We start from the raw sequence: 72089 nt of genomic DNA, 5'->3' as shown, positions 1-72089 counted from the left end.
GTGTGTTACTCAGTATCACTTTGCGGAAATGTTTTAATGGAGGAGGCTATGTTTACAGAGGGAGAGAATATGGTAATTATCAATATCCCCTTAATATTGCTGCGCAGTTAAATTGTACTAAAAATGAGATCTCTGGGAGGATTTCCACTATGGGGCAGAAGTGTCTCTCCATCTGCACCCCCTCATCCTGAGTGTGCCCCAGGGCATCACCCACAACCCTGGGAGTCCTGTCTACTAGTGAAGTGTGAGCCACTCAGAAGTCCTCTCATCTTTTGCTATTGGTGAACTAGTTTGAATACTACAGTGTCTGGGAAGATAGTTTTACATCTCCCTGTGTGAGAATGAGATTCACCACACTTTCCACCAATGTTCTAAAACCACGTCACTGAAAAGATGCCTCTACCTACTTCTCCACTCCCCTCCTTCTCACCCCCTTCCATCTGACTACCAAAAAAGTTTTCATTTAGCTTAAGAATTCATTTTATTGGCAGGCTGGTGTATGGGTCCACCTGCCAATATCCATGTTCAGCAGAGATACAATGACAGAAGTCAGAACTCCATTCTTCTGCACCCTAAAAGGAATTTTGGTGCATACTCCCACAGGGCTTCGAACCTCCACCAGTATCTGAAATATCAGTCATCAGGAATCTTTGTTTTTATACCCTCACTGAAAGAGAAGCAGATCTGGAAAGCATCAGAGGATTTCAGGCTCTGTTTCGCTTATGTGACAGGAAAGAGGAATAGGTAATACACTCAGAAATAGTCGTAGGTGTAGGGAAGAGGGTGACTGAGGAAAATGAGGGCAGGACCATAGCAGTGAATCAAAGTGGGCCAAAAATATGAAAATCATTATTATTTGCATTTTCATCTTTTTCTTTTTGGTTGTAGCAGTCACGATAACAGCAGTATCCTGGCACCTGTCACATGCCTAGCAATCTGCCTAGGGAAAGACTCCTCTGCAGGAAGACATTAGCATCCCCCCTAAACCTGTGCCCTGCTGGGAGCCAGGAAGGAGGGCCAGATGCACCAAGATGTCTGCCTCCTGCACCTGCCTCTCTCTCCACCCGACTGGCAAGGCCACACAGTGCAGATGAGCACAGAGGTACAGCTGGAGTCCGTGACTGAAGTGAGCCCCCTCAGGGTCCTGCTGGATCTCCTGATGCTAGATTCACACAGCCTTAGGGATGGCGGAATAAGGATGCATCTGATGGAGTAAAAGGCACTGGGACCATCTAAACTCTCAAATGGCAAAGAGTTTTAAACTTGAGCCTTAAACTATCTTAGCTTTCTGAATAAAAAGACCCTACTGCACACAATTTCTGTGTGCTGTGAAATGACAAAAGGAATGACTAGCTTAATTGGAACCACCAGATAATTTCTGCTCAGAAGCATATTTCATTTCAGATCTGTGTGACTGCTGGTTTAAACAGAAAATTCACATTGTGGTTTGAAATCACTCTACAAATTTGTGGATGTGCTCAGGAAAAATTATGGCAAGTGGGCCCAGAGGATCTGAATTTACAAAACTGCTTCATCAGGTATCAGCTCAATGCCACAGAAACAGATAGTAATCCGTTGTCATGTAAGACACCAACTAATGACATGAAGCCTTGTGCAAAGCATAGAAATACAGCTGAGTGTGAAGAAAACAAGCATTTCCTATAGGTCATTTTATTTTATGGTGGAGCTGAAGGTTCAAGTAAGTCAAGCTGTAACTTCTCATGCAGTGCATGTGTCAGCCACGAACACCTGTGTGAAATGTTCTATTCATGTACTATGGATATGTGTGCATTTAGGAAAATAAACAAAACGATAGATTCCCAAAACTCCACTATCACAGATAAACACAAATTCACAGAGATATAAGAATCCATAAAATGGGGTCAGGAGGTGGTGCTCCTGGTTGAGTGCACATGTGCGTTCTAATGCACAAGGACCTGGGCTCCAGCCCACAGTCCCCACCTGCAAGGGGAAAGCTTTATGAATGGTGAGGCAGGACTGCAGGTGTCTCTCTTTTTCTCCCTCTCTATCTTCCCTTCCCTCTCAGATTCTGGCTGTTTCTATCCAATTAACAAAGACAAAAATAAGTAAGTAAAATATTCATCAAAGATCCATAAGATGTTCAGCAAAGCCTTCAGAAAAACATAACAAAATCTCAGGATCTGAACTATCTCCACAGCATGATCTAGATGAATCATCAGATTAAAAACTCAGTTCTTACTGGCTGACCATGGTGGGCTACAGTCTCAGTCACTCACTCACTTTTGTCTCAGGGTGCATCTGTAAACAGGAAAGAAACTGGCAGAAAAAATAAGCATTGTGACATTACCTATATGAGTGAGTTGAACTATAAAGGGTGAGGCACACAAGGAAATATTCTAATGAAAAAGGATCAGAAAATATTGCATCACCTAAATAACATGTTTAAGATATTTAATGAAGACTGTGGAAAAGTAGGAGATCAAAATTATGGTAGGAAGAAACAATACACTTGCAAAGAATTTGAAAATAAGCCCAATATCATTAACATAATTAAACCTGGCCTAGCAAAAATGAACAGATGAAAAACAAATCGATTTATGAACAATGCTTTGGTAAATAGTACAAGAGATTGAGCATTTCATCATCAAACACAACAGAAAAACTTTATAAAGCTATCTTTGACTCCATTGATTTCCTCATTTCCCCTCCCTTTCCTCACAGCTCCTTTTCAAAAATAAAATCTGCTGAACAGTTCAATAAGGACTTTATGACAGGAATGATGGGCATAACCAATCAGAAGTGTCCATCCCACCCCATCCAAGGGCTCATCCAATAAAGGAAGTTTGTCACCCAGGAGTGGGGCAAAATAACCGTTGTTGATCCCAACTGATTTAACTGAACCAACGGTTTTGCCTTTCAGAATCTGAGGCTGGGAATAAGAGTTGTGGACTAGATAGTGGTGCAGCCAGAGCATGCACTGGGTCTCAATAAACAAGAACCTGGGTTCAAGTCACCCCCTGTCTTCACCTGCCAGGAGGATGCTGCACCCGTGGTGAAGCTGTGCTGCACTTAATCTGTTTTACTCATTCTCTTCCTCCCCCCCCTCTCAATATCTCTGTCTCTATCTGTCTCTGTGTGTATATGTACATTTATTTATCTTAAAAAGATAATAAGACATCAAGGACAACAAAAGGGAATAAATAAATATTTTTTAAATTATAAAAAAATAAGAATTTTTTGGGCTACTTGGATTATGGTGATTTAAGAGTAAGACTTTCAAGCTTCCACTATATGAGACCACCCTTATTTTTTTTATTCAGATATAGCAGATAACAGGGTGTGTAAAAATGAGAAAGTTGATCCAACTCTCATCACGTGGGAGGGGAATAAAGAGAAATCATGAAGGCCTGTACGCCTCAACATCAAGCTCTAGCACTTCTCATCTGTCTCTGCTGTTTTGTTTCCCTTTCCCACTTGAATTAGGCACCTGGTGAACCTCTAAGCAGACAGACAGTAGGTGCCAGGTGCCAGACTGCACTGTGACTGTGGATTGATTGTGACACTATGAGCAGCTTCTGGTGGGAAAGGGGGAAATGGGACTCCTGAAAGGAGCTATGAAAGGAATTTATAACCATTCACAGTTATAACACAGATACTATCGTAATTACTAGCTATGGAAAATGTGGGGTGCCTCTCTCTTTCTCTGTCTCTCTCTGGGTCCTGATGGAAAATTAGTTCAAAGCCCTCTGGTCATCTTCCCCTGACAATTCTCACACTCTAGGTTTATGGACCAAAATTCCTTTTGGTGTGCAGAAGGGGGAAGCTCTAGCTTCTGTTATTGTTTCTCTGCTAGACCTGGATGCATCTTTTCCTATGGGTGGGGACTCGAGAGGTTATGCCCCAAACAAACTGTTGAGGTCTTTCCCCATGAAAGTCTGGATGGAATCATACTAGCATCTTCAGCTTGGTGCCAACTGATTCTTTTTTCTTTTTTTTTTATTGTACTATTTTTTATTGGGGAATTAATGTCTTCAATTCAACAGTAAGTACAATAGTTTGTACATGCATAACATTCCCCAGATTTGCATATAACAATACAACCCCCACTAGGTCCTCTGTTTCTGAGATGATCTGAGCCTGTCGTTAAGTCATCAAACACATATCTTCTACTTTCAGGCTGTAGCCAGAATGGAAGCAGAGGCACCAGCAAGTTACAACACCTCAAATCTCCATTTCCTTGTATTAGAATGCAGCTCTGAAGAATTCACTGACTTACAAAAGGAGAGGGGACTCCCATACACCACCAATTAGAAACATGCTTGTCTTGAAGTTTTCAGAATCTGACATCCATGAGTCCTTTCTTGGGGAGGGTGGAGGGTGAGAAGTGAGAATACTGGTTTTTCAAAATTGTCAGAACATTCCTCTAAATCTGTTGAAATGATGCTCTCCTTGTGCCTGCCATTGCTGCAGGGTAAATAGTGAGCCAGTGAGGTCCAGTGGAAGATTTCTGTCAGTTTTAGCAAAACTTCCTGTCCTCAGATTGTAGACCTCAACTGGTTGAGAGCTCCCTTTTGTTCCTGGCCCATTTGCCATGTTCCCAGCATGTTTGGGATGTTCCATCCCTGGGGGGCAGTGAGTCTTCCTGGTGCCTTGTGCTGTTTGTATGGCCAGTGCTCCTGGGGGCTTCCTCTCAGCTTCCATCTATTCTGCTCCCAGTGAACTCTTTCTGGAAGCATTGCCTGTAGAGTGTCTGCTCTCTGCCAGGCAGTGCTCCAGGAAGAGCACAGTGCTCATTGACACTCAGTCTTTGACTGGTCTCCATTGCTCTCCATTCAGTGCCCAGCCACACTCAGAGAGCTTATTGGAGCTGCTCAGAGGACTTGAGTCTCTGCTCCCAGTGAGGAAAGGGTCCTGATATGGGGGTGAGAAGCTGTCTGTCTGCTCTAGATTGTTTGCAGCCCAGGTCTTCCTTGGATGGAGATTCCACACCAGAGAGGCTCTCAGCTTCCCACAGGGCTCTCCACTGGAGCATCCTGGGGAGCCTCCCTGCCTTCTGCTTCATGCATTTTGTGCAGAAGGGACTGGAAATGCTTTTTGTGGAATTGAGCAGCCAGTCCCAATAGTGGAGAGTGAATAGTTTGTGTGGACGGAATGTTAACTGTGATGAGGCACTTTTTAAAGATTTTTTTGTCTATCCTTATAGATTTCCACGTGTCCCTCTGGGTCAGTCTCAACTTTTCTGGTCACTACTCAATACCGGTAAAGAGATCTCAGCAAAAGAAACACTTTTGACTATCATTAAGGAAATTTTTAGAGAACTTGAGTAGATAGTCCTAAGCTATGTTCCATTGCTGGGGAGCCAGAGATGACCCGAACTGCCCCTGTGGCTACAGACAGACTATGACCCATATAGTCAACGACTGCCATCTCTCCAGATTCAAAGGAGGTCTTGAAACTTTACATCAGGCTCAACCTGACGCTGTTGACTGGCTACGGGAGAAGGGCAAGCGCTAGTAGTAGTAGTAGTAGTCCTTCACAAAATGCAGCTCCATTGCACTGGGTAGTCCCAGCAACTGTTTTGTCCATTAGCCTGTGGGGTTGTCATATATGTCTCCTTTGTACTTCATGGGGGGGGGTCTCCAGGGAGCAAATCTGATAGATCCATGTTTAGTCAGAGAGTGCAAAAATGAACTGAACAGTCATTCACCAAAGTAAATACAGAGTATCAACTCTCCTGAGGGAGTTGGGGACCCAAAATAGGTGCTGAAAGAAATTCAGCAGAGACCAAGGATAGACCCAAGGTAAAGTTTATGAAGGGCACAATCTCTTTTCTAATGAATCCAAGGAACACTATTTTAGTTTAAAATGACTTGCAGCCCACTCATTCTCTAACTAATCAGGACCACCAAGTTATCTGCTGGCTCTAGCAGTGCACACCCATCATCTATTACTACTTATCTGTAGAGACACTAAGGCTCTGTCCAGCTCTCTGTGTGTTCCTGGCGAACAGTTTCACCTGACTGGAGTTACTTTTAACTGTTGGACTGCTGGAGTTTTCCCACAGCAATTTGGTCTTCATTTGATAGTAAGCCAAGATCTCTCACCGTAGAGTCACCACAACGGCTTAGCTCTCAGGGCTAGAAAAGTTTCCTTCTCTCTTTTGCAGTTTTGTGTATTGTTTAGTCAACCTGAGAATTTTTACTCTACCTGAAAATACCCTTTCAGTTGCTCACAAAACACTGATTTTGCAAGGTATTTTTCTTTTTAAAAAATTTTCATTTATAAAATGGAAATATTGGCAAAATATTAGGATAAGAGAGGTACAAATTCCCACCCCCAGAACTCCATATCCCATCCTATCTCTTGAAAGCTCTCCTCTGAGAGTATGGACACAGGTGAGGTCCTCTGTCTGGGGAAGACAGGTTGGCATCATTGTAGCATCTGCAACTTGGAGATGGCCCGTGATAATGGAGAGAGGGATCTATTCGAGGTCTAGGCTCAAGGTGTCTGTGTGGGAATCCCAGGACTCCCTGACTAGAGCCTCAGCTGATGGGGTGGCCTGATAGTGACTAAAGAGTCATCATTAAAGGATGCCAGTCTCTTGCCCTTATTCAACTTTTGTAGTGCTTACCTTGATATGGCTATCTTTGGCATGACTAAAGGAAGTTTAATAGGAAGTAGGTGAGGAGGGTATCTAGGTCTAAGTAGAAGCTATTTCATTAGGTACTTTAAGGTGTCTTTTTAGGTATTTCTACTTGCTTGCTTCATTTATTGACTCACTGAAAACTATTGTGCACTTTTGCTTTAATGTATATACTTTGTTCTAATTTATGGATACATGTGTACATCTGCCCTATCTCCTGGGACCTGGTCTATATCTAGGTATTGAGGCTTTGTTAGGGTGTAGATTACATGAAATGGAATCAAGGAGTTCTATGAGAAAGGAAAGATCTCACCTGAGTAATGATGCTGAAGGGTTGACATTCCATGCCTGACGTCTCTGGACACATTCTGAAATGAAGCATGCCAAGGTGGTACTCATTGCACTGAGTAGGTTAGGATCAGCAGATGCAGTATCAGATGGTATGAATAGAGAGAAGCATGCTGGAAAGTAAGCCCCACCCTAGAGGTTCCAGTACTGGGGGAAATTTGGGTTTTATATGGAAGCAGGAGGTTCCTGCTATCTCAGAGTTTAAGCAGGCAATAGATAGTTATTGCTATAATCAAATTATTTGGCATTGGGTTGACTTTGAAAATCCCATTGTTAGGATTTGCTGTGTTATACATGACATCACCATAATTTTTCCTTTGATGTTATATATATATATATATATATATATATATATATATATATATATATATATTATAATATATATATATATTTCATAAAGTAACACCACCGGTTACTTCTGCTCTCCTGGTCTAAGATTTTAGAAGAGTCAGCATTTCAAAGACTTAGCCTATGGTATTCACATTGAAAAATTTGAGATATTCAATTTCCCCCCTCTCATATTAATACAGATTTATGTGACTACAAGGAGTGTACATAACCACCATTCCCACCACCAAAAGACTATGTCCCATCCCACCCCCACCACTCCCACCCCCCACCCCCACCCCCAGTGAAGCTGAGAATCCATCCTTATCCTCCATTCAGAGACTTTTACTTTGGTGCCCTACTCCAAACTCAGTCAGATCCTGCTTTTAAGTTTCCCATTCAGTTCTTCTTTCTCAACTTCTGTAAAGATATTTATTTAAGATTTATTTTTATTTTTAAATTTATTTATAAAAAGGAAACAATGACAAAACCATAGAATAAGGGTACAACTCCACACAATTCTCACCACCAGAACTCTGTATCCCATCCCCTCCCCCAATAGCTTTCTTATTCTTTAACCCTCTGGGAGTATAGACCCAAGGTCACTGCAGGATGCAGAAGGTGGATGGTCTGGCTTCTGTAATTGCTTCCCCACTGAACATGGGCATTGACAGGTCGATCCATACTACCAGCCCATCTCTCTCTCTTTCCCTAGTGGGGTGGGGTTCTGGGGAATTGGAGCTCCAGGACACATTAGTGGGACTGTCTGTCCAGGGAAGTCTGGTTGGCATCATGTTAGCATCTGGAACCTGGTGGTTGAAAAGAGAGTTAACATACAAAGCCAAACAAGCTGTTGACTAATCATGAATCTAAAGGCTGGAATAGTGCAGATGAAGAGTTGGGGGGGGCCCTCCATCTTGTAGCTAGCTAGTAGGCTGTTGGTATGCATGAGACTCCTTCTGTTTCATTTGGTTTAAATCCCCCCTGCTTAACACTATTCTATTTACATAACCACTTCATTCTATTTACATAACCACTGTTAACAAGTTCCACCCTCCCTCCAGGGCATTTGTGGTTCAGTGATAGGATTCTCACCTAATCTGACCCCTCTTTGTCACACTCTTGATTTTCACCAGTCACTTTTCTCTCCACCCTCTCTATGTCACATCCTGTTTCCACCTTGCTTGGCAAGTATATATAAAGACAGCATTGTGAGTTTTACGGTACTGTACCTTGAGTTTAGCTTAGCTCATCTTAGATTGTGCTGCATCCTGCATGAATAAAGAGATACTGCCTACAGCTTAACCATGAGTCCCTGGTCGTCTGTTACCCGCCCGTGAAGCCAGCCCGGCGAAAACAACATAACCCGTCGAAAACAACAGTAGGCATATTTTAGCTATATTCTAAATGGCCTGTGCCTATACTAGTTTTTTTTTCCCCCGAGCCTGAAATCTGATATGCAGGTGGATCCAAGATATTGTCTGGGGAGATGATGTCATGGAAAAAGTACCAGAAAGCTGCATCAGGGAAGACAGTAGCTCCCAAATATGGGAAAGGTGTATAAATATTGACTGAATGCTCTGTTTTTTTTTCTTGCTCTGTATCTTTCTTTCTGTATCTCTCTCATAAAAATAAAGTGAAGAAATTCTCTAAAAATAAATTTAAAAAATAATAAAACCATACATAGATTTTATGTATGTACATGGAACACTGCTCAGAACACTGTTCAGCCCTGGCTCTTGGTGGTTTGGGGGATTGAACCTGGGTCTTTTGAGCCTCAGGCATAACAGTCTCTTTGCATAACCATTATGCTATCTATCCCACCCTTTATTTATTATTTACATTATTTTTTTTATCAGAGCATTGCTTTATAGTGGTGTAAAGGGATTGGATCTGGAACCTCAGAGCCTCAGGCATGAAAGCCTTTTGCAGAATCATTATAATATTATATTTTCCCTACCTGAAAACTAACATATGTAAATGACATCACTTGGTGCTTTTTGAATGCCCAGCATCACTATATCGCTGCATGGACCAATGCACAGAGGGGCTTACCTTCTTCCTCTCATGGTCCATCCATTCAGTGTTCAGAGCCACAAGACTTATATGAAGGTCATATACCAAATATCAAATCAGCAACTGCAGTGAGACTTCCTGCATACTTCCCAGAATCTGTACACTTCTGGTGAATTCAGATTGTAACCAATCCGCTTGTGTGTCTCCATTTTGTATCCGCACTTGCAACTCTGAATCAGTACACTTCTGGTGGGCTGTAATCAGCCTGCACCTTTTTCAAGCCTGCCCTGTAACCAACCAGCCAGCTCCCGCTTTGCCGTGTTTCAAAGCATAAAAGCTACATGCCAGAGCAAAACAGGCAGCCCTGTTTGACACCAATCCTAACACTTCAGAGTTGTAACATTCTACAGCTGTAACGCTTCAGAGATGCACTGTGTCCATAGCACAATTACTACAGCATCTGTGCTACAACTCTGGTTATGAGTTCCTTCTTCCCACCAGAAGCCGCTCTTAGTATCACAATGCAATCCACAATCAGGATATAGTCTGGCCCCTGGCACCTGCTGTCCTTCTGCTTAGAGGTTGACCAGGTGCCTAATTCAAGTGGGAAAGGGAAACAAGGGGGCCAGGCAGTAGTGCACACATGGCTGGAAGCACAAGGACCAGCTTAAGGATCCTGGTTTGAGCCCTCCCCCACCCCGCTCTCCACCTGCAGGGGCAGGGGTTGCTTCCAAGTGGTGAAGCAGGTCTGCAGGTGTCTGTCTTCCCTCTCTCTGTCTTCCCCTCCTCTGTCAATTTCTCTCTGTCCTATCCAACAACAATGACAGCATTAACAACAATAATAATAATCAATGACAGCATAAACAATAATAATAATAATGAATGGTAATAATAATAATAAAGCAACAAAAGGGGAAAATTGGCCTCCAGGAGCAGTGGATTCATAGTGCAGGCACCGCACTGAGCCCCAGCAATAACCCTGGAGGCAAAAACAAAAAAGAAAAGGGAAACAACACAGCAGAGACAGATGAAAACTGTTAGAGCTTGACTTTGAGGCACACAGACTTCATGATTTCTCTTTATCCCCCTCCCATGTGATGAGAGATGGATGGAATTTTTCATTTTCTACACACCCCGTTATCCTCCTTAATCTGAATCAAAAAAGTAGGGGTGGTCTCACCTATTTGAAGATTGAAAACCTTACTCTTAAATCACCATAATCAAACTAGCTCAAATAATTCTTATCATCTTTTTAAGATAAATGTACATAAACACACAGAAACCAATAGAGACAGAAATATTGAGAGAAAGGTGGAGGAAGAGAATGATCAAGACAGATAAGTACAGCACAGTTTCACCACTGGTACAGCATCCTCCTGGCAGGTGAGGACAGGAGGACTTGAACCCAGGTTCTTGTTCATTGTAACCCAGTGCATGCTCTGGCTGCACCACTACCTAGCCCACAACTCTTATTCCCAGCCTCAAATTCTGAAAGGCAAAAGCACTGGTTCAGTTAAATCAGTTGGGATCAACAATGGTTATTTTGCCCCATCCCTGGGTGATGAATTTCCTTTATTGGATGAGCCCTTGGATGGGGTGGGCTGGACACTTCTGATTGGTTATGCCCACCATTCCTGTCATAAAGTCCTTCTTGAATAATTTTTTTAAAAGAAGCTGTATGGAATGGGAGGTAAAATGAAGAAATCCAATGGAGTCAAAGCTAGCTTTATAAAGTTAACACTGCTATTTCGTTGTGTTTGATCATGAAATGCAGCTTAATATTCAAGCATATTAATCATATCTTCAGCTCAATATCATGTACTATTTACCAAAGCATTGTTCATAAATCAATTTGTTTTTCATCTGTTCATTTTTGCTAGGCCAGGTTTAATTATGTTAATGATATTGGGCTTATTTTCAAATTCTTTGCAAGTGTATTGTTTCTTCCTACCATAATTTTGATCTCCTACTTTTCCACAGTCTTCATTAAATATCTTAAACATGTTATTTAGGTGATGCAATATTTTCTGATCCTTTTTCATTAGAATATTTCCTTGTGTGCCTCACCCTTTATAGTTCAACTCACTCATGTAGGTAATGTCACAATGCTTATTTTTTCTGCCAGTTTCTTTCCTGTTTACAGATGCACCCTGAGACAAAAGTGAGTGAGTGACTGAGACTGTAGCCCACCATGGTCAGCCAGTAAGAACTGAGTTTTTAATCTGATGATTCATCTAGATCATACTGTGGAGATAGTTCAGATCCTGAGATTTTGTTATGTTTTCCTGAAGGCTGCTGAACATCTTATGGATCTTTGATAAATATTTTACTTACTTATTTTTGTCTTTGTTAATTGGATAGAAACAGCCAGAATCTGAGAGGGAAGGGAAGATAGAGAGGGAGAAAAAGAGAGACACCTGCAGTCCTGCCTCACCATTCATAAAGCTTTCCCCTTGCAGGTGGGGACCGTGGGCTGGATCCCAGGTCCTTGTGCATTAGAACGAACATGTGCACTCAACCAGGAGCACCACCTCCTGGCCCCATTTTATGGATTCTGATATCTTTGTGAATTTGTATTTATCTGTGCTAGTGGAGTTTTGGGAATCTATCGTTTTGTTTATTTTCCTAAATGCACACATATCCATAGTACATGAATAGAACATTTCACACAGGTGTTCGTGGCTGACACATGCACTGCATGAGAAGTTACAGCTTGACTTACTTGAACCTTCAGCTCCACCATAAAATAAAATGACCTATAGGAAATGCTTGTTTTCTTCACACTCAGCTGTATTTCTATGCTTTGCACAAGGCTTCATGTCATTAGTTGGTGTCTTACATGACAACGGATTACTATCTGTTTCTGTGGCATTGAGCTGATACCTGATGAAGCAGTTTTGTAAATTCAGATCCTCTGGGCCCACTTGCCATAATTTTTCCTGAGCACATCCACAAATTTGTAGAGTGATTTCAAACCACAATGTGAATTTTCTGTTTAAACCAGCAGTCACACAGATCTGAAATGAAATATGCTTCTGAGCAGAAATTATCTGGTGGTTCCAATTAAGCTAGTCATTCCTTTTGTCATTTCACAGCACACAGAAATTGTGTGCAGTAGGGTCTTTTTATTCAGAAAGCTAAGATAGTTTAAGGCTCAAGTTTAAAACTCTTTGCCATTTGAGAGTTTAGATGGTCCCAGTGCCTTTTACTCCATCAGATGCATCCTTATTCCGCCATCCCTAAGGCTGTGTGAATCTAGCATCAGGAGATCCAGCAGGACCCTGAGGGGGCTCACTTCAGTCACGGACTCCAGCTGTACCTCTGTGCTCATCTGCACTGTGTGGCCTTGCCAGTCGGGTGGAGAGAGAGGCAGGTGCAGGAGGCAGACATCTTGGTGCATCTGGCCCTCCTTCCTGGCTCCCAGCAGGGCACAGGTTTAGGGGGGATGCTAATGTCTTCCTGCAGAGGAGTCTTTCCCTAGGCAGATTGCTAGGCATGTGACAGGTGCCAGGATACTGCTGTTATCGTGACTGCTACAACCAAAAAGAAAAAGATGAAAAGGGAAGAAATCCAAACACATTTATTTAATATTGTTAAAATAAATTTTTATTATTGATTTAGTAAGGATTTTCATATTTTTGGCCCACTTTGATTCACTGCTATGGTCCTGCCCTCATTTTCCTCAGTCACCCTCTTCCCTACACCTATGACTATTTCTGAGTGTATTGACTTTTCCTCTTTACTGTCACATAAGTGAAACAGAGCCTGAAATCCTCTGATGCTTTCCAGATCTGCTTCTCTTTCAGTGAGGGTATTAAAACAAAGATTCCTGATGACTGATGTTTCAGATACTGGTGGAATTAAGGTTCAGAGCCCTCTGGTCATCTCCCTTATTATTCTTCCCCCCTGAGGGAGTATGCACCAAAATTCCTTTTGGGGTGCAGAAGGAAGCAGTTATGGCTTCTGTCATTGCCTCTCTGCTGGACATGGGCATTGGCAGGTGGACCCATACACCAGCCTGCTAATAAAATGAATTCTTAAGCTAAGTGAAAACTGTTTTTGTTGTCAGCTGGAAGGGGAGAAGGAGGTAGGTGGAGAACTAGGTAGAGGTATCTTTTCAGTGATGTGGTTTTAGAACATTGATGCAAAGTGTGGTGAGTCTCATTCTCACACAGGGAGATGTAAAACTATCTTCCCAGACACTGTAGTATTCAAACTAGTTCACCAATAGCCAAAGATGAGGGGCTCCCAAGTGGCTCACACCTCACTAGTAGACAGGACTCCCGGGGCTGTGGGTGATGCTCTGGGGCACACTCAGGATGAGGGGGTGCAAATGGAGAGACAATTCTGCCCCGTAGGGGAAAACCTCCCAGAGATCTCATTTTTAGAATAATTTAACTGCACAGCAATATTGAGGGGATATTGGTATTCCCATGTTCTCTCCCTCTGTAAACATAGCCTCCTCCATTAAAACATTTCCACAAAGTGATACTGAGTAAAACACACACACACACACACACACACACACACACCACACACACACACACACACACACACACACACACACACACACACACACACACACACACACTGCTCAGTTCTAACTGAAGTTTGTGCTGGGGATTGAACCCAGGACCCCCCAGAGTCTCAGGCACGCAAGCCTTCTATATAACTATTAAGCTATCTTCCTAGATCCCTTTGTTAGAATTTATAAACTCTCAGTGACACATCATAATCATCCAAATTATATAATTTGCCCTATGGTTAACTTTTTTTTTTCTTTTTGCCACTAACTCTGAATTTCTTCCCTGCACTATATCTTGGTTCTTGTTTCTTTCGCTTTATTCCAAGGTGAGAGATAGGGGGTTTGGGATTGGGTGATAACAGAGCAAATGGGAAACAAAACAGGACTCTTCCACTTCCTGTCAAGCTCACATTTGGTGGCTGGATGCTCCAAGTGAGACCTTGCTGAACAGGAAAGGGTGCACCTACCTGCTGAACTATCTTCCTCCCCCAGCTTGTTTACTCTTGATGTTGCTTGTTCTGTGGGACCATGAAATACATGATGAGTGGCAGGTTTTGTTATATAATCATACGAAGTTTTCTCATAGTCCTCAATGGTTTTTGGACTCTAGTTATTTCTCACTCACTCACCACCCAACCTACCACCCACCCTGTGGTGGTCACCGATTTGTTTTTAAATCCACTTTAACACCAGAAGGGCCTTGATAAAGCAAGGGGACCACCAACATGGCAGTTATGGTAACGGTTATGGTTTAGGTTAGTAAGAACAACACTGTATTTGATGGCTCTCACCAAAGCACACTACTTGACAGTGTCAAAGCAGTGGGCTTCCCACTGCTGAGTGTGTGACATGAACAGCTCCATTAGAACACAAATATGAGGAGACTGAATGTTGGAGTTAATAGAACACAGGAGTCTGCATGCTCGTGCTGGGAAGGATGTAGCACGTCCCCATGCTCGGTGCTGCCGGAATGGAGGTGCCCAGTCTGTCCTCTGCCAGTGCTCCTGGATGAACCTGCCCTCTTCTCCTCAGACAGGTGTTCTAGGCCAGCGCTACTGCCCTGTAGGAATGATGACTTCACATCAGCACGTCTGCTGGAGGGGACATTGTCTCATTCCTACAAAGTTACAGTACAAAGGAGCTGTGAGTTTGGAGTACTGCACCAAAGGACAAAAGTCTGGGGCAGGGTAAGAGTACATTTTCAGCTTCATTATAGGGCACTGGGGGTGGGGACACAGACCTGTGGTGCTGGGAATGATGTTAATATACACTCCTACTGGCTTCTAGTCTTACAAATCACTAATCATTGTGAGAAGGGATAATTAGACTGAATGTTTTGAACATTTTGCTGCACAGACCCCAGTTCTGAGAATATAGTCCTTCAATCTAAGCACATAAGGTTTCAAGCTGGCAAGCTGATTGAATTTCAACAGTGGGCTTAAATTATTAATACATTTATAATAATGACTTTTTCTTGGAAATATTAAATTACCTATATCTTAGACCTGGGAGACGAGAAGCAACTGGTCTTGTCTGGATGTAAGATACAGTCATTTGTAAATAGGATTAAATGACAGAAATCATGGTAAGGTCTTGCATGGTACAGTAAATGCTAACCTGTCAGTCACAATTCAGGGCGAATGTATGCCCAGCTAGCTTTGTGGCAGTATACAGACGACCAGGGACACAAGACTGAGCAGAGAAGCTGTATTTCTTTATTCACTAGCGAAAAGTTCAAAAAACTAATCACCACACAATTTTGTCCTCCATCTTTCTCCTCCGGCGGCAGAGTCAGGAACCCAGGAAGTATAGGATAGGGGGCGGGGAGAAGGAAAAAGCACGAAACTAGCAAGGGCTAAACCAAATCTCCCGGAGGCAGGGGGAGTTGTTTTAACCAGGGCTGGCTTCACGGGCTGGTAACAGAGATAACCAGAGACACACGGCTGAGTTGAGAACACAGATTAATCTTTATTCGCGAGCAGGCAAACATGTGCTCTCCTGTCTTTCTCTTCCGGCAGCAGAGAGATACCCTTAAGCTAATCACCACACAGATCTGTCCTGCATCCTTCTCTCCCAGCTGTTGCGGCCATAACTCAGGAACTACATATCATAGGGGTTGGGGAGAAAGAGAGGCGCGAAACTAGCAGGGGCTAAACCTCATCTCCCAGCAGGAGGAGAGCGAGAACAAACCAATGTGAAGCATAGCAACAATTCCCGCTTTTCTTTTTAACTAAATGACCATAGTATCAGGGGTGTGGGGTGAACAGAAACCTGTATCATACAGGCATTTTTTTTTAAAAAAAAGAAACTGGCACAAACATGGAGGAACATGTAAGTGAGCAACAAGAACCAGTGTGCTGCCAAGGGAAGGCCTGAGGGGACCTTTTTTTGCCTCTGTGGGGCGTTACTTGCCTTGATGGGCATTTTTTTTTTAGCATGGGGGGGTGGGGTATGGCCTAGAGTCCCAAGGCAGCTGGCTGCAGTCAGTCTTTGAGAAACCAGCAGCATAAAGGGAAGCTGCTGTAGAGCTGTGTACCAGTAAGTCCAATAGAAGTGCCAGTTCAAAGCAGATGTCCACGGAAGAATTGCCAGGGGCAGAACATTGTATAGGAAGGTCAGCTGCTGGAATTCCACTTTTCTGTAGAGAACTTGACAGCTGCAATTTACTTACTATGAAACAAAACTTGTAGCAGGTTAGAAGTCTACCACAATTGATAACTCTATTACAATTAGAAGTCTTTTTTAGTATGATTTTAAGGTTAGTTAAAGTTTAAACAATAAAATGTGGAAAGGTAAACAGAACCATGGAAAAAAAAAAGCCTCAGGCATGAGAATCATTAGCATAACCATTGTGCTATCTACCATTTCTAATTGAGAAGGATTCGAGCATTTTACATATCAACAAGTCTATTTAACCTTTTGTTACACCCATTGAAGATGGAGACACACCCTAGGTGTGTGCAGGTTTTTTTTAGACTAACTTAGTTAAAATATATTGATTTTTAACTAATTTTTACCTCAGACTTTAAATGTAAGTTAATTTTATCTTTATGAGAATTACGTTGAAAACCTTTTTCATTTAACTCTGTCTGGTAAGAATATAGCCTTAAAGTTACATTCTTAACCTTAAAGTTAATGTTTACCAAACTTTTAACACACACATAAACATGGTCTTCAATACACAAGGAGAGAAACCTTTGTTATGAAGACATGTCATTTCAAACACGAATTCAGATCTGTACTGTCTTAGCTGTTCGGGGAGTGTGTTGTCCAGCAGTGGCCTCTTGGGAAACTTCAGCTTCAGGAATTGTAGGTAGCAATTTCTGCACAAATCTCTGCATATTCTAGCTCGTCTGCCTTCAGACCCGAGCTGAGGATCTCAGCCAGGGGGCCCAGTTTTGGCAGGGAGCCCGAGGTCTCTGGGTGGTCCAGGATTTGTCCAGACTTCATAGCAGGAAGGCAGGCGGTCCGGCCGTGCAGAAGGCGTGGGCCAAGGTGCCCCGGGGTGGCGGGCAGCATGGGCTGCAGCCCTGACTGCCATGTCTGCTGCCCTGCTCTCGGCGACCGAGCAGCGTGGAGGGAGCTGGCGCCCAATGTCCCAAGCCACGCAGCGGAAAGCTGACTCATGCGGACTGGCGTTGGGCTCTTGCAGTCTGGCATTGGGCGGAAACCACAGAGTGGTCCAGAGATAAATGTTCCAGAAACAGTGAAACAGTCTCATGAAGAAAGGGCAGATCTCTTTGGAGATCTCCAAATTTGATCTCTTTGGAGATCTCTTCACAAGCAGAAGAGAAGGCCTAGTGCATAGGTAGCCAAATTGTCTTCACTTATCTGAGAGATGCGCAGGTCCGGTCCCACATTGTAGGCACCATATGTTGTTTTAACTGGGCTGGTTTCACGGGCGGGTAACAGAAATGACCAGAGACACACGGCTGAGCTGAGAATGCAGTTTAATCTTTATTCATGAGCGGGCAAACGTGCTTTCCTGTCTTTCTCTTCCAGCGGCAGAGAGAGACCCTTAAGCTAATCACCACACAGATCTGTCCTGCATCCTTCTCTCCCGGCTGCTGCAGCCATAACTCAGGAACTACGTAGCATAGGGGGTGGGGAGAAAGAAAGGTGCAAAACTAGCAGGGGCTAAACCACATCTCCTGGTGGGGGGAGAGCAAGACCAAACCAATGTGAAGCATAGCAACAGGGAGTGAGACCAAACCAATGTAACAGAATGACCATGTAAATAGACCACAACGTCAAGCAATGTAACAGAAGGGATCCCAGAAGCAGAACTAGAAGCATACCAACACTAACCATGAGATTTTCCAAGTCAGCCAAATTTCCAAACAACCTGTTTATAGCAATAACTATCTATTGTCACTTAGGACACTGTCCAGAGCTGCCTGGCCTGGGACGCCGGCCCTTCAGTCCCACTCATCTGGTGAGACCTTTCCAAGCTCACAGGGTTCTTCATGCCACTTCAGGTGGCGCACATGCTAGCAAAGCCTCAGAACCTGGATCTAGACCAGGACCCATGATATAGGGCACGTGGGCTCATGTGTCTGTAAGTTATGGGAAAATACACAACTTAAAGTAAAAGTGCACAGTACTTATTAGTGCATTAAGCAAGTAGGAAGACATAAAAAAGACACCATAAAGTACTTCATCAAACAGTTTCCACTTAGGCCTAGATACCCTCTTCACTTACTTCCTATTTCACTTCGCTAAATCACTCTACAGCTAACCTTTATCAGACAGAACAAAGACTACAGCAGCTGTAGAAGGGCAAGAGACTGGCATCCTTCTGTGACAGCTCTCTTGGACATTACCAGGCTTCCCCATCATCTGGGGCCCTCCTCAGGTTATCCTGGGAGTCCACATAGATGTGATGAGCCTAGACCTTTAAGAAATCCCTCTCTCCACCACCACTGGTCATCTTCCTCAGGAATAGCATCGTGCACCCACTGTGGCCTTTCCCAGGACCTTGCCTTCAGTGTGAATAATGGTAGGGTCTGTCCCACTCTCCATAGGGAGGCTGGGTCAACATGCTCTGCCACTCAAGGAAATTGGTCCTGTAATAAGTGCAGTCTCTTCCCTGAACCAGCTTTCTTGTCTTATTCCCAACTCTGATACCATGACCCCAGATAATACCTATAACCCACCTGCATGTTAGCTGTCTGGCTCACACAGCAATTGGTAGTTATGGGCCACTTGGAATATACCTAAAATAGTCTTCCTATCTTTTCCAAAGCAAAGACCTCAAATCTCATCTGCTAAATTCCTCCACCCTCCCCCAAGGGAATGAGGCTAAAGTATAAAGCAGACACATAATGGACAAAACACTTTCTGGGACTAGGCACTGCACTGGAACTGACCTTCATTGAGGACTCGGGCAGATCTTCTCAGCTTCCTAAACATTTCCCTTACGGAAGGGAAAAGGGCATCTTATGCTGCCTTCTGTTTTCTGCTAGTGAGCACTGGCTGAGGGGGACATGTGGCAAGCTGTCAGGACAGACCAAACTAAAAAAAATTTAGAAGTGCCTCATCACAGTTAACATTCCATCCACACAAACTATTCACTCCTCATTATTGGGACTGGCTGCTCAACTTCACAAAAAGCATTTCCAGTCCCTTCTGCACAAAATGCATGAATCAGAAGGCAGGGAGGCTCCCCAGGATGCTCGAGTGAACAACCCTGTGGGAAGCTGAGAGCCTCTCTGATGTGGAGTCTCCATTCAAGGAAGACCTGGGCTGCAAACAATCTAGAGCAGACAGACAGCTTCTCACCCCCATGGCAGGACCCTTTCCTCACTGGGAGCAGAGACTCAAGTCCTCTGAGCAGCTCCAATAAGCTCTCTGAGTGTGGCTGGGCACTGAATGGAGAGCAATGGAGACCAGTCACAGACTGACTGTCAGTGAGCACTGTGCTCTTCATGGAGCACTGGCAGAGAACAGACACTCTACAGGCAATGCTTCCAGAAAGAGTTCACTGGGAGCAGAATAAATCGAAACTGAGAGGAACCCCCCCAGGAGCACCTGGAGCTCTGGCCATACAGACAGCACAAGGCACCAGGAAGACTCACTGCCCCCCAGGGATGGAACAACCCAAACATGCTGGGAACATGGCAAATGGGCCAGGAACAAAAGGGAGCTCTCAACCATTTGAGGTCTACAATCTGAGGACAGGAAGTTTTGCTAAAACTGACAGAAATCTTCCACTGGACCTCACCGGCTCACTGTCATCCCTGTAGCAATGGCAGGGTCAATGACGGCATCATTTCAACAGATTCAGAGGAATGTTCCAGCATTTCTGGAAAACCAGTATTCTCACTTCTCACCCTCCACCCTCCCCAAGAAAGGACTCATGGATGTCAGAGTCTGAGAACTGCAGGACGAGCATGTTCTAATTGGTGGTGAATGGGAGTCCCTACTACTTATTCAATCAAGTTGGTAAATTCCATTGATATATATTCTTCTACAAGGAAACACAGACTGGAGGCAATTCCAACTGCCTCTGCCTCCATTCTGGCTACTTCCTGAAAGGAAGAAGATATGTGTTTGATGACTTAATGACATACACAGATCCTTTGAGAAATATCCGCTGGCACCACGTTGCAGATGCTATGATTCCATGCTGGCTTCCTCAGTAACAGATATCACCAGTGTGCCTGGAACATAATCTCTCCAGAGCCTAACCTACTAGGAAAAGATAGAAACATCCCTGTCCAGCAAATAAACAATATCAGAAGCTAGAGCTTCCACCTTCTGTACCCTAAAAAGCATTTTGGTCCATATACATAAAGGGGGAGAAATGTCAGGGGAAGATGACCAGAGGGCTCTGAACTACTTTTCCATCAGGACCCAGAGAGGGAAGAGGAAAAAGATAAGATATTACAAAGGCATAACTGGGGTAGGTGTGACTTTGAAGGTAGGACCATAGGAAAAATGGGGAAACATATAAACATATAGTTATAGAAATAATAATCAAGCCAGGTCTGTCACCTTGGGACAAGTACCATAGTTTCCAATGGAGGGGATGGGGACAAGAACTCTGGTGGTCAGAACGGTGTGGAATTCTATCCCTGCCATCTCATAATTTTATAAGTCAATATGCAATTTCTAAGAGAAAGTAAAAAAGAAATGTAGGCTGTCGAGAGACCTGCGTGACTAAGATTTTATATGAGATCAAATGAATGAACTTCACGTTTCATGGCCGTGCAACCTTGAGTGTAACAGGTGTGTGTGTGTGTGTGTGTGTGTGTGTGTGTGTGTGTGTGTGTATGTGTGTGTGGCAGGGTTTGTCTCTGATATAGTAAAAGAACAGCCAGATTCCACAGGAACATCTGTGAGCTTCTGATGATGGGACAGATTGTAAGAGCTCAGTTCAGCGCACCTGACAGACAGGAGGAATAGTATCCTGGGGCTGTGGTGGTGCCCTCAGTTGAGCAAATACTTGACCACTTGCAAAGATCCTGGTTGAAGCCCCCTATCTGCACCTGCCGGGGTTAGGGGGGAACTTCACTAATGGTGAAGCAGTGCTATAGGTGTCTCTCTTTTTCTCCCTGTCTCAATCTCCCCTTAACTCTTAATTTCCCTTTTCCTAGTAAGTAAATTAATAATTAACTACAATATATTATCATTAAAACAAGAAGCTACAAATGCTTCAATGATATCTCCCTTGTTGTTCACCCTGGGATTTTACAAATCTTATTTAACTTCTCAGATAGAAAGAAAGGGAGAGAGAGAGAATGAGACGGAGAGAGAAATGCCACTTTGCCCTGATTGCAGGGAAGACAAGGCTCCCACCTGAATCACATACGTGGCAAAAGAAGCACTCTCCCTGGTGATATATCTTGATAGTTCAATCAAAACTCTTTCTAAAAGTAGTACATCTATTTAAAAAAATGAGCATGCAATGATAGAAAGCTAAAAAGGGGCCAATAATCAAAACTGACACACCCAATCTGGGGCTCTATGAAAGGGACCCATAGTCACACTGGATATTCCACGTGAGTTTCACCACTACTATTACAGTTAGCATTTTAATAACTTTTTGTGTTCATCAATATATATTGATAACTATTCAGTAATTATTCTTGAGGAATATGAAAATAGTAAATATTTTACGTTCCAAAGATACTTACTTCAACCATTAGGCAGAGAGATGCAGACATGAGTACAGACAAAAATATGAAAAAGAGGAGGCAGGAAAGATATGAGAGACAAATATATATATACATGTACATACAGATATAGAGATGATCTTCTTCCTCCTGCAGTTGTGTGGAGTCCCTGAGCCCCACACTTGTGAGCACATAGTGATCTAGACTCTTGGCCTGCTGGCCACCATGAACTGTGAGCACTGTGATGCCAGAACTCATCAAGCTCATGTCACCCAATACCAGTTGAAAAGCTGAATAAATAAATTATAGGAAAACTTGTTCCACTCTAAGTAGTCAAGTCTTTCAAAGAGAATGGCACTTTCCTGCTTTCTGTATCCAAAATTCTCTCATTTACTCAGAGAGTCTATCCTTTGCTAGAAGCTATGGGCTTCTGTGACTGTAAGAAGCAGTGACTCTTGGATCAAGCACACTGGGGAATAACAGTGAACAGCCAACAAAACTAGAGGGAAATGGATTGAGGAATTTGAATAATTGAAAGCATTTGACATTTAAGTAGCATTCCAATCTCTTGGCACAACAGCACTGAACACACATCCAAACTATTTTGTGGACTGTGTGCAGAAACATGAGAGCAGAGTTCAACTAGGCACAGAACAAATCACAATCCAGATGAAAATCCTCTCAGGACATCCCCAGAGACACCAAGACAGCACCTTGTCTGCCTCCACCTTCAGTCTTACCATCACAGCAGACATGAGTGTGTTCAGTGCCATATCTGGAGGAGGGCTGCTCTGCTCTCCTGGCTGATATATCCCCAGGGCCCAGAGCCATGTTGTTCCCTCCCCCTTCTTCCCTCCTGCTGTAATAATATATTGTACACCCTCAATCTACAAAATGAGAACAGTGTCAAAACATGGCATTTTCCAGTCATTTCCATTTTAACAAAATAAAAACCAATGCTGCAGACATGAAGGCATTTCTGGTGGAAGTACGTGTCCGTAGCTTTTAAGAATGCATGCCCATTTTCTTCACTTTGATTTCAATGTGCAGATATCACAGACCCCAGGATTTCTTTACCTTAACTTCTTCAAAGGAGTCTCTTAAAATCAATTTTCAGCCAAAGAGGTAGACCAGAGTTGGGGGGAAAAAAACTCACATACCTAAAGTTCAAAATGCTAACTATGGTACCATTCACAAGAGGTGTGACAGAGCCCACTCTCTGTGGAAATAGAAACCTAGAAATCTTTATAAAGATACAAGGTGGGACTTCCAGAGGCATGGCTATTAGTAGCAGCAACTGCTTTTGCTCTCCCTGGTCAACCAGGGAAAGCAACAATAGTCACCTGAAAACTCACCAAGTTTTCACTACTGGGATCTCCTCAAAAACTCACCAGCTGATGTATATGGGATGATCTCATTCACAGGCAGAGTTGAAAACCAAGATCAGAAGACAAAACACTAAGTAGAACTTGGACTGGAGTTGGTGTATTGCACCAAAGTAAAAGACTCTGGGGTGGGGGCAGGGGAGAGTTCAGATCCTGGAACATGATGGCAGAGGACCTAGTGGGGGTTGTATTGTTGTGTGAAAAATTGAGAAAGGTTATGCATTTACAAACTATTATATTTACTGTCAATTGTAAAACATTAATCTCCCGATAAGGGAAAAAAATTAAAAAGTAAAAAAAAATAATAAAACTCACCAATTCACAAGTCAGTACAAACACTTGTGGCTCTTGGACAGAAAGGGGCTGAGGGAGAGATTCCTGGGAGTAAAAGACAGTACTCAGAATGGTTATTGCTAGTCTGGGAGTTTGCAGGCTGAGAAATACAACTTCCTGCTTTGAGTTTTAGCAACAAAAAGACTATAAAAGATAAAAAGTACTATAACAGAATAAAATTAATTTTTACAGAAGCATGTTCATTCTCTCAGAGAACAAAAGAAGGGTTTAGACTAAACTAGTCTTTCCTCCTTTCCTTCTCCATCTCTCCCTCTCTCTCTCTCTCTCCCCTTTTGAATATTGTATTTATTTCTTGTAATAAAATCAGAAGGAAAGAAAGAACCAGACATCATTCTTGTAAATATGCTGCTGGCAATCAATTCAGAACTCCAGACTTGACAGTCCAATGCTTCATCCACTGCACCACCACCTGGACCACCCTCCCTCCTTTCTTTCTTATCTTTCCTTACCAGTCTGGGGTGATTTGGCCTGGCAGATTGGAGCCTAAGGTCAGAGAACTCTTTTTATAACCATTATACTACATCCCTGTTGGGAAATTGTGCAGATGTGGTTGAGTTAGGCAGGGCCCACAAACCACCCTATGCTAGTATGGCCAGTCCCTTATCTACATACCAATCTTCTGCTTTGTCTTATAAAGGACTAAAGGTTTACCCACCACGTTATGCCCTCAGGGTATTGCTAATTCCTGACAGCTAAAACCATAGCAATGGTAGCTAAAGAAGTTCCCAGCGTGCCTTTTTCTTTTCTTCACCCCCTTTTCCATCTCCATTCCTGACTTGCCACTTCCAGTTTTATCCCATAAAACTGTTCTTGGTTTCGCTCTTTCTTCTCTCTTGCATCCCAACCTGGAGAAGGGCTGGCGTGCAGAGCTGGAGACGGCCATTGTGGTTTGGTGCCACATGGCTTAACCCACTGTGCTCACACCCGACTCTGGGACTCCTGCATGAATAAAGATTTGTGTTGCTACCACCACAAACTTGTTTCCTGGATCCATCTCTCCTGCCCGCAGAGCTAGCCCAGCATCCCCAAACTGGTACTAAATTTTCTTAATCATCAAACCAAAATTTGCAGAAATTAACATGTAGCACATTAAAGTGGAAGATTACTAGAAGGTGGATCTCACTTAGGAATTCACAAGTGTAGGGAAAGTGTGACATACCGGAAACATTCTAATCTCTGCAAAATAGCACTAGAAAGAATGTGAGCTATTCTGTGGACATGGATTCACAGAGTTATGGTTAAACCAGATACAGGAACTAAACCACCATCAACATTAACACACACACACACACACACACACACACACACACACACACTCACACTGTTCTCTAAAGAAACCAACACACCCTATCAGAAATGATGGTCACTTTCAGAATCAGCTCTACTTTCCTCCCAGTACAATTGTCCCTGATGGTCATAAAAATTAACTCTCTTGACTCAGGCTCCTATTGCCTTTCTGATGATGTCCCTTGGTCTTCAGCTTCCTTCTACTAGATCAGAGCCAGAGCATCAAGATGTTAGAGATCTTCTGATTAGTCCCATTTCAAAAAGAAGAGTTAATTCAAATCACAGTCCTCTACTGAGTCAGATCAAAATGGAAGCATTATTGCTTTGGCAGCTGTTCAAGAATCCATGTTTCCTTTTGAGAAGAGTGTTATCTCTGGTTGGATTTATACCTAGCACTTCTGAGCAAGCTTTGTATCCTTTACCTAAGTCTCCCTGGAAATGTTTTAAGATAAATAAAATTTCTACTAGAGATTTAATCCAGTAATGGCACATAGGATTTCTGAGGAATCAAGCTCAGCTTGGACATGTCTTAGTCGATGGCTCAGAGGTGAGTTTCTATCACTCAGTCTAACGAGCCAACAAATACTCTAAATGTAAATGTATAAAACTTACTATACATCAAAGAAAATACTTTGCTTCTAAATCTTTTAAATTCTTATTGGAAGAGTAAAAAACAAAAAAAAACAAACAGATTTAGTACTACCTTTAACATGTAATCAGCCCTGTTGAATAAAGGGAATATTATTTACAGAACAGCACAGTGGAATTCTGTTGGAAGCCAGAACACAATCTCACCACTTTAGTGATCTAGATCCGGCCTATGCACCTAGTGGCTGCTACCCCATGTCAATGTGGTGCAGTGCATGACCTCTAGGCCTACTACTACTACTACTAGCGTTTGCCCTTCTTCCGTAGCCAGTCAACAGTGTCAGGTTGAGCCTGATGTAAAGTTTCGAAACCTCCTTTGAATCTGGAGAGGTGGCATTCGTTGACTATGTGGGTCATAGTCTGTCTGTAGCCGCAGGGGCAGTTCGGGTTGTCTCTGGCTCCCCAGCGATGGACCATAGTGGCGCACCGGCCATGGCCTGTTCGATAGCGATTGAGGAGAGCCCAATCATAACGTGCTAGGTCAAAGCCGGGTTGACGCTTGCAGGGGTCTGTGATGAGGTGTTTGTTCTTGACCTCAACTGACTGCCAACTCTGTTTCCAAGAGTCTGGAACAGAGAAGTTCAGTGTAGGCGTAGGAGACCAGATTGGATGACGAGACGTCAAGTGTTGAACAGGGTGGGTGAAGATATCCGCGTATATTGGCAGGTCCGGTCGAGCGTAGACATGGGAAATGAACTTAGATGATGCCACATCCCAACGAATATCTGGCGGGGCGATGTTGCTAAGAACTGGCAGCCATGGAACCGGGGTGGAACGGATGGTTCCAGAAATTATCCTCATGGAGGAATATAATTTGGAATCGACCAAGTGGACATGGGGGCTACGGAACCATACTGGGGCACAGTATTCTGCAGTGGAATAGCATAATGCCAGAGATGATGATCGCAGTGTGGAAGCGCTCACGCCCCATGAGGAGCTGGCCAGTCTTGCAATGATGTTATTCCTCACGCCCACCTTTGCTGCAGTTTTTATGAGATGTTCGTGAAATGACAGAGTGCGATCGAGAGTAACGCCAAGATAAACTGGCTGGGCTTCATGCTGGATTCTCGTATCGTCAAGCTGCACATTGAGCTCACGCGAAGCCGAGGCATGGTGTAGATGGAAAACAGATGATACCGTTTTTGCAGTGCTAGGGATTAGTCACCATTTTTTACAGTAATCAGATATCAGAGACATGTCTTTCGTGAGTGTTTCCTTGAGGATGTCAAACTTGGATGCCTGATTTGCACAGCAGATGTCATTGGCATAGATGAACTTCCTTGAAGAGGTTTCTGGGAGGTCATTGATGTAAATATTAAATAGCGTAAGAGCCAGAACAGAGCCCTGGGGGAGGCCACTTGAGACAAGTCTTCATCTGCTAGACTTGTCACCCAGATGCACCCGGAATCTTGTTTTGGAGAAGAAACGATATAGTGTTGGCCACCCATGGAGGCAGGCATCTTGAGATCTTGACTAGGAGACCACGTTGCCAGACTGTGTCATAGGCTGCTGTGAGATCAACAAAGACAGCACCCGTCTTTAAATTCTTCTAGAATCCATTTTCAATGTAAGTTGAGAGGGCCAGGACTTGTTTTGCTTGTCTGTGAGGTGAGGTGACAATCCCAGTCAAAACCCACAGGATGTCTGTGAGAGTGATGGATACAACAGACACCTGGAGCTCACAGTGCAGTGCCAGGCAGAGGGTGGGGGCTACTCAGAGCTTTTAAGGAAAGTAACTGATATGCATTCCCTACAGTGCTGAACTCTGTATCCTGGTAGCAATCATTTCTCACTATTGAAAACAACTTATAATTTAAAAGAATGCAATCATTGGATATCATACATAGAAGGCAAGCTCGAGAGAAAGTCTCATGGTTCTATGAAAGCCACCAATGATGTTACTGCCAGAACTATCCTCACACCAGAAGGGACAGTTGAGTTTCAACACCACCTTTACAGTGACCAATTTTAATATCACATAACACACAAGGTTCACTGCTTTTTATTATCCCATAGGAACTCAAAGATCTGTTAAACTGACAAATATGTGGCCTTTCTATGTTTCCTTAAACCTCTAGGAGGGGAGATGCATATACTGAAATGGACAGACAACAGGTTTAAAAATACAGACATCAATTGGGCCAATACATTAAACACAGAATGACAGAACAGATATAAGGTGTTTGGTGGAGGGGATGTGCTCCCTCATCCCGGGTGTGGACCCTGTTCCCACACCTGTGACCATGTTCTGACACTGCCTCTGGGCCTGCTGCCTCCCCTACGGCTGGGGACTCTTTGTGAGTGGTAAAGCAGAATTACAGGTGTCTCTCTCTCCTTCTTAATTACCCTCCACACTATTTCTGTCTCTATGCAGTTCTTCTTCTTCTAGCGTTTGTCCTTCTTCCGTAGCCAGTCAACAGCGTCAGGTTGAGCCTGATGTCTGCTTGTTGCTGGCTTTGAAAGTGACTGGGATCCATGTGGATTCAGTCGGCTAGGAAGGATCGATCGTCAGTTTCCCCAATAAATGGGTACTCACGGGATGCATCACGAGAAGGTCGATCCAATGCATCCCTCTCTATGCAGTAAATAAACTCATTAAAAATAAATCTATAAAGATGCAAGCTAGCGACCTCCCCTTCAAAGGAACAAGAATTTTGGAAGTGAGTCAACATCACTAAGAAAAGATTCTACACTGTCTTGTGAGCTTAAGTGAACAGGTTTAGGCCACACTGTGAACAAGGTACAGGAACATGATAAAATTAAACCAAAATCCCCACATAAGACCCCAGAGGTAACCCAGGCAACACCTTGGGTCTTACCGTCAAATTCACAGTCACTGCAACTTCATCCAGAGGTTCATCTACCTCCACCTGGACGTGAAAGACACGCAATGGGGGCTCTTCTTTCTGCAGAAACTGAGGCGATTCGAGGTTGTCATTGTCCACCTACTGGCAGAGAAAAGCGCCAGCATCCAGCAGATCACCTAGCTGGAGCTGGGGTCAGTAAACTCCAGTAAACTCTCACTGCAGACCTCTACTCATTCGCTGGGTGGAGCACGGATGCTGTCGCAGCTGGAGGCTCAGACAAGTTTCCCTCCAAGTGGGATAAGCACTCACTTTGCTCTGCATGTTTGATGTGCACCTCCTCTAAGGAAGGCTCTGCTTAAAAATAGTCAAAGAAGCTTCTAAAAGGAAACAAAGAGGCTGAGGATGGTGACATGATGACCGGGGAGACACCTGCTTTGCCACACTTGGGACCCAAGGTTGTAATGCTGGAACACTACCTGGGAATATGCTACATTGAGAAACGCTTGGTGTGGGGTGTCTCTCCCCTCCCAGCCTCTCTCTCCCTCTCTTTTTCCCCCTCCCCTCCCCTCCCCTCTTCTCCTCTCTCTCTCTCTCTCTCTCTCTCTCTCTCTCTCTCTCTATCTCTCTCTCTCTGTCAGGAAAGGACAGCCCCTGCCAGCAGGAAAACTCACCTAGGAGGATGCTTGCTTTGCTGCACAAGCAACCCAGGTTCCAGCTCAGCCTCCCCCACACTGGGGAAAACTTCACAGTTAGGATGTCATTTCATCAGAGCTTCCCTCTACAATTGTCTGTCTTTTTCTGTCTGAAAAATCCGGCCTTGAGTAGTGACAGCCAGGCAACAACATCAATAAATTCTTGGAGGTGGGGAGTAGCTGAATACTCAACGTGGAATCCTACAGGAGCTGATGAGAGACCCTAACTCTCCTCCTCCTCCTGCTCAATCTCTACTTCTTTCTTCATTAACGAAAAACTAGGCTCCCCACTTGAATGGTGTCACTTCACAGTTAGTGAAGTAGGTCAGCAGGTGTCTGTCTTCTTCTTCCTCTCTGTCGTCCCCTCCTCAATCCATTTCTCTCTGTCCTTTCTAACAATGATAACAATAATAGCTACAACAACAATAAAAACAAATGGCAACAAGATTAATATATATATATATGTAAAAAAGAAAAAGAAATCCTAAAAAAATGCAAGTTCCTCTACATAAAAGAAGCTTTACGTTCCACAGAAAAATGCTCATTCTTCTGGACAAAGGAGGGCTCAGTCATTTTCTTTGTTCCCTATGTTATTTATATATTTATTTGTGTGGAGGTGATGCTTTACAGTGCATTCATTGACATATGCTTACAGTTTCAGTATGAAATAGGCCCCCAGAGTTTTCATCTTCTCCTCTCCCCTCTCCAGTCATTAGATTTGCTACAATACACCACGTCCAGTCCATGTTCACTTTGTTCTCTCCCTCCCCCTCACTACTTTATTAAGTCTAGCTAATAAGTGAGACCATTTCATATTATTTACTTATTGTAATTAGAGAGGTGGGGGTAAGTGGGGGGTAGAAAGAATGATCAGAGCACTGCTCAACCTTGGCTTACAGTGGTTGTGGGAATTGAAGCTGAGAACTCAAGAGCCTCAGACATGAGAGCCTTTTTGAGCAACCATTATGCTGTCTCCCACTGCAATAATTTTACTTTTTGTATGCAGGCCATATTACTTAGACAACAGCACCACAGAAGACTGCATGGAAGCTGAAATGCAGTTTTCACCTTCTCTGAGAACTAGATCAGACCCGTGCACAGCAAATGCCACAGTAGGCTGATGTACTCGGCCACAGGTGTGATCTCTGTAGCTTTGATTCTGTATGTCTCTGATGTGGGGCCCTCACAGTCTGAACCACACAGGAATGTCAGTGAGTATCAGAAGACCTGATAGATGCCTAGAATACCCACCACAGCACTGTGCCAGCTATTATGTAAACTTTAATGTAAATGGTTAGGGTTTTAGTGTAAGTTTTCTACTAAGTTTCAATGGAAGGCTGTTTTCTTCACTAATTCTACTTTTGTTTGTCACCATCTGGGTTTCATTACTCTCAACTGAATTTTTCAGAGAGACAAGATACCACAGCACTATGGCCCTTCCAAGTGTGCTGGGGGCTGGGGCTGAACCTGAGCCATACCGATCTCTCCTTGTCAGAAATACTGTGCCCAATAGGGAAATAATGATGTCAGCAGAACAGAGAGAAAGCGAGAGGAAGGCAAGCTGTTGCATTTGACACCATGTTCTGGAAGGTCATAAGAACCACTCAGGACAGAGCAATGATCACAGGAGATGTGACAGGTGACTCTGAATCTTTCCATTTCCATGGCGTCTTTTCATTGTTATATAAATTCATGCTCACTGTGCAAAATAGGACATTTATTATTTCATGAAATAATGCATTTCATGTTCTTATATCAATTGGCTGTGAGATGTCAGAAATAAAATGAAGAGAAACCACATCTGAAGGCATCAGTACAAAAAACCACTGAGCATGACAGGGCAGACCCGACGTGTGAGGTGGAGACAGATGACATGCTTCCTGCTCCAGCTGTGTGAGGACCTCTGCCCCCACCCCTGGAATCCCAACCTCACACAGCCTCTTGGTCTGCTGGTTTCCCCATGGGCTGTGAGCACTGCTAGGGCAGCCACAAGGTCCTGCTCAGATCCCCCAACACTTGTGTGTGACACAGATAAAGGAATGAACCCCATGGACATTTGTCCATCTTGAGTCGGATTTCATCGCCTTAAAAGGGCCTGGCTGGGGGCCAGGTGATGGCACACCCAGAAGAGAACACAGGCCACCCTGAGCAAGGACCCTGGGTCAAGGGAGCACGGCAGTCTCTTCCTCTCTATCTCCTGCTTACCTCTCAATTCCTCTTGTTGCTTGCTATCCAATAAATGAGTAAATAAACATTTAAATAAAATAAGTGAGGATGGCACCTTCCTGCTTCTGTCTTCTCCTCCTCCTCACAGTCCACCCCTCTACTTGGACTGAGGAGCTCAGTCCTTTTAAGCCACAGTGACTCTTGGATCGAGAACACTGGTAAAAACAGGAAACAGTTCACTGAGCCAGAGAGCAATACCTAGAGATTTTTAAAAGTGAGGAATGCCGCACGCTTCAGAAGCAGGCAATCTCAGGCCTATTAGCACTGTGAACAATCCTGATACTTCAGGCACTGAGTTAGTGGAGAGGCTTGAGAACAATTCTCAATGGGGTACAGAACAAATCACCCTCCAGACCCCATAGGAGCTTCCCAAAGAAAGTGGGGCACCACCAGGATCCCAGGTGCTCCCTCAAAGACTATTCATCACCCACCTGCCTGCAGGGCTCCCCATCCTCAGAAGGACACTGCTGCACCTCTGTGCACGGGTCCTGGGTCTCAACAGACTCCTTCAGCTGCTCGGGATGCTCCAGCTTCTTGGTGTCTGTGCGTTCTTCCTCCTTCTTCTCGACCTCCTTCTCCTGCTCCTCCTCCTGTTGTTCATCCTCCTCCTCTTTTTCCTCCTCTTTCTCCATGTTCATCCGCATCACCACTTCCTCTTCCACCTCATCCTCTTCCAATATTTTCTCCTCCTCCACCCCCTGCTCCACTGAATTCTTTTCCACCACCACCTCCCCCATCAGCATCAACACCATATCTTCCTTCTCCTCCTCCTTGGCCTCTGCCTCCTCCTCAACTTTCTCCTCCTTTGATGATGTTTTTCCTCAGACTCCTCCAACATTCTCAGACTCTTCTGGTGTTCTTCCTCAGCCTCTCTGGGCAGCTTCTCTTTCTCCATGTGCTGCTCCTCATTCTTTGAGCCTCCTCACTCTGCTGGGCCTGTCCTCAGAGTGACTATGTGGCAGCTTCAGCTGCTCCAGCTGAAAGAAAACAGGTTTCCTGAGATGTTTGTCCTCACTCTGCACAATGCCAGGAAAACAGCAAAGCGCAACAGGTCTTGTTGTCATTTTCCTCTTTAGTAAGTGTGAATAAATCATGCAGGAGTTCACTGACAGAGGCTGACAGTGAACATCTGACAAACTGGAGGGAAACTGCACATAGGGATTTGAAAGCCCTGCATGAGGGTGTCATTGCAGCAGCCTCCTAATCTCAGGGGAAATGGCACTGAACAGGACTCAGAAGGACTTCATCAATCAAAATGCAGAGACATGAGAACATGCTAAACGGGGTGCAGAACAAACCACCACCAAATCACATCCCCAGTGGGGATCAGAGAAGAGACCAGGTACCTCCTGGGGGCTGGGAGCCTCCTGGCCGGCCAGCTGCTCCACGTGAGCTCTGGGCTCACCCTTGGCCTGAGCAACTGGCTTTGGCAGCTCCACACACGGGCTGGAGGGTACACACATCTCCTCCTCCTCCTCCTCTGCCTACAGAAGAGAGCAGACAGCACATTAGAGCAGGTCCACCTTTAATCAATTACCATCTAAATGCAAACTATCCATCTGATGGAAGGTGTGGTTTTCTCTCTTAATTTTTATTATTGTAACCAGGGTTATCACTGGGGACACTATGTAAGAATGAGCAGGCTGCACTTAACCTATGAGATGAGTCCCTCCAGGTAAGTCTCTCTCTCTAAAGAGGGGTTGAGCACAGGGGACACATAAATCTCACAAGGTTGGCGGCCATTTATGCCTTCCCTCCCCCACAGGAACGTCCTACATCTTCCCATCTGAGCACGGCATTCCTTAAAAACATTTAAGCCTGCTCCATTCCATATTTCCTTACTGTGTCCATTTAGATATAAAGAAAAAGGAGGAGATGATGTTGAGGAATTATTCAGATGCAGTCTATGCCCCCAGGTTTTACTGCTTCCTGCGATATTCTCGCAGTGCCCTTTTCAACCAATCCTGTCCTGACGTGTCACCCCTGGTTGTTGCCCAATAAAAGCCCTCCCACTCCCTCCCCCCCCCTCAGCGCCCGCCCTCTGGCTCTCTCTTGCTCTCTCTCCCCTGGGTGGTGATGTATCTGGGATGGCCATTTTCGGCTGACTCCACGTGGCCTGAGCCACCCCCTCCTGTGTGATTAAAATCTAAAGGCAGACATGCATGAAAATCACTGACAGAGGCTGACAGTGAACATCTGACAAACAGAGGGAACACACGTAGAGATTTCAAAGCCCTGCATGAGGGTGTCATTGCAGCAGCCTCCTAATCTCAGGGAAAATGGCACTGAACAGGACTCAGAAGGACTTCATCAACCAAAATGCAGACACATGAGAACATGCTAAACGGGGTGCAGAACAAACCACCACCAAATCACATCCCCAGTGAGGATCAGAGAAGAGACCTGGCCAGCCAGCTGCTCTACGTAAGCTCTGGGCTCACCCGCAGCCTGAGTGAGAGGCTTTGGCAGCTCCACACACGGGCTGGAGGGTGCACACACCTCCTCCTCCTCCTCTGCCTACAGAAGACAGCAGACAGCACATTAGAGCAGGTCCATCTCCAGTCAACTAGAACCTAAATACAGACAAATAGGAGCCAGTCTGCTGGAAGGTGTAGTTTCCTCTCTTAATTTTTATTATTGTCACCAGGGTTATCACTTAGGACTCAGTGCCAGAATGACCAATCCACAGCATCTGGTGGATATATATATATGAAACTCAGATGGGAGAGTGAGATAGGGAGGAATAAAGAAAGAGAGGAAGAGAGAGAGAGGCACCTGCACTTGTCCTACCTGAGGAGGATGAATTAGAGGTCTCCCCCTAGCAGCTCCTGCCTCACTGCCTGGAGCCAGGCACAGAGCCTGCGGCCCATCTGGCTGTCCCTGCTAGTTCTCACTCAGAGCTCCATCATTCCACTCCAGACACACTCACACCAAGGAGGGAGATTGGCAGCCTGAGGGCCTGGGCTCCATGAGCTCAGCTTAAAGGCTCCAGAGCATCTGCTTCAATCCTGCCCGTGTGTCTTGGGGAATGATCATGAAGGGCCATGGGGATCAACCACCACCTGCCTCTGCCTCCCCTTGAGATCCCTCCTGGGAAGTCCCTCTCCAGCCCCAGTCCCTACACACACACATACACACACACACACACACACACACACACACACAAAGTTTTACCTGAGGGAAGACTCAACAATTTGGAAATAATTTCCATCCTAAACAGTAATTTGTCTCCCAACTGGGTTTCCACGTTTTCCAGTGGCAAATCCTTCACAAAACAGACAATAAGAAAACATGTTTACACGGAAAAGAGTCTGTGCAAAGTGAATTGGGTAGGGGCCAGTTTAGTTGCCTGGTTTCAGGACTTCTATGACCTACTGATGCCCATCATGAGGACAGTGACCTCACTTCTTGTTGGCAGAGCCCTTCCTCACATAACACCTGGTCTAATAGTGCTTTTCATGTCCAGGACACCCTGAGGTTATAAAACGAGTTCAAGACCGTGGACAAGTCATTAATCCAGTATTTCAGTTTGAGGGGTCATGAGACTGGACATGTTTTGATCAAACTGGAAATACATACAGCAAAATACTATAATTATTTTTATAAATTACTCATGTTTTCTCTGACTGACAAAGGACCCAATTTTTCCTTCTTTAGCATCCTACCCAGGAGTATTTTTTTCTAAATCTAAACATGAAAACTTTAGTCAATGTAAGATTTTTATATATTAATAGTGATTCTTAGATCATTTACTTTTAAATTCTATACATTGATTGTTAAAGTAGTCATGCTTTCTTAAAAACATCATTGATATGAAAAAAATTGAGAAATTAGACAATAATGGTTGAGCTCTTCCCACAAAATTGTGAAGCATGTCGAACGGCACCACAGGCCATAGTAAAGGACAGACACACTATTCTAGAATAACAATAATTTGGTTAAAATCAAAAACTCCACAAAAGATTACAAGTTGCTGCAGTTTTTTTTAATAAATTCATAAACAAATAGATGGAACCTGAAATTGCATTTGTTTTACCAATAGGTCAGTTTACCAAAAACTCCATCAAACAAACAAGGTAATACTGGAAGAGAAGCACACGTAGGTGGACTAACTCATTTTATGTTGAAAGTAAGACAAATAACACATATTTGAGTTAAATGAAAGATTAAGATTATTGTTGAGCAGACTGGGGGGATAGGATACTGCTTATGAGGAAAGACTTCTGTGCTTGATATACCAGAGTCCAGGGTATGGCTCTGGTATTAAAAAAAAAAAATTAAAAAGACTAGGTCTATTTTGCGTACATTCTTTATGTGCTATATTATTGCCTTTAGGTTCCAAATTATCAAATAATTTCTTTTTCTTTATATATTCATTCTTTTTCAGACAACAATTTGCAGATTAAATCATGATGCCAACCTGACTTGCCCGGGCAGACAACCTCACGAATGTACCCTGAAACCCCATCTCTCTGGAGCCCTGACCCACTAGGGAAGGACACATACAGGCTGGGAGAATGGTTCAACCTATGAATGCCCGTGTTCAGCAGGGAAGCAATTTCACAAGCCTGACCTTCTACCTTCTGCACCCCATATGACCCTGAGACTATGTTCTCAGAGAGATAAAGAACAGGAGAACTTTCAAGGGAGAGGATGGGATACACAGTTCTGAGGATGGGAACTGTACACCTCTTGTACTATGGTCTTGTCAATATCTCCATTTTATAAATAAAAACATTTTTAAAAATCATTTATACTGAAGCAGAGCTCCCCAAAACCAAACACAAAGATCTAGCCTCCTCTTTGCCCTTTGGAACTCCCATCTGTGTCATCTGCTTCATTCACTGTCACCAAGCCGGGTCTCTAGCTCCCTTTTCCTTTCCCACCACATCACAGGGCTTGTTCTTTTTGCTCCAAGAAAAGGGACCAGGTCAGGCTGTCTTTTTGTCTCCAAGAAAAGGGACCAGGTCAAAATACTGCCAGTCCTGCTTAACAAGGAAAGGAAGTGGCTGACCTGGAGTTTAAATGGCATATAGAGACTATCTAACGCAACGTGCAGAACAGGACTCAAGGCTGAGAAGAGCAATAGAACAAGTTAATAAGGCCGTCGGTACACACTTGTAACTTAGGCTTTGTGAACTCATCCTTCCGTGTTAAAAGTAAAAGTGAGAGGAGAGAGAGAACAGTCACAGTGTCTGGGAGATATTCTCAGGGGCACAATCCTTGCATCTATTTGTGGGGAGGATGCACCTGTCAATCACGCCATGGTGACAGACACAGGGTTTGCAAATTAAACAGCTGCTGTTTGGAGCCTGGCATCTTCCTAAGGTTAGTTCCAGTGCAATGCAGGCCTCAGAGCTTACTGGAGCTCCTGCCAAGGGAGGGGGCAGGATGAGGTGGGGATGCGGGTCTACCCACCCTTCTCTGAGACCCAGGGCTGAGAATGATGGGGACCCTAAAAGGGTATAAGACTGAGCCAGGAACACACGGGGACAGGACAGGGAGTTGTGGAGCGGATAAGGGTGGGATGGCGAGGCAGCGGGAGATGTCAGCTGCAGAGCCGCTCCCTGAGTCCACAGACCCGTTTGACTGCAGCCCACCGGGCCTCCACCCACACTCACCCTCCTCCTCCGCCTTTGGCCCCGCAGCAAGCTCTGCAGACAGAATCCATGCGAGGTGACAGGAGGACAGTAAACAGTCCAGGCTTGGGCACAGATGCCCCGGCAACACTGAAGGCCTAGAGAGTCCCCGCAGGACACCGCCCCTCCCCGGCCCTGATTAGATCGGATCAGGCCTCCGCCCCTGCTTAGACCCCGGAGTGGACGAGGTTACAGCCACATTCCCTTCTCAGGCCCTGATTGGGTGATGCTCGGCATATAGGCCGTCTCAACGCATTGTCCAATCAGAATTCGGAAGTGGTGTGTAACTGAAGCCTCATCCAATCAGAATAGGTGATGCTCCTAGTGGGCGTGAATAGCACTCTTAAAGCACCAGGAGAAAATAAAGCTGGTGTGCAAGTGCACTTACACAGCCAGGAATTTCTCTCCAGGTTCTTTCAGTTCTTGCAAATGAACGTTATAACTTTTTAATTTTTCCTGGCCCACTTCTCAATACAAAAGTAAGGTATTTGGGACCGGGTGGTGGCACACTTGGTTGAGCGCATGTATTACAATGCGCAAGGACCTGGGTTTGAGCCCCAGCCCCCACCTGCAGGGGGAAAGCTTTACAAGTGGTGAAGCAGGGCTGCAGGTGTCTCTCTATCTCTCTGCTTCTCTATCACCCCCCCACACCTCTTGATTTCTGGCTGTCTCTATCCAATAAATAAAGATAATTTTTTTAAAAAAGTAATGTATTTGTCTACTGCTTAGAATTGGCTAATGGTATAGAATATCGCCCACCCCACCTTAATGGATTCTCTTGTTAACTCTTCATCATCGTTTTATGGTTTGGGATGTTTTCTGGGACGGTGCCATATTTTTTAATTAGTATTTGAATGTACCTGTAGTTTTACAGCCCATCGTTCTGATCTAACTTACTCCAAAGTATGCATGTTTGTAAGATATAAGTTATATAATTAGAGGTACCCCACATTTATGAAAGCCTAATGTTACCTTTTTTCTTAAAAATCTCTTCTACTCATTACATTGGGTTTAGTATGAAACTTCTTGAGGCTGTCGTATATGTTTTCCTTTTTTTATTAGTTCTATGTCAATTTTATTTTATATTATGTAATATGCTTTAGTATACATATACTCTTTAATAAGTGATTTAGAGAGTGTTAGGCATCCCATTCTTATTAAAAAATATTTGGTTTGGGAGTCAGGTGGTGGCGCAGTGGGTTAAGCGCACGTGTCGCAAAGCGCAGTGACCTGCGTAAGGATCCCCACCTGCAGAGGAGTCGCTTCACAGGCGGTGAAGCAGGTCTGCAGGTGTCTTTCTCTCCCCCTCTCTCTCTGTCTTCCCCTCCTCTCTCCATTTCTCCCTGTCCTACCCAACAACAAAGCAACGTCAACAATGGCAATAATAACCACAACGAGGCTGCAACAACTAGGGCAACAAAAAGGGGGGAAAATGGCCTCCAGGAGCGGTGGATTCATGGTGCAGGCACCGAGCCCAGCAATAACCCTGGAGGAAAAAATTAAAAAATAAAAAATAAATAAAAAAATAAAAAAAATTGGTTCATAGATTTAAATTTCTTTAGGAACAAATAGACACCCTCTTTACTTAAAATGAGTCTGCTACATGCTATAGTTTAACTCGTATGTTGTTTTGTTTCTTACTGACTGAAAATAAACTTTTACCACATATTGTGTTTCTCTTTTTTGGAAGTGAAGATTGTATTTTTGTCTAAAGTATAGTTGGGAAGTTTCACAGTTTATATTAGAAAAAATATAATAACAACATATTTTTGTTACTGATTTATTAAACATGTTGACTAAAGCTTTGTATGAATGATTGTAATATGTTTTCCATAAAGTGGAAAACATAGACACAAAATAACACAACATACAGCCTTTGAACCTTTTAAGATGACCCATAAGAAATGCTTAATACTTAAGAAATCAAAAATTAAGTCTTAACTTATATGGACACTTACATTGGGCAAATTTGTATTTCAATTTAGTTGGAAATTAAACTTTTTGTGACATAGTATACCTTCTGTGCACGCACACACACACACAAGCACACATACACACATAAATATGTATTACAGGACTGTTTGTAACTCACTAATGTAAACGTACTGAAAACCCTACTATTGCAAGTTGTAGGATTTCTTTTACCTCTCCCCAATTTTGCTTTATCTTTTATTTTACTGGTTTTGGTAACTTGTAACAATTTAATTCCCAATCTATGGAGGTGATCAAAATCTATTTCAAATCTTCTTAGTATAGATAATGTATTTAAACTGAATTCTTGGAAAAAATTTTAAAACTTTTCAAGAGCCTCTAGTTGAAATATTTAGTGAACCACTAAGGGGCAGTGTTGCCCTCCAAATTACTCCTCCCTATAAAATGACAGGTTTAGTTTCCTTTTGCATCAGAATATGGTAACATTATGCTCACAGGTTTTAGGGGATGAGAGGGGGAGGAAAATCATGTGCCCAATCTCCTTGTTTTTCTCTGACTTTTTTATTCAACAACAACATGATAAAACTAGGGAGGTGGTTCTGTGTCACTCACCCTGTAGATTCTGTGAAGCAAAAATCCATAGAAACTCATTTATTCCAAAGTATACAAGAGTGAAACTAATTTGATGATTGTAAGAAATATTTGCCAACCCCAAATAGACTAATGTGGTGCATCTTGTCAAGAGAAGCCTGCAGATTCCATTTCCCTTTGACTAGTTGTTTTTACTTCTTCTTTCATTTTACAACTTTAAACTCTTATTTAATTTTACACATATTACCACTATACATAGGACTGAAGGCTATTTTTTATATGATCTCAGGATGCTAATGGCTATTTCCCTTACTGTGGTAAGCTATAGACTTGTTCAAATAGTAGAATCAACTAATCAACGTTTCACTTTAAATTCAGGGAAGAAGAGGCTTGCGAGGAGTCCAGTGCACCTTCTTGTCCAGGAAAGATCCTCATGGAAGCTTCTAAGTCAACTGTAGCTTCTTTTTCCAAAGTGAACTCAGCAGGCTTACAGATCTTTTATTTGCCAGATGAAAACAGTATCAACTACAAAAGGTTAGTGCCACATAGATCAAGTTTCGTATTCATGCTGTTTTATAATGATAAAAAGAATAATGACCATATGGTGGTTGTGTTGTCACATGAATACAATTTCTCATCTCCCCATGATAGACATCTGCACACCACTTCTACCCCAAACTTAAGTCCTCTTCCACCATCATACACTGGCTTCCAAGTTCTCATTCTATTCCCCACCTCCCACCCATAGTCCTTGGCTTTCATATAAAAGGCCCACCTAATCTAAGTTCCATCTTGTCTTTTCCCTTTCTGTCCTTAAGGTGTCTTCAGGTTCATCTGTGAATGAGCTAACCTCATATTTTGATCCTTCTCTTTCTGCCTTATCTTACTTCATATGGCTGCTTCAAATTCCACCCAAGATGAGGTAAAGATGATGCATTTTACAGAGTATTTATAAAATTTATTGAAAAACAACAAATGAAGCTTATATGAAATGAGAGATGCACTCTATTCACGAGCAGACACAGTATCTTATGGAGTCTTTAAGCACACATAGTACAAAGGAAGCATAAGGACCCCGGCAACAATCCAAGTTCGAGCACCTGGCTCCTCACTTGCAGGTCTTCAGGTATCTTTCTCTCCTCTCTATCTCCTCCTCCTCTCCCAATTTCTCTATCCTATCTCCTCCCCCCCACACCAAAAAAAAAAAAATGGCCACAGGAGCAGTGGATTAGAACTGCAGGCACAAGCCCCTGTGATAACCCTGGAGGCAAAGAAAAATAGAAGTAAAAACAATCAGAAGTTTCAACTTTGTTAAAGATTCATTCCTTTTCTTTAAAAACATCATATAATTTTGCTCGAAGGGTTAAAAAAAGGGGGGGGAGGGATATAGCTAATTTGTCTAATGGAGTTGGACATGTCATGTAAGTTTTGATTTCTGTCCATCCCACAAAACCACGAGTACATATTTTTCTTAAAAAAAAAAAAAGCAGTTGGTAGTTTCAACAAATCATTGAAAGTAGCCCAAGTTGTAGCAGAAACGAAAGTACTACATGATTTGTGTATGCAATATTCCTGGGAGGGGGGAATGAGAGAATGTGAACTTATCCATGGATTTGTTGTAAAGAGGACAGTTCTGCAGATGAGCTTATCTTTAACTGGGACCAAACTATGCAAAGGGCTGTTTGAATTTTGTTGTTGTTGTTGTTGTTGTTGTTAAAGAGAATGCTTCTCTTTCTCATCTGTTATCAATTGCAGACTAGGAATTGCAAAAATGGAAACAAATAGCTTCATTTCATAAGTCACCTTTTAAATAAACATACAGTTGTCCCAAAAAGAAAAGCTCTTGCCTTCTAGGCAGCCCTGGGCACAAGTGCTTTTCATCAAAAGAAGAATCAGAAACAAATGCCAAAGAATGATCTCAATAAAATGGCAGAAGAGGAGCTCCCAGCCCTCACATGCCCAGAACAGTGACTAGTAAGCCAGCTTCAGGGGAAAATATCCTCAGAAGAGTGGACTTAACTTCTTTATTAAAAGAAAACAATTTTCAATTTGGCTCACAACACAAAACCCAGATATACCCCATCTACTAGAGACAAATCAGAAGCAGTAAGACTCAGAAAAGTTCAGAAATAATGATGACGTGGCCTCTGCTTCTAATACAATGCAGCAGTCCTGTTTCTCCCGCTAAGTATGACTGAAATCCTGAATGCTGTTCATGAAAGAAAAGGAAGAGATTTCTGAAAGTAAAGGCAGATAGATTTCCATATCACTCTGGACAGAAGGGGGAAAGAGCTTCAGAATTCCTTAGAATCAGTCTCATTCTTCCTCCCTCTCCTCTCCTCTCCTCTCCTCTCCTCTCCTCTCCTCTCCTCTCCTCTCCTCTCCTCTCCTCTCCTTTCCTTTCAGCTTCTCTCTCTCTCTCTCTCTCTCTCTCTCTCTCCCTCTCCCTCTCCCTCTCCCTCTCCCTCTCCCTCTCCCTCTCCCTCTCCCTCTCCCTCCTCTTTCTTTCTTCTTCTTTTTTTGTTTCCTTCTTTCTCTCCTACTTTTTCATATATCCCAAGACTAGGAATTGAAGAAGTCAGCAATCTAGGAAAGCCCAAGTGTACAGACGAAACAAACACCAAAACCAAACAAACTACAAGATTGTCTAAGGACCAGGATTGCAGGGACAGGTCACAGGATAGTAAGTTAGGACTCTGGCCCCAAACAACACAGAAGGACGCAAACCCTGGACCCTCCTACCTCCTACCTGTTCAGTCCCCCTACCCTACCTTAGAGCCTTAGGCCAGAAGAGGCCCAGAGGAGCCAGAATACTATCACAGGGTGTTAAAGAAACATACATGAACCAGTTTATCTTATATCAGAAATAATAATTAAAACATTAGAGAAGCTCTGTGATGGCTGACTGACAGAGGGCACACATTACCATGTAGTGGGGGCTGGGGGCTTGAACCCAGGTCCTTGAGAATAACAATGTGTGCACATGACTGAGTGCACCACTTCCTGGGTCCTGAGACTATACGATTTTAATACATCATGATGCAATACGAAATCAAGAAGTAGGAAGTTTCACAGTGTCCCCAGGAGATCAAAAGTAGATTCAACGAACTGAAAGGTGGAGAGGAAAGGGGGCTGGGTGGTGGCACACCCATCTGAGGGCACACAGAACAGTGCACAAGGATCCAGGTTCAAGGCCCCAGTCCCCATCTGCAGGGGGAAGTGTTGAAACAGGGCTCTAGATGCCTCTCTCTCTCTCTCTCTCTTTCTCTCTCTGTCTCTCTCCCTCTCTTCTTTTACTCTCATATTTTGCCACTGTCCAAAATAAATAATTGGGAAAAAAAGAGGAATGTGGAAAAGGAAACCAGGCAGGGGACTGAAGAGGAACCATCAGGGGCAGCTGGGACTGGGTGATGTCGGGGTGAGGATGAGGGGCAGCTCTCCAGAATGTTCAGAGTAGTGAGAGTGAGGGGCAGAGTGGATTGGTCTCCGAGCTGGGACACAGTAGCTGATCAGGACAGTAGATTTGCAGAGCTCTCTGGTGGCTAGGAAATGAGGGTGATGCTAGTTTCTGGTACTTGATGAGAAGACCAAAATCTGTGATAAAAGGCATAAGTAAAGGGGAGCAGGAGACAGGTAGGGTACACCTTACTATATATTCCGTGGGTCCTGGGTTCAAGTCCCTGGCCTCACATTGGAGCACTGCACCAGGGGAAGCTTCACATATGGTGGAGTGTGTTGTGGCCCCCACTCCCATTTTCTCTCCCTCTCAGTCTTTCTTTTTGTCTCTATATGAACTTGAAAAAAAAAAGTCTGTGGGGAATTGTGGAAGAAAGTGTGTGTGTAGACTGACTAGGATTCATCTCAGTAAATTCAAGGCAGACCATTTGGGGGGGTGTGAGTTGAGGTGATAGAGATGGGTGTCTGGGACACCCTTTTCAATGTCCCTCTTCCTGACAATAGATCATTACTTCATCCCAAATACCTTAGAATCTTTTCCTTTTTGGCTTATCAAACTCCTGCCACACAAACATCCATATTCAAAAGATACACCATAGACAGAGAACCAATGAGAGAGCAGTTTTTAGAGTACATATGACATGCTAACTTCTGAAAGAAAGACAACGATTGGCAAAAAAATTAGCAGTCCACAACAGAAACTAGAGAGACCAAGAAATATAGGAAAACATGCGCTCAAGGTCCTTATGAAATTGATAACAAAAAATTAAGTAGGTAGGTCCTGCTTCATATTAAAATATTGGTATCAGCAAGTATAGGAAAGCAGTTGGGAAACAGGAACTTTCAGCTGTGTTGGGATAATTTAAAAAATAATTATCTCACAGTTATGAACTGGAGCATAGACTGAGACCCCAAAAGTTCTTGACATTTCATAATACGGGGGAGTTAAAAATGAACTTTGAGAATGTCTTTGAGAATGAAGGCAAAACTCATCTGTGTGGTATGCCTATAGTAGATAGCTATATTACAGGTAAAATAAATAAGATGGTTTTTATTTTACTTTATTTTTAACTAGAGTTCTGCTCAACTTTGGTTTATGGCAATGCAGGAGATTAAATCTGGGACCTCAGAGCCTCAGGGATGAGAGTCTGTTTGCATAACCACTATGCTATCTCCTCCACTCAACAAGTTACTTTAAAAAATCAAAGCACTACTCAACTCTGGTTTATAGTGGTCCTGGGATGAATCCTGGGGCCTTAGAGCCTTAGGCATGAAATTCTTTTGCATTAACCACTAGGCTATTTTCAGAGCCCTAAGAAGACTGGGGTGGAGCTATTGTTCTTTTTTTTTTTTTTTTGCCTCCAAGGTTATTGCTGGGGCTGGGTGCCTGCACCAGGAATCCACTGCTCCTGGAGACCATTTTTTCACCTTTTGTTGCCCTTATTGTTTTATCATTGTTGTGGTTATTATTATTGTTGTTATCGTTGGATAGTGTCGACAGAGAGAAATGGATAGAGGAGGGGAAGACAGAGGGGGGAGAGAAAGATAGACACCTGCAGACCTGTTTTATCGCAGTGAAGCAACTCCCCTACAGGTGGGGAGCCAGGGGCTCGAACCGGGATCCTTACACCGGTCCTTGAGCTTTGTGCCACGTGCGCTTAACCCTCTGCGCCAAACTCTCTGCGCTACCACCAACTCCCGGTGGAGCTATTGTTCTACAGCTAAAAAATGTGAAATAAAATATAACAAAATACACTGTTAATGCTTTACAAGCACATTGCTTGTAAGTGTACAGGTATAAAATCTAGGCTGAAAGTTTTTACAGCATCTTCAAGATGTGTGGGAATCTATGAATGAGGAGGTAGGAAAAATGGGATAGAAGAGATCTAACCAAATCTTTACCTATCAATAGATAACACAAAGTGAAATGGGCTGTGTGGTGGTACACCTTGTTGGGCACACATAATACAGGTCCAAGGACCTTGGTTCAAGGCCCAAGTCCCCACATGCAGTGAGGGAAGCTTCTTGAGTGGTGAAATAGCTTTCTTTCTTCCTTTCTTTTTTTCTTTCTTTCTTCCTTTCTTTCTTACTTTCTTTTTTTCCCCTTCAGGATTATTGCTGGGGCTCAGTGCCTGCTGCCTGCGTTATGAGTCCACTGCTCCTAGAGGCCATTTTTGTTGTTGCTATTGTTATTGGATAGGACAGAGAGAAATTGGGAGAGGAAGAGAAGACAGAGAGGGGGAGAGAAAGAAAGATAGCTGCAGACCTGCTTCACCGCTTGTTAAGTGACCCTCTTCAAGGCGGGGAGCCTGGAGCTCAAACCAGGACCCTTGTGCTGTGCATTTAACTCACTGCGCCACTGCCCGGCCCCCTCTCTTTCTCTTTCTATTTCCCCTTACCCTCTCAATTTCTCTGTCTTATCAAATAAAATAAATAATTTTAAAAGTCTTCAAAAACATGAAACAAATATAACCAACAGCTATTTTTAGTTCATTTTCATAAGGCAGCATTCAAATCTCTGTTCCATAATTCATAGCACTTTTTGTGTCTGTATGGATTATTTCACTTTTTTTTTTTTTTTGCCTCCAGGGTTATTGCTGGGCTCGGTGCCTGCATTAGGAATCCACTGCTCCTGGAGGCTATTTTTTTCCCTTTTGTTGCCCTGGTTGTTTTATCATTGTTGTGGTTTTTATTGTTGTGTTATTGCTGTTGTTGTTTTTGAATAGGACAGAGAGAAATGGAGAGAAGAGGTGGAGACAGAGAGGGGGAGAGAAAGACAGAGACACCTATAGACCTGCTTCACCGCTTGTGAAGCAACCCCCCTGCAGGTGGGGAGCCAGGGGCTTGAACCGGGATCCTTAACGCCTGGTCCTTACACTTGGTGCCATGTGCACTTAACCCGCTGCGCTACCGCCTGACCCCCTATTTCACATTAAAAAAATGTATCTTCTATTTGTAAAAATCTACAAAAATAGTCTGAACCATTATTCCTTAAAATCAGCATGGTGGCATTTATCTTAACTTCCCATGTAGTTTTTATGTAGGTAGTTCAACTAATATTAACAGGAGAAAGGTGTTGGTGGTATAGTAGTGAGCATAACTGCCTTCCATGAGGAAAAGAGGAGTATGAAGAATGAATCAGGGGGCCAGGTGTTGGCACATATGGTCAGGCATACATACTACAATGTACAAGGACCTGTGTTCAAGCCCCTGGTCCCCACCTACAGCGGGAAAGCTTCACAAGTGGTAATGCAGGGCTGCAGGTGTTTCTCTGTCTCCCTTTCTATCTCCCCTTTCCCCTTCTCCATTCCACCCTGTCTCTATCCAATAAATAAATAAATAAGAAGATAAAGTGACTTGTAAAATAAAAAAAATGAATCAGGCAATTAGCCCATCAGACACATCACAGTCTGCTATTTCTTAAAAACTGGAGTAAGTCCCTCGCTCCTATCCTGCCAGCTCTTAATACAGCTCATGCCTGGAGTTTCCTGTCAGTCAATAATGGGCAGTGTTGGGTCTCCAAACTTCTGGGCCTCCATTCTCTTTGGACTTCTGTCCACTTTGTGAAATGGTCTTTGTACTGAATTGGTGGGATTCAACAGATGCTTCTCACTTAGAGGCTTTCCAGTTTTGGACCCTGCACTCCAGACCTACCTTGGTGCTCTCCCCATTCCAAAATGACACATAACACCATGTAAATTTTTCAATAGGCCTTCACTATATTTTTTTTAATTCCCCATATGTTTTAAGACTACTTGTTGAAAGGGAGAGAAACAAGAGAGAAGAATAAAAGCTAAGACTTAATATTTTAAAAACCATCATCACTAAATATTTGAGAGTGGTTTGCTTATGTAAGAGGTTATATTTCCCAAGTGACTGCAAATACTTTTCAAATGATAGTGCATATTAATATTACCAAAAATTGGAAATTAAAGTAGCATAGTTATTTCTTGATCATGTGCAGTTTCTCAGAGAAATCCAGACATAGTGTAATGTCTCTTCAGGAAAAATTGTACTAAATAAGCATTTAAAAGTTTTTTTTTAATCAGTTACATTTTACATCTGCTAAATATTTCTTGATTTAAAAAGCAATGCTTCTATCACCTGCTCAACTGTGAAATGTCTTTGAGTTAAACTCTTTATACAAACACATTACATTGTGAGTTTTGAGACATGACATCAAAGGTGTACAACAGAAGCAAAATAGGCTAATTGAACATTATAAAACTTTAATTTTTTTAAATGTTCTTCAAATGACAACAGAATAAAAAGGTAAATCGCCTAGTAGGAGAAAATATTTAGAAATCTTATCTCTCTGAAGGGTTTACATATGAAAAATATAGCATATTTCATTCCAGAGTGATGCTCCGGTTATTTATCTCACTATTAGTAAATAAATAAACCCTTAAGAGTGTTTAGAAAAAGCAAGCAATTAGTAATAATAATTACAATATCTATTATTGAGTAGGTTAGTGCTTTAAAGTACAGTCATTGAAATAATAATGGCTTTTTAAATGTATTTATTTTAATGAGAGAGACACAGAGAGAAAGCTACAAAGAGAGCCCAGAGCACTGATCAGCTCTGGCTTATGGTAGCTCTGGTGACTGGATCTAGGACCTCAGAACCTCAGAACCTCAGGCATGAAAGTCTCTTGCACAACCATTATCATCTCCTCTATCCTAATAACTATTTTAAATTAATGTTTTAAGTAAAAAAAGAAAAGAAAAGAATGGGGAGGTGGGCAGTGGTGTACCCAGTTAAGCCCACATAGTACTAAGCACAAGGCCATGTGCAAGAATCCAGGTTGGAGCCCCCGGCTCCCTATCTGCAGGGAGGACATTTCTCAAGCGGCAAAGCAGGTCTGCGTGGGTGTCTCTCTTTCTCTCTTCTCCTCTGTCTTCCCTTCTGCTTTCAATTTCTCTCTGTCCTATCCAATAACTGGAAAAAAATGGCCTCCAGGAGCAGTGGATTCGTAGTGCCAGCACCGAGGCCCAGTGAAACCTTTGAGGCAAAAAAAAAAAAAAAAAAGAGAGAGAGAGAATGTTTTCCCTTAACAAACAGTATTGTCTTGTGCTTCTTATTCTCTTGCACAAAAGTAGAACACCTTCACACTCCACACCCGCTGCTACTCTCCACTGACATTACCTGTTTGTTCATCCAACTCAAGCCACCCTCCCTCACTCCCTCACTCCCTCCAGTAAGCCATCACTCACTGCTCCTGACCACACAGAATCAAAACTATCCCTCCTCTCCAGTACTGCTATTTTATTTTTTTTTTACTGGGATTCAGTGCCTGCACTATGTACGAATCCACTGCTCCCGGAGGCTATTTTTTCCCCTTTGTTGCCCTTGTTGTTTATTGTTGTTGTTATTATTGCTGCTACTGGATAAGACAGAGAGAAATCAAAAGAGGAGAGGAAGTCAAGAGGGGGAGAGCAAGATAGACACCTACAAGGCAATCCCCATGCAGATCAGGAGCCGGGGACTGAAACCTGGATCCTTACGCAGATCTGTGTGCTTTTTGCCACGTGCACTTAACCCACTGCATTACAGCCCAGTCCCCCTAGTACTGCTATTTCCATCCTGGTCATCATGTGATTGCACCCAGCTGCACAAAATTACAGTCAGTGTGCTTACATGTATTCTTCCTTATTAGTTAGAGGATTGGTAGCTGTATGTCAGTCATCTCATACATTCCCAACATCTGGCACCGAGATGGTCATATAGTAATACAGAAAGGATATACAACAAATTATTGTTCTTTTTTATATAAATTTTTGTTTATTTATTTAATAGAGACAGAGATAAACTGAGAAGGGAGGAAGAGAGACACCTGCAGCACTGCTTCACATTTGTGAAGATTTCCCCCTGCAGGTGGGGGCCAGGGCTTGAACCTGGTCCATGTACTTTGGAATGTGTGTGCTTAACCAGGTGCACCACCACCCAGCCTCCACCAAATGATTTTTCTTTGAATAAAGGAACTTACAGATGAGCTGAAGTGAAAGAAATTGGGTAAAGATGCTTTACAATGTAAGTCATTACCATAATATCTATTAGAATAAATTCTTAACGATTCACATAGACTTATTCTTGACTTGTTTGCTATACTTTCAAGAAACTAACACTAATTACAAGCATAGGACTGAACATCAACAGAAATCAAACAGTTTATATTGATGTGACACAAACGTGGCTGGATTTATGTTAATATAAGACTGCAACAAATACATATTTTGTAAATAGTTATGTATTCATTTATTTAGACAGAGACAGAAATTGAGAGTGAAGGGGGAGATAGAAAAAGAAAAAAATGAGACTCCTGCAGTACTGTTTCACCATTTGTGAAACTTCTCCCCTGCTGGTGGGGACTAGGGGCTTGAACCTAGGTCCTTGAACGTGGGAACATGTGCAGTCTACTGGGTATGCCACCACCTGCCCCTGTAACAGATATATATATATATATATATATATATATATATATATATATATATATATATATATATATATATATATATATTTTTTTTTTTTTTTCTTCCAGGGTTGCTGCCTGGGCTCGGTGCCTGTACCACAAATCCACTGCTCCTGGAGGCCATATCCTGCCCCCTTCCCATTTTATCTTTGTTGTGGTTGTTATTGTTGTTGTTATTGCTGTTGTTGTTGTTGGGTAGGACAGAGAGAAATAGAGAGAGGAGGGAAGACAACGGGGGGGGGATAAAGATAGATACCTGCAGACCTGCTTCACCACCTGTGAAGCAACTCCCCTGCAGGTGGGGAGCCAGGGGCTCCAACTGGGATCCTTACGCGGGTCCTTGCACTTTGTGCCACATGCACTTAACCCACTGCGCTACCGCCTGATCCCCACAGATATTTTTTAAATTCAAAAATCATGGTTAGGACTTCCATTGCCTTTTTTCTTTTTCTTTCTAAATTTCTGTTATTTTCTTCATCTTGAAAGGATGGAGGAATAGAATTCTTCAGTGTACTGTTTCATGATCTAAATACTAAAATCACTTGTCTAATTTTGAGACTGAACACACTTAAGCTAAACTTTAGATCAAAATATACATGCTAGCTCAAAATAATTCTGACTGCTTGAGCATCATGAATCTGTTGGTAATAAGGAGTGCTTGGTGTGTGTGTGTATGTGTGTATGTGTGTGTGTGCACGTGTGTGTGTGCGCTAAGTTTTGCTTGGGGGGGTTAAGATTGGATCTTAAACAGTGGAATAGAGCCAAGTGTGTTGTTACCTCCCATCTCTTAGGGGACATAGAGGATTTGAGAAACAATCCTTACTCGACAGAGTGGCTTTTTTTTTTTTTTCACTTATAGATAGACTTTGTAGTAGATGGGGGGAGATAGCCTAGTGGTTATGCACAAAGACCTTTGTGCTTTAAGCACTGAAGGATTTACGTTCAATTCGCCAGAGCTTAGGTGTTCCTGAGAGAAAGGAAGGAAGGAAGGTAGGAAGGAAGGAAGGAAGGAAGGAAGGAAGGAAGGAAGGAAGGAGAAGATTTTTGTACTAATACTTTGACTGATGGGTATCATAAAAGTGTTCATTATGGGATAAACAGATGAAAATGCACTCCATACACTTTGGCTTAGAAAAACCAACCTTATAAATATTACTTCGTTTATATTGGGAACTGATATGTGCAAAAGTTACTCATCTGACCATTTTTTTTTAAATTTTTTATTTAAGAAAGGATTAGTGAACAAAAGCATAAGGTAGGAAGGGTACAACTCCACACAATTCCCACCACTCAATCCCCATAACCCACCCCCTCCCATGATAGCCTTCCCATTCTCTAGCCCTCTGGGAGCATGGACCCAGGGTCGTTGAGGGTTGCAGAAGGTAGAAGGTCTAGCTTCTGTAATTGCTTCCCCGCTGAACATGGGCGTTGACTGGTCGGTCCATACTCCCAGTCTGCCTCTCTCTTTCCCTAGTAAGGTGTGTCTCTGGGGAAGCTGAGCTCCAGGACACATTGGTGGGGTCTTCAATCCAGGGAAGCCTAGCCAGCATCCTGGTGGCATCTGGAACCTGGTGATTGAAAAGAGAGTTAACATATGAAGCCAAACAATTTGTTGAGCAATCATGGATCCCAAGCTTGGAATAGTGGAGAGGAAGTGTTAGGGAGGTACTCACTGCAAACTCTAGTGTAATCTTGCTTTCAGGTATATATTTTGCTGTAGTTTATGGATACGTGTGCACATACGCTCTCTCTCACAGAAACTGGTGTATGTCTAGGTTATGGGACTTTGTTAGAAAGTGAACTACCTGAGATGAAATTAGAGTGTACTATAAAAGGAAAGGTCTCACCCGAGTAATGAAGCTGAAGGGTTGTCATTCCACACGTGAAGTCTCTGGATACACTCTGAGGTGAAGCATGTTGAGATGGCAATCGTTGCTTTGGTTAGGTTGTGATCGGCGGATGCAATATTATTTGGTTTGGATTGGGAGATGCATACGGGAAAGTGAGCCTATCCAAGGGTGCCAGGACTGGGGGAAGTAGGGGCTCTATAGTGAAGATGTGAGGTTCCTGATGTCTTAGGGTTCAAAAAGACAATCTATAGTTAATATTATCATCACATTATTTGTTAATTGGGTTAACTTTGAAAAGTCCCTTTGTTATGGTTTGCTGTACAGTACCCAGTATCTTGTATATAGCTGTGCTATTGGAAGCTTCTAATCTACTTGGTCTAGGCTTTTGAGAGAGTCCGCATATCAAATACGTAGCCTATATATTAAAAAGATTCAGTTTGTCTTTTGAGAACCTTTGAGACATACAATTGATTTCCCCCTCATATTAATTAACTACTGATTTATATGTCTACATTTTGCTAGGAGTGTACATAAACACCATTCCCACCACCAAAGGACCGTGACCCATCCCTCCCGCCCACTCCCACCCCCCACTGGCCCAGGAAGCTACATGTCTACCCCTCACCACTGGGTTTTCACTTTGGTGCCCTACTTACAATTTGATCAGGTCCTGCTTTTAGTTTCCCTTTCAGATCTTCTAAGTCAGCTTCTGTTGATGAGTGGGATCATCCCATACTCATCTTTATCTTTCTGACTTAGTTCACTTAACATAATTCCTTCTAGCTCTGTCCAAGATGGGTCAGAGAAGGTGGGTTCATTGTTCTTGATAGCTGCATAGTATTCCATTGTGTATATATACCACAGCTTTCTCAGCCATTCATCTGTTGTTGGGCACCTGGGTTGCTTCCAGGTTTTAGCTATTATGAATTGTGCTGCTATGAACATAGGAGTACACACCTCTTTTTGGTTGGGTGTTATGGAGTCCTTGGGGTATAACCCCAGGAGAGGAATTATTGGGTCATATGGAAGGTCCATGTCTAGCCTTCTGAGAGTTTTCCAGACTGCTCTCCACAGAGGCTGTACCAATTTACATTCCCACCAGCAATGTAAAAGGGTTCCTCTGTCCCCACATCCTCTCCAGCATTTGTTGCTGCTGTCCTTTTTGATGTATGCCATTCTTACAGGAGTGAGGTGGTATCTTAGTGTTGTCTTAATTTGCATTTCTCTGACAATCAGTGACCTAGAGCCGTTTTTCATATGTTTTTTAGCCTTTTGGATCTCCTCTGTGGTGAATGTTTTGTTCATTTCCTCTGCCCATTTTTGGATGGGGTCATTTGCTTTTTTGCGGCTAAGTTTGCTGAGCTCTTTATATATTTTGGTGATTAGTTTCTTGTCTGATGTCTGGCATGTGAAGATCTTCTCCCATTCTGTGAGGGGTCTCTCTGTTTGTTTAATAGTTTCTTTGGATGTGCAGAAGCTTTTCAATTTGATGTAGTCCCATTGGTTTGTTTCTGCTTTGGTCTTCCTTGCCTTTGGGTTTGATTCATCAAAGATGTCCTTGAGGTGTAGATGGGAAAGTGTTGTACCAATGTTTTCCTCTAAGTATTTGATTGTTTCTGGTCTGACATCTAGGTCTTTGATCCATTTGGAGTTGATTTTTGTTTCTGGTGAGATAAAGTGGTTCAATTTCATTCTTCTGCATGTTTCAACCCAGTTTTCCCAGCACCATTTATTGAAGAGAGCCTCCTTCTTCCATTTAATCCTTTGGGCCCCCTTATCAAAGATTAGATGCCCATAGGTGTTGGGATTTACTTCTGGGCTTTCAATTCTGTTCCACTGGTCTGTGTGCCTATTTTTGTTCCAGTACCATGCTGTTTTGATGATGATGGCTTTATAATATAGTTTAAGGTCAGGGAGTGTCATGCCTCCATTTCTGTTTCTTTTCCTTAGGATGGTTTTGGCAATTCTAGGTGTTTTCAGGTTCCAGATAAATGATTGTAGTGTTTGTTCTATTCTCTTAAAGAAGCCTGGTGGAATTTTGATGGGTATTGCATTAAATTTGTATATGGCTCTGGGGAGAATATTCATTTTGATGATATTTATTCTTCCAATCCATGAGCATGGGATATCTTTCCATTTCTTGGTATCAGTTTCTATCTCCTTGAGTAGCGACTCATAGTTTTCAGCATACAAGTCTTTCACTTCTTTGGTCAACTTTATTCCTAGGTATTTGATTGATTTTGCTGAAACAGTAAATGGGAGTGATTTCTGGATGTCTTCTTCTTCAGATTTAGTGTTTGCATAAAGAAATGCCACTGATTTTTGTACATTGATTTTGTAGCCTGATACCTTGCTATATTGCCTAACAACTTCCAGTAATTTTCTACTGGATTCTTTAGGTCTTTCTATGTATACTATCATATCATCTGCAAATAGTGAGAGCTTGACTTCTTCCCTTCCAATCTGTATCCCTTTGATTTCTTTCTCTTGCCTGATTGCTATGGCAAGAACTTCCAATACTATGTTGAAGAGTAACGGTGACCGTGGGCAGCCCTGTCTAGTCCCCGATCTGAGGGGGAATGCTTTCAGCTTCTCTCCATTGAGTATGATGTTGGCTGTAGGTTTGCTATATATAGACTCAACTATCTTGAGGAATTTCCCATCTATTCCCATTTTTTGTAGAGTTTTGAGCATGAATGGGTGTTGGATTTTGTCAAAGGCTTTCTCTGCATCTATTGAGATAATCATGTGGTTTTTGGCTTTGCTTTTATTGATGTGATGAATGACATTGATTGATTTACGGATGTTGAACCAGCCTTGCATTCCTAGGATGAATCCCACTTGGTCATGATGAACAATCTTTTTGATGTGTTGCTGTATCCGGTTGGCCAAGATCTTGTTTAATATTTTGGCATCTATGTTCATCAGAGATATTGGTCTGTAGTTTTCCTTTTTTGTTCTGTCCCTATCAGCTTTTGGTATCAGGGTGATGTTGGCTTCATAAAAGGTGGAAGGGAGTATTCCTGTTTCTTCAATCTTATGGAATAGCTTAAGAAGTATGGGTATTAACTGTTTCCTGAAAGTTTTGTAGAATTCGTTTGTGAAGCCATCTGGTCCAGGACTTTTATTGTTGGGGAGATTCTTAATAACGATTTCAATTTCTTTGTCTGTGATTGGTGCATTTAGATTTTGTAGTTCTTCTTGGTTCAGTTTTGGAAGTGCATAGGTTTCTAGGAATTGTTCCATTTCTTCCAGATTCTCTAGCTTGGTGGCATATAGTTCTTTATAGAAGTTTCGCAGAATTCTCTGGATTTCTGTGGTGTCAGTTGTGATATCTCCTGTATCGTTTACAATTCTATTAATTTGAGTCTTCTCTCTTTTTTGTTTGGTGAGTCTGGCTAGGGGTTTGTCAATTTTGTTTAATCTTTCAAAGAACCAACATTTGGCTTCATTGATCTTTTGTATGGTTCTTTTATTTTCGATGTTGTTTATTTCTGCTCTAACTTTAGTGATTTCTGTCCTTCTGGTTGCTTTAGGGTTCCTTTGTTCCTCTTCCTCTAAGTCCTTTAGGTGTGTAGTAAGGTCGTTCATTTGGGCTTCTTCTTGGTGTTTAATATGTGATTGTATGGCTATAAGTTTCCCTCTCAGTACTGCTTTTGCTGTGTCCCAAATATTTTGATAGGTTGTGTCTTCATTTTCATTAGTTTCCAGGAACATTTGAATTTCCTGTTTGAGTGAGTCTCTGACCCAGTGGTTCTTAAGGAGCATGTTGTTTAGTTTCCAAATTCTATGTCTTTTAATAATTTTCCGTTTGTTGTTAAAAGTTAATTTTACTCCACTGTGGTCTGAGAAGATACTTGGGATGATTTCAATGCTCTTGAATTTATTGATGCTGTCTTTGTGGCCTAACATGTGGTATATCCTTGAGTATGTGTTGTGTGGATTTGAAAAGAAGGTGTCTTCCAGTTTTTTGGGGTGGAGGAGTCTGAAAATGTCCAAGAGGTCTAGTCTGTCAATCTCTTCATTCAATTCTCTTGTATCTTTATTGGTTCTCTGCTTTGTTGATCTGTCTAAGTGTGAGAGTGGGGTATTGAAGTCTCCCACTATTATTGTATTACTATTGATGTATTTTTGAAATTCTTTCAGTAGGTGCTTGATGTATTTAGATGATCCCTCATTGGGTGCATAGATGTTAATAATTGTTAAGTCTTCTTGTCTGATTGATGCTCTAATCATTATGTAATGTCCTTGCCTATCTTTTATTACTTTATTTAATTTAAAATCTATCGTGTCTGAGATGAGAATGGCTGTTCCTGCCCTTTTTTGTGGACCGTTAGCCTGTATGATAGTTTTCCATCCTTTCACTTTAAGTCTGTGTTTATCTTGTTGTGACAGATGTGATTCTTGCAAGCAGCATATGGTTGGGTTATGTTTTCTGATCCATCCCCCCACCCTGTGCCTTTTGATGGGTGAGTTTAAGCCATTGACATTTATTGATATTATGGATTTAATGTATTGTAGTGCCATTGTTCTAAAAAACAATTTGTTTACTCTGATATATTACAAGTATTATAGTGATGTTCTTGTTTATAAGAGGTCTTTTAGTACCTCTTTCAGGGCCGGCTTGGTGATAGTTGCCTCCTTTAACTGTTGTTTGTCTAAGAAGGTTTTGATCCCTCCATCTAGCTTGAATGAAAGTCTAGCAGGATATATTATCCTTGGTTGAAACCCTTTTTCATTCAGGGCTCGATAGATATCTTGCCACTCCCTTCTGGCTTTTAGAGTTTGAGTTGAGAAATCTGCAGAAAGTCTTATGGGTTTCCCCTGTATGTGACTTTTTGTTTCTCTCTTGCAGCCTGTAGGATCCTTTCTTTATCCTTACTTCTTCTCATTGTGACTATGATGTGTCTTGGTGTTTTCAGGTCTGGGTTGATTCTGTTTGGTACTCTCTGGGCCTCTTGCACCTTGATATCCTTTCTGTTATTCAGGTCTGGGAAATTTTCTTGTATTATTTCCTCTAGAATGTTTGCTTCCCCTTCCTCTCTTTCTTCCTCTGGCAGGCCAATTATACGAATGTTACTTCTTTTGAGATCATCCCATATGTCTCTGTTGTTGTTTTCAGTGTCTCTCAATCTCTTTTTAAGCTCTTTCACCTCTTTCTTAGTTTTCTCTAACTCATCCTCTGTCTGACTAATTCTGTTTTCTGCTTCTGTTAGTCTGCTTTCCCTTGCCTCAGCTTCTTTCTTCATTACAGCTATTTCAGCTTTCAGTTCTCTTATTGCCTCAAGATAATCAGTATTTTCCTTGGGGGTCTCAACTGTTGTTTCCCTAATACTGGCATTCCTTTCCTCCAATGTTGTTTTCATTTCTGTGATTAATAAGTTTATTATTGCTTGCATACTTTTCTTATCTATGGTTACTTATGACTGATTTGTGGTTTCTTCTGGGCTCTTGTCTTCATTCATTGGGGTAGCAGTTTTATTTGTTTTTAATCTACCCTTTTTTTTATTTATGTGTTTCTCTTTTTTTTTTTAATGCTCTGTTGTTCCTCAGTTGTTGTGTTTTGAGCACAAGTAACACTGTACTAAATACCTTTATGACAATTGCACTCACCAACCTCCGGAATAACAGTAGCAACTGAAGTAAGTATTGAAGGAGTTTAATCGTTACCAGTTAGCCAAACAATTTCTCCAGTCCGTGAAAAACTAGTAACCAAATCCCAGTGAAGAAAGAGAAAAGAGAGGATAGCAAGAATAGACAGTTATACAAATCTACTATCCAGTGTATATTCTAAGGGTAACAAGAGTGTAAAGGGAACTAGAGCAGAGATACACACATAGAGAGTCCACTCTGGGTCAGATTTCTTCCCCAAAGTAATTCACAAATTCAGAAAAGGCAAAGATGAAAGAAGTGTATGACAAGATTAAAAAAAAAAGAGAGAGAGAGATAGAGAGAGATAAGAGAGAGAAAAGGGAGAAGATAAGAAGAAGAGTTGTAATTAAAGAGCAGTGCGAGGAACTTCCCAAATGTGTATCAGTGAATTAAAAAAAAAACAAAAAAAAAAAACACCCTGTTTGGTGGTATGGGGTATCCTGCTAGTAGCTGGTCCCAGGCACTGCTTATGGGGGGGGGGGGGCGGCGGGAAGGATGTATGCTTGAAAATTAAAAGGAAGAAAAAAGAATTTTTTTCCCTACTCTAATTCTTAACCCAAATTAAGTTATAGACACATCCTTGGTATGACCGCTATGGTCCCTTATTGGCTGGCCTGCTAAAGGCAGAAAATCCTATTGTTTACACGAGATGTGTCCGGAGCTCAAAGGCTAGCCGCTTCTCTGCCCGCCATCTTCCGGGAAACCCCGCCCTCCAGACTTTTTTAAAGGATTTCTGAAAAATGAAAACTAGCTCCAAGTCCTTTGATCCAATGAGAGCTATACTCAAGAAGTCTTTGGATCCACCCTCAGGGTCGCGGTGGACCCTGGCGACTCCCAAGAGGCAGCCCCCGAGCTAAAGTGCTCTCTCCGGGTCCTCTGCCAGCCGCGCTCTGCAACCGGCGGAGGAGCCGCCTTCCCGGGCGGGCGGAGGACAATGCCCGGCGCACTCGCCTTGCCCGGCGCCGCCTGAGAATTCTGGCGCCCCGCTAGTCCGTGTCACCTTTGCTCTAATTCTTAACCCAAATTAAACTGTAATCACTTCTTTGGTGCCCCCCCCCTTATTGACTGGCCTGCTAAAGGCAGAAAATCCTACCGTTGCCGACGATGCTATCAGAGCACTCGCTGTTAGTGACTTCTCAGGCCGCCATCTTCCCTGACCATTTTTTTATAACACCGTGGGTAATAAATTGTGGGACAGTCTGATGCAGTGTAATAGTTGGCTACTGTTGAAGAGAGTGCCGTTCATGTGTGAGCATTTTTCGACTAACTAATCTGGGTGCAGAGTGTTGTGCTGGTTCTGGTAATGTGCTTTAAGCTGGCACATATATTACTTGCTTTGATGTGAAATGGAGTGTCTCCACTAAAGCACACATACACAAATATCTTAATTATCTCTTCCAAAGGTCGATTCGGAGAGAGAGAGGAGAGGAATATTTCCTTTCCTTTGTATGTCATTTGGAATATTTTGTTTTCATAACACTTCTTCAGTTTTAAAATGAGTCATTCTATCCTGCCTTCCGAGTTCCCAATTCATTTTTAGACAGCGACTCTTTTTTTTTTTAAATTAGGGATTTAATATTGATTCACAAAACTACAAGATAGCAGAGGTATACTGCCACATGTTCCTATCACCAGAATTCTATGTCCGCATTCCCTCCATTGCAAACTGCAATAGTTCTCCCAAGGTCACTGATATAGGTCGACTGTCATTTCTTTAGCTATCTATATTAATATATATTTGCTTATTTTTTTCTAAGGTCCTAGCTTCCATTCCTTTCTTATTTTTTTAATTGAAGATTTTTTAGTATATTTATTTATTAAATAGAAACAGCCAGAAATGGAGAGGGTGGGTGGAGGTAGAGAGGGAGAGAGAAAGAGAGACACCTGTAGAAGTGCTTCACCACGTACAAAATTTTCCCCCTGCAGGTGGGGACTGGGGGATCAAACACAGGCCCTTGCAGATTGTAACATGTGTACCACCACCCACTCCCACCTCCCCTTCCTTTTTTTTTATAGGTGCATTAAAAAATTTATTAGTAATTTACTAATGACTCACAGGGTTGTAAGGTAACAGGGGTATACTTCCATACAGTTCTTTCACACCATTAGAATTTTGTGTCCTATCCCCTTCACTGAAAACTTTCTTATTCTCTCTCTTTCTTGATGGAATTGGAGTTCAGAGCCCTCTGGTCATATTTCTCTAACACTGCTCTCCCTCTGGAGGTATAGACCAGCCTTCTGTTGAAGGTGCAGAAGGAGGGAGTTCGGACTCCTTGAATTACTGGACATGGACATTGGCAGGTCAATCCATACCCCAGCCTGTCTCTGTCTTTCTCTAGGAAGGTAGGACTTTGGAGAAGTGATGTTCCAGGACACATTGGTGAGGTCATCTGCTCAGGGAAGTCAAGATAGAATCATAGTGGTGCATCCCGTGAGTACCCATTTATTGGGGAAACTGACGATCCTTCCTAGCCGACTGAATCCACATGGATCCCAGTTACTTTCAAAGCCAGCAACAAGCAGCTCCTGACAGCTTTCAACCTGACTCTGTTGACTGGCTATGGAAGAAGGGCAAACGCTAGAAGAAGAAGTATCATCTGTAACTTGGTGACTGAAAGATGGCAAGACAAAACAATAAAAATTGAACAATAAACAGGAGCCAAAAAAGTAGGAAAAGAGCAGATAAGATTAGAGATTTTAGGGTAGGAAATCCATTTTATGTATGTTCCAAGGCACCCATGACTTCATCAATTTTTGTTTGAGCTTGATAGCTCAACACACAGGTGGACTAAAACCATTGTCTGGGAAGATATAGTCAGAGTTGAGGATAGTGCCAGAAAGCTGGATTAGGGAAGAGAGTAGTTCCCAAACCTGAAGAAAATAGATGAATACAGTTAACTATATATACCATCGATCAAACCCAGGGACCATGTATATTCACATTTAGCACAGGAGCTATACGTTTTAACTGTGGCAGAGGAATATCAGGAAATCGAGCTCGAAGACCTTTAAGATTAACATGGGTTATGGAATGAAAGTCAGCAGAATTAGAGACAGAGGCTAGGAGAATTCTTGTGGAGGCAAGGTGGTCGGCTGCAGCATTCCCTTCAGACAGGGGACCAGGAAGAGGGCTGTGGGAACGTAAGTGCTGAACATACAGTGGATGGGTTCGAGAACAGAGCATAGAGTCAATTTGAATTAAAAGAGGAGAAAGTGGGTTGTCATCAATTCTTACATAAGATCGAGCAAGCCATGGAAGTAAGTTAACAGTATACACACTGTCAGAAAAAAGGTTGAAGGATTCTGGTACAGCTTTTAATGCAAGGAAAACAGCATAAAGTTCTTTGTACTGAGGGGAATTATCAGGAAGTTCAGTAAAGAGAGGTTTGGGGTATCGCTGGTCTGGATAATATATAAGGGCAGCAGCTCCCTTTTTTCCACCATCAGTGAACACTGTAGGAGCAGAGGGGATGGGATCTCAAGATAAAAGTTTAGGTACTAGTAGAGGCAACAGAGGTAAAGAAGCTATCAAATTATTAGAGGGAAAATGATTATCTAATTGTCCTGGAAAACCCATTAAACTTATGGCAAAACGAGAATGGTGGCGTATGAGCCATTCTGTATCAGTGAGAGAAAAGGGAAGAATGATTGAATCTGGTTCCCTTCCTAAGACCTGAACCGATCTGTTTCTTCCTTGGCAAACCATAAATGCTAAGGCATCAATCTCGGTAAGGAGTCTTGGAGCTCCGCCTACTGGCATATGAAGCCATTCAAGAACGCCATGTTTCTGCCACAATGCCCCCACTACAGTGGGGGTGGAGTTAAAGATTAGAACATTTACTGGAGAGGAGGGGGAGAACCTAATGAGGTGCATGTCCTGGAGATCCTGGTTAACTTTTTCCAGTGCCAGGGAGGCTTCGGGGGTTAACATACGGTTTGAGGAGGGCTGTTTGTTTCCTTTTAACAGATCGAACAGTGGTTGCAGGCAGCTCGTAGGCAGATAAAGATACTGCCTAAGCCAATTCAAATTTCCAAGAAAACTTTGTAAAGAAGCAAGAGTGAGATTAGAAGGAAAAGTAACACAAGGTTTTAAAGGACGAATCTGCGTTAGGGAAATCTCTGAGCCTAAGAAAGATATTGGAGGGATTAGCTGTATCTTCTCAGGACCTACATTAAGTCCACTTCTCTTTAAGGCAGGGATTAGAAAATCACGTAGGGCGGAGAGATCTGTATCTAATTCTCCCCATATTAACACATCATCCATATAATGAAAAACCTTAAGGCCTTTATGAATATATGGAAAAAGGGCAGATTTAACAACCTCTTGACAAATAGTAGGACTATTAGCCATGCCCTGGGGCAGTACCACCCATTCAAATCTATCGGCAGGGCTGGCATTATTAATAGAAGGAACAGAGAAAGCAAAATGTTTACAATCTTGTGGGTGTAAAGGAATAGAGAAAAAACAATCCTGTATATCAATAGCTATGATTGGAATTCCTGTGGGAATTGCGGAAGCAAGAGGCAAACTCCTTTGGGGGGAGCCCCAAACCTGCATGGTTTTATTAACTGCACGAAGATCTTGGAGGAGGCGCCATTTTCCTGAGCGCTTTTTAATCACAAAGACTGGAGTATTCCATGGGCTCTGAGAATGACGAATGTGTCCCAAAGATAACTGCTCTTGAACGAGTTCTTTTAAAATTTCTAGCTTCTCCCTAGGCAAAGGCCACTGTTCCACCCAGACAGGCTCATTAGAAAGCCAATCTAAGCGGGGAGTTCTGTTACGAACAGTGGCAGTTAGTAATGGGGGTGCTGGTTGGGTCTAGCAGTCTCACAGGAGTGAGTGTGGTGTCCTGCAGAGGTGTCTGAGGATATCACTACATCTAAAGATTCCAGCAAGTCTCTTCCCAACAAATTGGTGCTTATATCAGCTATTAAAGGCTGAAAGCATCCGGTAGTCCCTTCTGGATCTTCCCACACAAGGGAATCTCGTGTGCGGAATGCCTGAGTCAATCCTCCAACACCATGTAAGCGTGGTCCTGGGAGGAGTTCCCAACTCTGGGGGACCTCTGCTTGTCTTAATATTGTCTTATCTGCTCCTGTGTCAATCAAACACTTAAAAGGAATATTACCAATCTTTACTGTCATAGTTGGGTGACCCCTTTCTAAAACAGGGGTGGTCCATAAAATCTCAGGCTCTGAATTCGAGCTGTTCTCTTGCTCCAGCCGGTTATTTCTATGCTGGAAGTTCCCACATACTGTGGGTTCCTCCTTCTGCTCACCCTCTGTTATTGTTACTTGGCGTGGTGGGTGTAGCGACAGGTTGGGTCCCAAGCTGGGCTTCTGTTTGTGGAAGAAGGGTACAGCACCAAGCGGGCGACCTGCTTCCTTCCCCCTTGGGGGCGGGGCTAAGGGAAGCCCCACACCTAGTTTAAATCCCTGTTTACATTTGGCAGAGGCGTGCCGTTCCTATGGAACCTTGACCAACAATCTCTCCTCCAGTGAAATCCTTTCTGGCATCTGGGACAAGGCATTCGTGGTCTCTGGTTCCCTGTCTGGAGGCGGGCTTGGCCTGACTGGAGGAGGGGTCGCCCTGACTGGAGGTGGGGTCGCCCTGACTGGAGGTGGGGTCGCCCTGACTGGAGGCGGGGTCGCGGTCTATTTTCTGGACATTGGTTACGCCAATGCCCTTGGCGACCGCACTGAAAGCAAGCCCCTTTTTGCTTATGCAAGGTAGCTGCATAGGCCTGTAACATAGGTCCTTGAAAAGAGCTTGATCTGAGATCCTGTGTAGCTAGAATCCAAGTATCTGGGTGTTCGTTTTTAAGAGTGATACAGGCCTGTTGAAAATGTGGAAACATTCCATCCCAGACTATGGATCGCAGCAGGGGAAAATGAGCATCAGGGTTATAAATCTTCTTTTCCTTTCCAAACTCTACTGGACCCTGGCAATGAATATAGCGAGGGATTCATCAGGTTCTTGTTGCAGGGAGAGAATGGGGGCTGTGGTGTTAATCGCTCCCATGCTTTTAATGCACACAGGCGTACCTGATCGAAATACCCCGGTGGAAACTTGGCTTCCGCCTGTTGAATCCCTGTTTCTAATTGGCCTGTTCCAAACAATGCATCAAAATTACCCTCTGGATGATTTTGAATATTTTTCTGCGATTGTTGTAAACATTCGTCGCGAAAGAATGCCTCCCATTGCAGGAAGAGGGGGCCTGGGAGCGTAGCATGAGTCACATCCCTCCAACCTTGGGGGGTATTAAGGTTCTGAAGCAGGCCTTGTAAAATGGACCTGGTCCATGGGGCATGAAGACCCTCATCCTTGATAGCCTGGCATAGTTCCTTCAGGTCTGTGGCAGAATATGGATACCAGGCCTGAGGTTTTTGTCTATTGGGGGCAACATTGACCGGAAATGTGTGGACTTGCTCTGATAAGTGTGTAGCGGTAGGAGGAGTCACCGAAGTGGAAGCTTCTGGACATGTGGCCGAAGAAGTGGTTTTGGAGAATTCGGACATGTGTCTGTCAAAATGGGGGTGGGCGAAGAAGCAGCCGTGGAGGCAGCAGGAGGTTCCGGACACGTGTCTGCCAAAATGGGGGTGGCTGAAGAAGTGGCTGTGGAGTCTAAAGGAGAATTTGGACACGTGTCTGCCAAAATAGGGGCCTCAGGGCAAGATGCCAAAATAGGGGCCTCAGGGCAAGATGCAGAGGAATTAGGGTGGGTCAAGATCACGACAGGCCTTTGCTTCTTGTTTTTAAGGTGCTGGTTAAGTTCTATGATCACTTCCTTTATCTCTTGGACCTCAGCCTCTAGGTCCTTAAGCCTTTTGAGAGGTTGCCCTATATATCCCTTAAAAGCTGCTATGATGATCAATAGGATATAAGGGGAAGCCCCGAGAAAAATGTCCCAGATATATAAAAATTGTATACTGGAAAAAGAACGCAGGATTTGGAAAAGATTTTCCATGGTGGAGAGATCTCAGGAAAACAATAAGAAAGAAAAAAAAATCACAGTGCCTTAACACAATATTGCAGATACCCAAAAGGTGTTTACTTATAAGATGTCTTCTTGTAAATCTGCTGCTTACGTGTCCCTGTTCCGGGCGCCAGATGCCAGGATAGCCTGAGGGTACTTCTTCCCGAGCTAGTGCTCTCTGGCTTGGAGAGATCTAGGCTGCTGCATAGGAGAGGGATCAGGAACTCGTGCCACACTAACTTCCGCAGGAGATACACTCTGGAACTCTCGGAGCCGGAAAGCAATTTCCAAGTGTGTTTAATCAGAAGAGCAGCTGTTTTTATACTCTCCAAGTAGGGTGGAAACAGGATGTGATATAGAGAGGGTGGAGAGAAAAGTGACTGGTGAAAATCAGAGTGTGACAAGGAGGGGGCGAAACAGGTGAGAATCCTATCACTGAACCACCAATGCCCTGGAGGGAGTGCTTTATGTAAATGTAAAAGTGATTTATGTAAATAGACCAAAGCTTTGGATCAGTAAATCCCTATATAGGCATATGGTTAAGCAGAAGCCAGGGGGAGGTGGCATACTACCCAACAGAAGGGGAAAGTCTGACACACCACTTCCTTCCTTCTAGAAGGGCCTCTCCATGAGAAAGGTGGGCAGAGGGGAGCAGGAGGAAAAGTGTGAGAGTATGAGAGACAATAATCTCTTAAATGAGGCTCTGGACAGTGTGCACTCTTTTGAGTACATGCTTTACCATGTGCAAGGACCCTATGTTCAAGACCCTGGTCCCCCACCTACAGGGGAAAAGCTCCACAAATGGTGAAGCAGTGTTGCAGTTCTCTCTCCTTCTCTCTCCCTATCTATCTCTCCCAGCCCCTCTCATTTTTTCTCTGTCCTATAAAGTATAAGACCTGTAAAATAAAGCACTAAAACACTAACAAAAATCTCTTAAATGAGTGCTGGGTTAGCTTCCCAGGCAGGAGAGAAAGACGACCAGGGACTGATGACTGAGTGGTATGCAGTTCAGTATTTATTCATTTGGAACCCAGTGCAATCTAAGCTATCTCTAATAACAATCCTGTCCTTATATATCCTGGAATGCAACTGTCAGGTCGGAAGAGGATGTACATAGGACAGGGGTTGGGGAGAAGGAAAAAACACTGGAACCAATGAGGATTAAACTAATGCCCTAGAGGCAGGATGGTGCTTTGTTAACAGTGTTATGCAAATAGACAGCAGTGTTAAACCTGCAGGGCAGTGCTTAGTTATACAGGATTAGAGACAGAGGCTTTAAGCAGGGGGGGGGGGGGGGAGCTGGCTTATTGCCCAACAAATGAGGAGCTATTCTCCCAATATAATGGTAGTAAAATATTTATGGAGAGGTTATGTGCAACTACACAGCAAACAAAGAATTAATTTTATAATTTTTTTCCTCCAGGGTTATCCATGGGGCTTGGTGCTGGCACTACAAGTTCACTGCTCCTGGAAGCCATTTTTTTCCATTTTTATAAGATAGGAGCGAGAGAAATCAAGAGAGGAGGGGAACTCAGAGAGGGGGAGAAAAAGACACCTGCAGACCACTTGTGAAGTGACCTTTTATCTATAAAATAATTAAAACTTAGTGATTATATCAAGAGGAGGATTACTTTGCCATCCTGACAGATAGGAATACTTCTTAGCACTGAGATACATAAGAAGCCAGGTGACCTCCTCCTGCTGGAGGTGAGGAGCCCAGGGCTCCAGCCAGGATCCTTGCACGGGTTGTTGTGCTTGTACTAAGCGCTCTTAACCCAGTGCTCCACCACCTGGCCCCTGAGTTATTTTATTTATTTATTATTTTCCTCCTGTAGGATCCCAGTTCAAGCTCCGGGCTCCCCACCTGTGGTGGGGGGGGATGGTCACAACACAAGTGATGAAGCAGGTCTGCAGGTGTCTATCTTTCTCTCTCCCTCTCTATCCTCCTGTCCCTTCCTCTCCCCTCTCAATTTCTCTGTTCTACCAAAAAAAAAAAAATGGCAAAAAAATGTCTTCAGGAGCAGTGGATTTTTAGTGCAGGCATCGAGCCCCAACTATAACCATGGAGGCAAAGAACGAAAACAAAAAAAACCTCTGCAATCAAGGATGAAGCTTGAGAGGAGATGAATCAGAGACTAGAATGAAGCAACAGGGGAAAGGAACTCGAGGACAAGGACTTTCCAGCCCTTAGAGAACAAAGAGCAGAAAGAAGAAAGGTCCCAGGAGGATCAGACTGGTCCCTTCACCTGCCTGAGCTTCTCCCACTGTCCCCATTCCCCATCAGATTCTCCCGACAGCCTCCCCTCCCTGGTCCAATCTCATCTCACTCCTGCTCATATTTGTTTGATGGGATAAACTGGAATGCCCCTACAGGAGGGATGCTTCATGATCAGTGAAGCATGTCTGCAGGTGTGACTCTTGCTTTCTCCCTCTCTTTTCTCCTTCTCCCCTCTCAATTTCCATCTGTCCTATCTAACAAAAATAGAAAGAAGGAAAAAAATAAAAGGAAAAAATAACCACCAGGAGTAGTGAATTCTTAGTGCAGGCACTGAGCCCCAGTAATTACCCTGGTGGCAATAAAAAGCAAGCAAACAAAAAAAGTTCCAGAAAACTCTGTCTAGCCAAGAATTTTCCATTTCTTCCCAAACTACCACCATTTCCCACATCTCAGCACTTTTTTCTGCCCTTCATGTTCTCCCAGTGCTAATAAAAGTTAAATGGGAGGTTACAAGACTTATTAACAGCCCTAACTAGAGTTCTCAAAGTATAAGCTAACTAACTTAACAAAAATTAGTAAATGACTTTTGTTCAGTGTTTTAACATTATTTATTGGATAGGACAGAGAAGGGGAAGGGAAATAGAATAGGAGGAGACATCTGTGGCACTGCTTCACCACTCTTGAAGTTTCCCCCTGCAGGTGAGGTCCTTGTGCACGGTTCTGTGTACACTCAACCAAGTATGCCTCCTGGACGCCACTTAGGGGATTTAAAAAATATGGTCAGACCTCCCATCTTCTGCACCCCATAATGATTCTGGGTCCATGCTCCCAGAGGGATAAAAAATAGGAAAATTTCCAATGGAGGGGATGGGATACTGAGATTTGGTGATGGGAAATGTGTGGAATTGTACCCCTCTTATCCTACGGTCTAATATATATATATATTTATGGATTCCGGGAGGTCATGATTTGCATGCCTGTGAGCCTGGGTATGATCCCTGGCTCCATAACTGAAAAATGATGCTCTGGACTGACTCTGTTTGTCTGTCTGTCTCTCTCTCTCTCATATAAAATAAGCAAATATAACATACACACACACTCCACCTAGATCTCCTCAAGCCTTTGGGAATTTGTCCCAGATCACAAACTTTATTATTATTATTATTACTCCTTTTTGTTGCCCTTGTTCTATTGTTGTAGTTATTATTATTGTTGTTGTTGATGTTGTTGTTGGATAGGACAGAGAGAAATGGAGAGAGGAGGGGAAAACAGAAAACAGGGGGAGAGAAAGACACCTGCAGACCTGCTTCACTGCCTGTGAAGCAACTCCCCTGCAAGTGGGAAGCGGAGGGGGGGTCTCTAACTGGGATCCTTACACCAGCCCTTGCGCTTTGAGCCACGTGTGCTTAACCTGCTGTGCTACCGCCTGACTCCCAGGTGATATAATTTTAACGAGCTCAGGTTAATTTTTTTTTTGTACACCAATGCTTGCATCCATACATCTATTCACAGGGGAAAGATGAAAACAAAAGAAAAAACAAAGTGAGGGGAAAAAAAAAGATCTCACCAATGTTATCAGACTTGACCTTATCTTGTCAGCAAGTACAAAAGCCCCCACAACTATTCAGTGGTGCTACTTTGATTTCTCTGGCCCGATTTTGCCCTTTCAAGTGAAGCATTCAAATCACCTACAGGATGCTTCAGTCCAGAGGAGCGTGATCTGCATCTACCCTGAAGTGTTATCGGTATCTTTATGGAAAACATGCGTTCTGTTCAAACTCAAAGGGCCTTTAGTGCAGGTCAGATCTTGATCCACAATTCTTTGATAGTAACACTGACAGTGAGGAGATGGTGAAATGCTGTTACCTTATAAATAAAGCTAAAGGTCTAGTCTTGGTGTCATTGATTGTTTGGTCTTCCGAGAACAAAAGCCAGATGTACAGTGTTTAAACTTAACATCTGCTTGTCTCAACTCATTCATCTGAGTTACTTGTGAAGCATCCCAGTTAATCCTATCAAACGAATATGAGCAGAAGTGAGATGCCTGCACTGAGGCACTTTAGGTTGGATCAGGGAGGGGAGGTTGTCGGGAGAATCTGATGGTGAATGGTGACAGTGGGAGAAGCTCAGGCACAGGATCCTCCTGGGACCTTCTTCTTTCTTCTTTCTGCCCTTTGTTCTCCCAGGGCTGGAATAGCTCCCTGTCCTTGAATTCCTCTCCTCTGTCCATTCATTCTAGTCTCGGATTCATTCTCCTCTCAAGCTTCCTCCTTGATTGGAGAGGGTTTTTTTGTTTGTTTGTTTGTTTTTGCTTTTGTTTTCATTTTTTGCCTCCATGGTTATAGTTGGGGCTCGATACCTGCACTACAAATCCACTGCTTCTACAGCCATTTTCTTTCTTTCTTTCTTTCTTTCTTTCTTTCTTTCTTTCTTTCTTTCTTTCTTTCTAGGACAGAGAGAAATTGAGAGGGGAGGGTAGAGAGGAAGAGAGAGAAAGAAAGAGAAAGATAGACACCTGCAGATCTGCTTCATCACTTGTGTAGCGACCCCCCACCCCGCAGGTGGGGAGCCAGGGGCTCAAACCAGGATCCTTATATGGGTCCTTGCACGTTGTACTATGTGTGCTTAACCCAGTGCACCACCACCCAGCCCCCGAGTTATTTTTTATTGATTTATTCATTTTTTACTTTTAAGTATCCACAAAGTGAGATGCTCTTTAAAATCTAACATCTATAGGCACTTGTCAAGAAAAAGCTCTAAGTTAAAAGGAATGCCCCCAATTGACATGACTGCAGTTTCTTCTTCTCCTTCTTCTTCCTCTTCCTCTTCCTCCTCCTCTTCCTCTTCCTCCTCCTCCTCCTCCTCCTTCTTCTTCCACATGGGACTAATACTTTCTGAATTTTCTTCCATTGCCTACTTTTTCCAAGAAATTCAGATTATCATTTCTCAGGGTCAAGACAGGCTTTGCTAGAAGAGTAGGCACTGTTCTGAGAAAGTTTCCTTTCAACAAGCTCCTCAGTTGGAGGCTTATGGGTTGGCTTGAAAGTGTTTTCAGACTTAATGATTTCTTTAAAATATCTCTATAAGTACTTTTTTATATATAATTCTTTAAATTTTTTTATTAATTTTATTTTTGAGAGAGATGCAGAGAGAGAGAAAGAGAGAGAGAGAGGAGAGAAACACCAGAGCACTGCTCAGCTCAGGCTTATGGTGGTGCGGGGGATTGAACCTGGGACTTAGGAGCCTCAGGCATGAGAGTCTGTTTGCATAACCATTATGCTGTCTCCCCCGCCCTAGATATAAATTTTTATTATAAAGGGTTTTTTGGTGGTTTGTGTGGGAAATGTTCTGAACTCGTAACATTTTTTAATGTGCTTAAAATGTTTATTTGAAAACAAACTCTGAAATTATTATTTTATTTCTTAATTGGGGGATTAATGTTTTACAGTTGACAGTGAATACAATAGTTTGTGTATACATAACATTTCTAATTTTTTAAGTTTTATATTACTGATTTAATAACAATGAACAAGATTGTAAGATAACAGAGATACAATTCCACACAGTTTCTGCCACCAAAATTCTGTGTCCTATCCCCTCCACTGGAAGCTTCCCTATTTTTTTTTCCTCCAGGGTTATCCCTGGGGCTTAGTGCCTGCACTATGAATCCACTGCTCCTGGAGACCATTTTTCCCATTTTGTTGCCCTTTTTTGTTGTTGTTGTTATTGCTGTTGTTGTTGGATAGGACAGAGAGAAATAGAGAGAGAAGGGGAAGACAGAGGGGGAGAGAAAGATAGAGACCTGCAGACCTGTTTCACCACTTGTGAAGCAACCCCCCTGCAGGTGGGGGTCCGAGGGCTTGAACCGAGTTCCTTACACGGGTCCTAGTGCTTCATACCAAGTGCACTTACCCCTCTCCAGTACCATCTAGCCCCCATTGACTAGGTATTTTAAGGTGTCTTTTTTTAGTTCTTTCTACTTTTTTGTTGCACTTAGAGTCCAAGTCTAGTCACTGTAGACTATTGCACACTGTTACTTTGAGATATATATTTCCTTCTAACTAGTGGATACATGTATATGTGTACCCTGCCCCTTAGACCCTTGTCTGTATCCCTTCAAGTATTTTTCTATCATGACCAAGCAGTGATAGCTTATAGTGAAGACACTGTTGGCTCTGTTTCTGAGTCCAGCAAGCAGTGGTGATGATTACAGGGGGCTGAGGATGGAATCGTGTGTATTGTTGGGGGGTGTTGTCTGTGCTGCCCTAAGTGAGGGGATTAAGAGAAATCTTTGGGCCCATTTCATTTACTTCACAGCATCCCCTGTCTAGACCCCTGAGTCTATGGAAGGGAAGAAAAAAAAAAAAGCCAGCTTTTTACCACACTTTCTTCAATTTTTCTGACTAGTCACAACTTTTAAATATCAGAATGCTTAGGAGTCGGGCGGTAGCGTAGCGGACTAAGCGCACGTGGCGTGAAGCACAGGAACCACTGGTGTAAGGATCCGGGTTCGAGCCCCCAGCTCCCCACCTGCAAAGGAGTCACTTCACAGGTGGTGAAGCAGGTCTTCAGGTGTCTATATTTCTCTCCCCTTCTCTGTCTTCCCCTCCTCTCTCCATTTCTCTCTGCCCTAGTCAACAACAACGACATCAATAACAGCAACAATAACTACAACAACAATAAAACAACAAGGGCAACAAAAGGGAAAATTAGTAAAGAAATAAATAAATGTAAAATAAATCAATAAATATCAGAATGCTTTTGGTGCTCTTTAAGACCTTCCTGCTCCTTAAAGATCTTTTTAGGTACCTATTTATCGCAGATAGCACCAGAGACCCAAAGTCACACTGGGCACCCTCAGTGAATACAGTCTTGGACTGACAAAAGCAAAAGGACAAGAAAAAGATGATGAGGAGTTGCTGCTGTGGTAACTGACCTGTCCCATCACCAGCTGAACACAGGTCCTGTTTTTCCAACAGAAGGACGTTACTCTAACGACTGGAAGAATAGCTCACCAGGTGGGGCGCCTGCCTTACCTGTCCATGACTTAGGCTTGAGCCCCAGTGCCACAAGGGAGGTGCCCTGATACCCCAGGCAGCTCTGATGTCCTGGGATCTCTCCTTCTCCCCGTGCCTGTCTCAGTGAAGGAGTAGTCCAGGAATGGTGAAATCGTGTAGGTACCAGGTCTCAATTATTCTAAACATCAGATATCTACAAATGGATAAGTAAAGACTGACTTAAGAGATTTATTCTTATCTATTAGTTCTAGAGATGTCAGTACAAATGACTTAAGTCCTAGTAGCTGAGACACATGTAATAAGTGGGGATCCCCACAGGCAGGAAGTTCCAAGAGTGGTGAACCAAGTGCTACAAGTGTCTCTCTGCCCCCCCACCTTAGGCTCCTCTTCTCTCAAAATCCTATCCCATAAAGAAAAGAGAAAATCAAACCAACAAATAAAAGACAAGGATCTTGAACTGTTTAAAATTTTTCTTTATTGGGGGATTAATGCTTTACAGTCGACAGTAAAGTACAGTAGTTTGTACATGTGTAACATTTCTCAGTTTTCCACATAACAATTCAACCCCCACTAGGCCCTCCTCTGCCTTCATGTTCCAGGATGAACTCTCCGCCTAACCCCAGAGTCTTTTACTTATGTTCAATATACCAACTCTAGTCCATGTTCTGCTTTGTGTTTCCCCTTCTTTTCTTACTTTTTCTAACATCTGTCTAGGAGTGAGATTATCCCATACTCATCCTTCTCTTTCTGTCTTATCTCACTTAGCATGATTCCTTCAAGCTCCATCCAAGATGAGATAAAGAAGATGGATTCACCATTTTAACAGCTGAGTAGTATTCAATTGTGTATATTTACCACAACTTACTCAGCCACTCATCTGTGGTTGGACACCTGGGTTGCTTCCAGGTTTGGGCTGTTACAAATTG

The 72089-nt window shown here is 43.0% G+C and overlaps 1 protein-coding gene across 3 annotated transcripts; it reads right to left on the bottom strand.

Annotated features, from left to right (window-relative positions):
* Positions 1-12276: 12276 nt before the first annotated feature.
* Positions 12277-32396, bottom strand: LOC132540354 (rho GTPase-activating protein gacV-like). Of its 3 annotated transcripts, none has more exons than XR_009551513.1 (4): positions 31789-32396; positions 28452-28577; positions 19211-19337; positions 12277-12849 (listed from the first exon to the last, which is right to left on the bottom strand). XR_009551513.1 is itself a non-coding variant. In XM_060197444.1 (4 exons), exons 1-3 carry the CDS (start codon positions 32107-32109, stop codon positions 14339-14341), a joined length of 468 nt encoding a protein of 155 aa, XP_060053427.1. In that variant the 5' UTR covers positions 32110-32395; the 3' UTR covers positions 12277-12849; positions 14309-14338. The 3 variants fall into 3 exon arrangements, 2 of the variants coding, with proteins under 2 accessions (XP_060053427.1, XP_060053428.1); XM_060197444.1 differs by lacking the exon at positions 19211-19337 and adding an exon at positions 14309-14359 and having other exon boundaries at positions 31789-32395; XM_060197445.1 differs by lacking the exon at positions 19211-19337 and having other exon boundaries at positions 31789-32393.
* Between the last annotated feature and the right edge of the window lie 39693 nt (positions 32397-72089).

The sequence above is a fragment of the Erinaceus europaeus genome, chromosome 9 (assembly GCF_950295315.1).
Source record: "Erinaceus europaeus chromosome 9, mEriEur2.1, whole genome shotgun sequence".
Classification (NCBI taxonomy): domain Eukaryota; kingdom Metazoa; phylum Chordata; class Mammalia; order Eulipotyphla; family Erinaceidae; genus Erinaceus; species Erinaceus europaeus.
The sequence above is the reverse complement of the archived record's forward strand: the minus strand, read 5'-3'. Positions and strand labels throughout refer to the sequence as shown.

What these genes read in the sequence shown, in the direction of transcription:
- LOC132540354 (XM_060197444.1), bottom strand. Translation starts at nt 32,109, where the DNA reads ATGGTGTTGATGCTGATGGGGGAGGTGGTGGTGGAAAAGAATTCAGTG. An exon ending in ATGGGGAGCCCTGCAGGCAG is followed by an intron (nt 28,578 to 31,788) that starts GTGGGTGATGAA and finishes CTCTGCCAGTAG; the next exon opens with GTGGACAATGACAACCTCGA. An exon ending in CAGTGACTGTGAATTTGACG is followed by an intron (nt 14,360 to 28,451) that starts GTAAGACCCAAG and finishes ATGGTCCCACAG; the next exon opens with AACAAGCAACATCAAGAGTA.